The sequence below is a fragment of the Neltuma alba genome, unplaced genomic scaffold (assembly GCF_004799145.2).
Source record: "Neltuma alba isolate B1F8T4 unplaced genomic scaffold, ASM479914v2 tig00010912_pilon, whole genome shotgun sequence".
Lineage (NCBI taxonomy): Eukaryota > Viridiplantae > Streptophyta > Magnoliopsida > Fabales > Fabaceae > Neltuma > Neltuma alba.
In genome coordinates this window covers 268,383-340,471 of record NW_021635690.1, presented here as the reverse complement: position 1 = coordinate 340,471, position 72,089 = coordinate 268,383, and the positions used below count along the sequence as shown (strand labels likewise).

At 32.7% G+C, this 72,089-nt stretch overlaps 4 protein-coding genes and 1 pseudogene across 4 annotated transcripts in view; 1 reads left to right on the top strand and 4 right to left on the bottom strand.

Moving 5' to 3' along the window:
• Positions 1 to 12,080: 12,080 nt before the first annotated feature.
• Positions 12,081 to 12,629, bottom strand: LOC114759879 (glycine-rich protein 5-like). The gene has a single exon (XM_028949107.1). It carries the CDS (start codon positions 12,627 to 12,629, stop codon positions 12,081 to 12,083), a length of 549 nt encoding a protein of 182 aa, XP_028804940.1.
• A 2,808-nt stretch (positions 12,630 to 15,437) lies between these two features.
• LOC114759866 (probable pectinesterase 29) lies at positions 15,438 to 20,101 on the bottom strand. The gene is made up of 5 exons (XM_028949099.1): positions 19,633 to 20,101; positions 19,239 to 19,398; positions 17,646 to 17,852; positions 16,677 to 16,921; positions 15,438 to 15,791 (listed from the first exon to the last, which is right to left on the bottom strand). The coding sequence occupies exons 1-5, from the start codon at positions 20,058 to 20,060 to the stop codon at positions 15,629 to 15,631; spliced, it is 1,203 nt and encodes a 400-aa protein (XP_028804932.1). The 5' UTR covers positions 20,061 to 20,101; the 3' UTR covers positions 15,438 to 15,628.
• A 3,032-nt stretch (positions 20,102 to 23,133) lies between these two features.
• Positions 23,134 to 53,926, bottom strand: LOC114759878 (ABC transporter C family member 3-like; annotated as a pseudogene).
• Positions 53,927 to 57,788: 3,862 nt separating this feature from the next.
• LOC114759877 (uncharacterized) lies at positions 57,789 to 59,490 on the bottom strand. The gene is made up of 3 exons (XM_028949106.1): positions 58,305 to 59,490; positions 57,914 to 58,160; positions 57,789 to 57,846 (listed from the first exon to the last, which is right to left on the bottom strand). Exons 1-3 carry the CDS (start codon positions 59,488 to 59,490, stop codon positions 57,789 to 57,791), a joined length of 1,491 nt encoding a protein of 496 aa, XP_028804939.1.
• A 9,137-nt stretch (positions 59,491 to 68,627) lies between these two features.
• The window catches only part of LOC114759876 (uncharacterized), a 4,695-nt gene continuing 1,233 nt past the window's right edge, over positions 68,628 to 72,089 (top strand). The window contains exons 1-5 of the mRNA XM_028949105.1: positions 68,628 to 68,955; positions 69,995 to 70,057; positions 70,145 to 70,279; positions 70,527 to 70,712; positions 70,867 to 70,912. Of these exons, the coding sequence (XP_028804938.1) occupies positions 68,628 to 68,955; positions 69,995 to 70,057; positions 70,145 to 70,279; positions 70,527 to 70,712; positions 70,867 to 70,912 (758 nt within the window). The remainder of the gene's footprint in view (positions 68,956 to 69,994; positions 70,058 to 70,144; positions 70,280 to 70,526; positions 70,713 to 70,866; positions 70,913 to 72,089) is intronic.

The following is a 72,089-nucleotide window of genomic DNA, read 5'->3' as shown; positions in this document are numbered from 1 at the left end:
TGCATTTTTTTTGTGACTTTACCATATCTCATGAAATCATAACTTCTATGATCGTGCTAGATCTCATAAATTCACACCTTTTGTGATTTCATGACATATGAATCTTTTTAGATTTTTTAATTTCTTAGACCAATTGTCCACCTAATCCCTGACTTTTTAACTATCTTTTTCTAAATAAAATACAAATGTTTTTTTTTCACACCGTAGTAAACAAAAGGAAGGTTCATAACTTTATAAGATGTCTGATGCATTCTAATGGTGGGTAGGTAGAAGATCAAGTAGAACTTCTTAACATGACAAGGTCTCATTTTCAATCAATCTTCATGACCTACCCACATCTCAATAGAGACCTTTGTCCCTGAGATGGATGAGCTAAATCAAAACTATCTCTTCTCACATTTAACACACGAAGAAATCAAAAAGGCTGCCTTTGATCTACCAAAAAATAGCTCTTTTAGACCAAATAGAATCCATGCTTCTATCAAAATAATTGGACTTTGATTGAACACGATGTCTTTGCTTCGATTAGATCTATCTAAGAGTCTAATTTCCTGCTTAAAGAGATTAACGAAACTTTTATTACTCTAATTCCAAAAGGGTCCAACCCTCATTCATTCAAAGATCTCAAGCCCATTAGCCTTTGTAATGTACCAAAAAATTTTTTTTAAAAGTTCTTTGCAATAGGTTGAAGGTCATGCTCCCTAAACTTATTTCTTCTTTCCAAAGTGCATTCCTCAAAGGTAGATTAATTTTTAACAGCACTTTATTGGCAGTCAACCTTGTTTATAAGATTTACACTACCAAAAAAAGGAAGGAAGAAACTTGCTGCACTAAAACGGGACTTTTCAAAGGCTTTTAATAGACTTTCCTGGACTTTTATTAAAACTATTTTCACCAGAATGTGTTTTACCCTAAAATAGATCGAGCTTCTTATGTAATGTGTCTCTATTGGTCAATACAACATCTTGTTCAGTGGAAGGCTTACTTAACCAATTTTTCCTTCTAATGGTATTAGACAAGGAGATCCTTTTTCACCTTTTCTCTTTATTTTAGCAACTAACATTCTTTCTTGTCTAAACCTTCATAGTGAGATCCAAAGTACTCTTCATGGCATTAAAATCTGGAAGGATGCTTTTCCTATTTCCCACCTATTGTATGCCGATAACTCTACCATCTTCTTTGAATGTAATAAATCTAGCATCAACGTGGTGGCCGATATCTTGACTACTTTCTATTGTTGGTCAGGACAAGAAATCAATAGGGAGAAATCTTTTATTCTTATCTCTCCTAATATGCCTAATAAAACAACCTTCCTTAAACCCCCTCTAGTACATGTTTTGAAACATTACGATTCAAGCAATTCGCGAAACAAGGCCGTAGATTGAAAATTTGTATTTAATTACTCGAGTTACTGTTTGCTGGGAAATTTCATATTTTTGATCTAATTTTGAAAAATCATAACTAATTATACAAAAATCGAATTGAGGTAGTTCAAAATTTTATTTGAATCTCTTTCAATCATCTTTAGGGAAAAAATATAAATCTTGATTTAGTCCTTACCAATTCATATAGTTAATTACATGAAATTTATTGTTCATTTGGTCAAAACAGTGTTTTCCAGATTATTTACCCCAAATTTGAACAATCACAACTTTTGAACTCACATCCAATTTATGTGATCTCCCACCGTTTTCAAAGCTTAGGATGTGCTCTAGATGCTCACAAATTTCATGGGTATATTTGTTTATTTGTCTCACTTCCACTCTATCACAAAGTTGTAGCTCATTTAGGGATAATTTATCCCCCTTACTTGCATTAACAATTCATAATTAATCTTTTACGTGCATCTAACCTCTCCAACAATCCATGCATTAGTTTCATACAGAATTATACTCAATCACATGTTCCAATTACACCATTTATCAACACATAATATTTAATGGCATGCTCATATACTCATACATTAACCAAGAGAGGAAATCAATATATTTAAACCATAATCTTTTCCTTTCAAATCTTCTCTTCTTTCTTGATGCCGCTTCTTGTGTTCCTCTTCTTGCACATTTTATCTATTATGGTTGGTTAAAAGAGTGTGACATTTGTGAGAATCTCAGTAGCAAATATTACCATTAATGTATGTAAAATGGATGCAACTGTATGATATGTTTACTTGATCTAGCACATGCTTACTTATAACATGTTCTCATGCTCAATGTTTCACATTAACATGCATGGCCATAAAAAATATAAAAGAAACAAAGAATTATACTTGCATTTGCATCTTATATCATCATCAAATAACATAATGCACATCAATGTATAAGCATGCACATCAAGCACGCAAGAAAAGTAAGTTCACTACCTTGTAGCTTTAAGTTTTCTCTTGTCCTCTTGGCTCCCTTTTGCTACCAACCTTGAACTTACATGTTTAACCTTTGTTATTCCTCTTTCTTGATGTCTCATAGCCCTAAATGTGAAACATCCTTCATTAAACCTCCTTTAGTATGCATTTAGAAGCATTACGGTTCAAACAATTCATGAAACAAGCCTATAGATTGAAGATTAATGTTTGTTTCTCGGGTTACTATTCTCTATTAACTTATAAATTTTTGATCTAATTTTGAAAAATCATAACTAATTGTAGAAAAATTATATTGAGGTGATTCAAAATTCTATTTGAAATTCTTTTGATTCTCTACAAAGGAAAAAATATAAATATGGATTTATCTCCTGCCAATTTCGTATATACTATTATGTGAAGTTTACTATCCATTTGGTAAAAAAATGTACTTTTCATACTCCCTGTCCTAATTTTGAACAATCATAACTCTTGGCACACATATCCTTTTTAAATGATCTACTACTTGTTTTAAAGATTAGAATGTGTATTTTGATAATGCCGAATTTCACAGGCAAATTCAATATTTGCTTTACCTTCATTCCATAATAATTTTATGGCTCACTTAGGGATAATTTATTCCCCTTACTTGCATTAATAAATCATAATTAATTTTTTTTCTTTGTATAATACCATTCCATTCATACACTAACCATTCTCGTCCATCATCATAACCAATTATGTATGCCATCATCATTATTTAACATCACTTACATTAAGAGGCATGTTCATACCATACATTGGCATACAAATTATACAATGTAGTATAATAAACTTCCTCAATTCTTCTCCTCTTTCCTTGCTTCCACTTCATGTATCATTTGCTTGATCATTATCACCTATTAGGGTTGGTTGAGGGAGGGTGGGATTTAGGAGAATCTCGGTAGTAAATATTACCATCAATGCATGCAAGATGAGTGCAAGTGTATGAGATGCTTACTTGATCTAACTCATACTTGCTTATAACATATTCTCATACTCAATGTTTCACATTAACATACATGGCCAAGCAAAACATAAAAGAAACGGAGCATTATGCTTCATTTACATCTCATATCATCATCAAATAACATAATGTACATCAACACATAAGCATACACATTAAACATACAAGAAAGGTAAGTTCACTATCTTTTATTCTTGAGCTTTCTTCTTACTCCTTTTATTTCCCAACCACTAAGATTACTTGAACAATCTTGCCATTCCTCATTCTTTGTGTGTCATGGCCCTAAATTCACAATACACAATAGTAACCAATCCATTAAGACCATAAAAATCCATTAACCATCTTAACTGTTAAACTTATTCCTCTTTAACCTTAAATTTCACTTTGTTTTCCATAACCTTTAAAATCATTCTCTTGGTCATTTCCTACAAAAAATTTTATGAGGAATCCAAATATGAGCTTGGATTTAACAAAATGCAACTCCTTCACTTTGAATTCCATTTGGCCAAATAGTATGGCTTTAGGGTCTAAAATTTTCATTTTCAATTCTAAGACTTTCAAACTTGTTCTTCCTCTTCTTCCTTCTTTCTCTTCTCCATAGCCTTTCCTCCCTCTTTCTCCATGGTTGGCCAAAACTTGGGCAAATAGGAGGGTAAGGGGTATATATAAAAAGCAAGATTAAATCTTGACCCTTTATCTTGTAAATACATGGCTTAATCTCGGCCATCCATTTTGCCTCTTTGTCTTGTAATGACATGTGTCCTCATGACATCATGCTTACATCACTTGTTTACATCATCAAGCCACATTATCCATCTTGATCATGCCACATTGCCCTCTTATTTAATGCTATGTGTCTTTCATCCAACCATACATGTAATACCTTCTCCTCCTATATAACCATACACATAATCCCTTGCATGTCCCTTCATCATTTTAGCATCAACATAGGAAGAAAATTAATAGGAAATTCGTGCAAAATGTAGCCCCAGGATATTCTTCTACCTATCTTGCCATTCTACACTATATCAGATACTTTTTTGGGTTCTGACTTATCCGGCACTATTGGGACATGTTCTGGTACCTTTTTCTCATCTCAAATAAATTAACATATGGTGACATCTTAGAGGAGTATAGAAGAAAATAATTAGCTCTACTAACAGGCTACTTAGCCTCACTGAATCACACAGTAGAGAGTTCACTGTATCAGTTAGACAGAGGACTGTCTAAAACATATTCGTGCTGTATTTTGATTTTTCTACTGTCTATAATCATCTCATGGTGACTCATTAGATGACTCTACGGCATCATAAATGCACCTTGGCGACTCAACATGTTAGCTCAGCACTCTCATGATTACTTTTAGATATTTTCTAAATTTTGTCTCCGATTTAGGAGGACAAAATTTATTTTATATTTTACTAGAGCATTTTATTCAATCTAGAGCTCTAAAAATTTATTTGTCCATACCATAAACTTCTTTTAATTTTGGAGAAAATCTATGAATTTTCTTGGGCCATAACTTGACCCGTAAATATTTATTTTTGAATTTCCCAAATATTGCCCTTTTCAGCATAAAGAATTTAAAGCCATACTGTTGGTCTTCTGGGGATGAAATTAATTTTATAATTTTTTACAGTCCCTTAACACCTAAAACCCCATTTATACTTACTTTTCTGAGGCCTCCTCATGGCTCAAATAATTAAATCTGACTGTATACCTCAAAATGAGCCAAAATCTTTAACATTCATCAATTCAAGGGAATTTTCTTCACATATAGGCCTTAACATGCTATTTCTCATTTTCTGGAATTTTTTGGCATAATTTTTATCTTATCCTTTTGTGGGCCGAAACTTTGTAAAATAACAATTTTGCCTCTGATTCAACTTAACCCTATAATTCACTTCATTTAGGCCTCTAACATAATTTTTTACCTACATTCATTTTTATTCCTCATTCCTAATCCTTGAGACTTTACCAGAGTCTCTAACTTGCTCTTTTCTCAGTCCCAGAAAACTTTCGCTTTGCAATTTGGTCCTTAAGAATTCTTCTATCATTTCCGGGAACTTTTGGGACTCCTGCCACAAGTCTGGTAGCTTAACCATTTTAAGCTAATTTTAGTACTTCTAAGTCTAAAATTCAAGACGTTGTAAAATGCATCAACACATCATTGCTATTTATTCATTAGAGCCAGGTAACAAGTAACATCATTACTTTGTTCTCTTTAAACCATCTTGACTTCTAACTTTTAAGCTTGATTTTCAATCTTTCTAAAATTAATTTCACATGATATCCCATATAATTTTGCATGTAGAATCCATTTCCAAACTCAAATTAAACAAAATCTAACTCCTCCCTACTCAAACTAATATGGTCGAAACACAGGGTCTTAGGGCTCAAAATTTTATTTTCAATTCCAATACTTCCAAATTTGTTTTCTCACCTCTACCCCATACAATTTTTCATTCTAAACACATTAGAAGCATTAAAATCATCAAAATCTAATCCTAGCCCAAAGAACCAGCTCTAGTCGAAATATATCCCTAGGTACACAGCCGTGAAATCTTTCAAAATCATCTCAAAATCACTTAATTCTCATTCCTTTTAAACCTTTAAACATGATTTTAGCAGTAATCAAACTGAAAAGCATCTTAACCTAGGGTTTCAAGCTTCCAAAATTCATTAAAACTATGGCTAAGCTTAATAAAGACAAATAACAAGATAAATTACATCAAAAACCATCAACATACCTTGTCTTGGAACTTGATCTTGTAGTGTTTTCCTTGCTCTTTCTCTTCTTTTTTTTCTCTTCAATTTCATGATGCTCCTCTCCCTTTTAGTTCTAGCCAAAACTCTCATCATATGGGTGGGATGGGTATTTATAAAAATTTGTTTAAATCCTAGCTGTTGATCTTGTGTGTGTGGCTTGATCGTGGCCATTTATTTAATCTCTTTGGATGTGTGTCCCTTACCTTCTTGATTCTTGCCACCTAACTCTCTTAGGTGTCCCCTTCATTCAATGGAAGTTCCACATCATAGGATACATCACATGCCACCTATCACACATGTGAAGAAAGCATGATATTTTATTATTTAATTCCATTCTTCTAAACTTAACCCTTAACAAACTGTATTATTCCATTCATGTCCCCTCATCAAATTTGCTCTAAAATAGGGAGAAATTTGTGCTCCCTTATACCCTTACTATTCTTCCACCGATTTTACGATTTTATATCGTATCGAGTACTTTTTTGAGTCCTAACTTACCTGGTAACCCTGAGACATATTCTAGCACCCTTTTTTAATCACAATTAATCTCACATGGCATTATATAACATGCCTAAAGAGGAAGTGATGCTCTTCCCTTTGTTCTTTCCTTAAAATATTTAATAATTTTTATTTCAAAGTAAACTTGACTGAATTTTCTCTATCAGTCCATAACTCCAAAAATCTATCTCTGGGTACCAATACTATCTTTTCATCATGAGGAATTTCTCTAATTTTTTTTAAGTCAAAAGTCAATCCACAAATGGTTTATTTTGACTTTCCCCAAATAATACATAATTAGGCTTTAAATTCTATTAAAGCCAGCCTCTTTGCTTTGTAGGGACAAAATTATTTTTAAAACCTGTAATAATTCCTCACGTATTATTTTCTATTTTTTTCTAATTATCTTAGGCCTTCTCATATTTTAAATAATTTAATTTAAGCTAATATTCATAATTAGCCAAAACCATGGGAATTCCACAAATTCCTTCCAGGGATATTCTCATCATTTTTAGCCTTTAAGGCCTCTGGACTTCATTCATATTTTTTTAAAATTTTTCTAAAATATTCAGACTCATTTTCATCACTGCTCAATTTCCAACCCATAACTTTTCAAATTTGCGTTTAGATCCTTGCTCAAGTTTAGCCTTAGAAGTCGTCTCACTGAGGTTTCCAACACAACCTTTGGCCCTTAATCATCTCCAATTCTCTCACTTGAATCCTTGAGACTTCATCAGAGTCTTTATCTTTCTCATTGCGTAGTCTCACAAGACCTTCACTTTGCAACTTGGTCCCTGAAAATCTTTCTATCCTTTCAGGGAATTTTCGGGACTCTTGCCACAAGGAGTCTGGTAGCCTGCCCATTTTAAGCTATTTTCTACACCTTTAGACCCAAAATTCAGGACGTTACACATGATGATCTTAAGGATGAATTATGCAGAAAGTTTAGATTCGTTTTTCTTATTGCTTTGGAAAATACCTTGGTACTTGGATTGATTCTGGAAAAGACAAGTCTCTTATCTACAAGCAAGTTCTCGATGCTATAGATAGGAGGACCGCTTCTTGGGAATCAAAACTCCTTTCTCAAGCTTCTAGATTAAATCTCATTAAATATGTGCTTTCAGCTTCTAACATTCATTTGCTCTCATGTATAAAGCTTCCAAAAAGCTTTGTAACATCATTGATTCTAAGTTAGCTAACTATTTCTGGGGTTATGATGACCAAAAGCGCAGAATGCACTTAGTTAAGAAGGACTTAATTTTTACTTCTCTAAAGAATGGTGGTTTAGGCCTTAGATGTACTCACTATATGAATCTAGCTTTATTGGCCAAACAAAAGAATTCTATCAGCTGAACCTTATTCTCTTGCAAATACTATGAGGATCAAATACTTGGATACTTCTATGGGCTGTAAACTAAAAAATCCTTACAATGCCTCCTAGTTTTGGAAAGGGATTTTAGAATCTTCAAGCCTCATTTTTCAACACCTTCACTGGCAGGTAGCCTCTAGAAATTCTATTCCTATAGATCATAATCTCTGGTGGCCTATGAATAATCCGTCTATGGCTGCAAATTTTCATGTTAGAAAGGTTTCAGATCTTTTCTCTAAGGATCCCAACTATTGGCTCTCACCTTGCCTCTAGTTAAAGCAATTTACTTTATAGAGGTAGCTAAATACATTCTTAAAACCCCTATCTCAATTTGTAATGGCCCAAATAAGCTTCATTAGGAAGGTGATATCTCTGGGCAATATAGTGTGAAGCAAAGCTACGCTCTTTTAACTCAAAATGCTACGAATAGACATGTTTCTTTACCTCAACTCTGGGTTTTGTTGGCGGGAATGGTTCTCTGAAGAGTACAAGAAAAGGAAATGAATAAGAAAGTGGTGCATGATGTTTTCAAGGTGTGAGCAGCAGTTTCCTCTAGGCTAAATTTGTCCCTACCTATGCCTGTCTTATAGGGTGCAAGTTGGGATGCCTAGCAAATTTCTTTTAGAATACAATGAAGGCTCTTGAATATGGATTGCACTTCCAAGATTCAAGTGAAGACAACAATGGCTTTTACAAAATAATAATTTGATTCTATCTCTGCGTGTACTCAAAGACAAAGGCAACGAATTTGATCTTAATGTTTGCGTTGTGTTTGTGTTATCCAAATAAAGTGAAGGTGAGGGGTTTATATAGACCATGGAATAATGTCTTAAAGAGATGCCTTTTAAAATAATACTTTATTAAATAAAAAGTCACAACAATGTGAACCAATATAATTTAAATAAATATAATACATTTAATATGTAGGGTCTTTTAGTGTTTTAACTTCCTACATAACCCTTCATATAATTAAATATATTAATTTATATGAGAACATAACCTTCAAATAAATTTATTAATTTATATGAAGACATAACCCCTCACATAAATTTATTAATTTAATAAATTTATATAAGAACATGACTTTTCAAAAATGTATCTCTTCATTTTAAAAATATTCCAACAGGTTTTTCTATGAAAACTTCAATTGCCTCATAAACATCTTTTATTTATCTGGAAACTAATTAACTCTGCTATGTCCGTTGGAAAGATTTTGAGGCATCATCATTTAAATGTCCAGATTAACTGACTTTTCAATTGCCAAGCAAAAGAAACTATTGACCGTCTCTTCTTTGCTTGCCCATATGCAAAGGCTATTTGGTTTGGGGCTCTGTCTCTTCGTTCTTCTACTATTTCTGCCCAAGGTCTTCATACTTGGCTTTCCCATACCTTGCAACAGCTTTTTCTTAATGGGAACCTCACAATGCTAAAAGGTATTATTATTTTAATAAAGGGTCAATGTAATCTTTAGTTCCTCAAGTTCGCCCTCGTTTTGGTTTTGATTTCTCAAAGGTAAAATGGTCAAGATTTTTATTGAATTATAGCAATTAATGTTTTAAATAAAAAGAAACTTAAAGGATAAAAACCTATGATTTAAAATTTAAGAGACCAAAACCAAAATAAAGACAAACTTGAGGGGTCAAAGTCTTGACCCTTCAATAAATCTCATTTTGGAACAAGAGGAATTTGGCCCTTCGTAAAGGTCTCATGAGCATCCCAGAACAGATTATCAGGGATTTTCGGGGTTCTTTTCAATACCTCACTAAAGTTTGCATTTGGGAAAAGTATTTGTGCTATTCTGGTGCCCTAAACTTGGCAACTACTTCTTGTTTAGCCAATTGTGATATCCGGCACCTCATTAGAACTACTCAAGGCTGGACTATTTACATGAAAAAGGTTAAAATTTGCAAGCAACCTTGTTGTATTGCTGCAATTTTTCTTGGACACGATGAAGTTCAGACCTTCAGATTGGTGAAACTGCAGTCCTCTGATCCTTGCCTATTTTGCTTATCCTGCCTAAGATTGATGCTACATTGGGTGATCCAAGTTGCCTCTACTTTCTCTGCTTCATTGTCTCATATCAACATTGTTGCATATAAGAACAATTTTCTCAACGCATTCTTGCTTCACTCAAAATTCAGTGGAACCTTGCACAAGGATTTTCATTCACTGCTCGAAGCCTTTTATAGTCATTCCTTGTTTATTACTAATGTTTTATTGCCTTCCCGCTCCCCGAATTATGAATCAGTGACTTTAGGTGTATAATATTTTCATTTTAATATAATTGATCTTTTTATTAAAAAAAACTGTCTTTTTCCTAAACCAGTTCGATGTACAATCTACAAAGTCACTTTTAACCAGTCTAAAAATTCATTTTTATAGTAGCGAAAAAAAATTTCTATTTAGACCTTTCATACCTATAAAAAAGACTAAATTTGAGTTAGCCAGCGATATCGAAATATCATATAGTTCTCATAAAAATAAAAATATCATATAAATGTAAATGGAAACCATCCTTTTAAATGTGTAATATAATTAAAAATAATGAAAGATAACGTTGCTGAATGATAATGGATGGATATGATTCTTAATAAATATGTATGAGGAACCCCTCGTCTATGGGTTTAGCTGGCGAAGGGGTCGGACTCTCTCACTGAAAGGAGGGGGTTCGATCTTGGAGAGTGCTACTTTGTTGTCGCTCCAGTCGCGGCGTTAGGGGAGGCATCATCACATTATAGTGACGCTGGGAGATTCCTATCTATTGGGGCAAAAAAAAAAAGACTTGTTTGTTATATTCCCGTACTCATAGGGATAGGTCCTAGTGGATCAAGCGTTAAGTGCCCTACCCTTGGATAGTGGGTGAGCCCAACCCTTTTCCTAAAAGTAATTGATAAAAAAAAATGTATGAGGAAGAACTGGCGTGTTGCCTGCAGATAAAAAATGATATAAAATTGTTTGAGATGATTTAAACATGTACAAAGAAAGTATGTAGGCAAGATCAAAGAGAATGCACAACAAAGTTATATTAAAACAAAGAAAATCTCTCAGGTAATAATTTATCAAGATATTCTGGTTCTCGCTGTTATCCGATCCTTATAGTCCACTCTATCTAATGGGAGAATGTTTGCTACTCTTCTAATCCTCAATGTAACATTTAATTAATTTGATTAGATTAAAAAAATTAGATAAGTTACTTAATTATAAGAAATAAACATCCAGTCCTTAATCTATGACCTAATTAACTAATTTGAGTAGATTAAGGATGTTGGTTAAATTAGTTAATATGATTTTTTTTTAAAACACCCTAAGTATCTTCCTTAGTTACCTCTTTCCCTTTTCTATTTGATTATTGTTAGGGGAATATCAATAGGCTTAATTTGAAGAAAAAAATTGATAAACACGCAAAATAGGTCTTACACATAAGACTAACATCAACTCCTCAATTAGTTCTTACATTAAGGACGAATATGACTTTTTTTTTAAAACACCAGAATTATCTTTCTTAATATCCTTCCTCCCTCTCCTATTTGATTATAGTTGAGAGAATATCAATAGAGGTAATTTAAAAAAAATTAGTAAATATGGTAAATATGTCTTACATTTAGGATCAAAATCAACTCAACAATTAGGTTCTACATTAAGAACCAAAGGAGTATTATTTTTTATAAGTTACTACCTCCTGTCCTAAATATAAGATTTATAAATCTTATATTTAGCACAGGACGTATAACTATGAATTTGAGACACACCAGCAATATAATCGCTTCGAGGCATAGATTTTTCTCTTACTACTACGGATTACAACATGCAACAATATCATACCTCCCTACTTGCCCGTTGATTCAACATGTATAGGGGATTTAAAAATAAGTAATTAAATTAATCATGAATAGATCAATATGCATCATTCATGACATATATATCTACTCATGAGTAATTTGTTTAACTAATTCTTAATATCCCATAATACCAAAGCTTGGACTATAATCCTACATAATCTTAAGCCAGACAAACCTAGAACTTCACTAAACTCAGAAAATACTTTACTACTAGCAAAATCAATCAACGGGCAATTAGTAGTAGAACAACATGGGAACAAGCTAAGGATTGAGAGGGCGAACAGAGCCGCCACTTGCACCACCAAGGCCGCCAGCACCACCAACACCACCAATGCTGCCGGCACCAGAACCGCCGCCAGCACCACCACCAAGCCCTCCAATGCCGCCTGCACCAGTGCCACCACCAGCACCACCAAGCCCGCCAATGCCGCCAGTACCGCCAGCACCACCTAGTCCTCCAACATCACCGGCGCCACCTATGCCGCCAAGGCCGCCAACTCCACCAAAGCCACCGACCCTGTGGCCAAGGCCGCCAGCGATGCCTTTAAAGCCACCTATTCCAGCGACACCGCCGATTCCAGCTCCACCGGCCCCAACATAGCCACCCATGCCTGCAAACCCACCAACCCCAACACCATAAACGAAGTTCTTCTCATCCCCAACACCATTAATTCCACTTGTCACAGCTGAAACAGTCTCATGCATTACAGTTTCTTCATCTTCTCCATCATAATCACTAGGCACTTCACGACCACTTGCATGCACCAGAACCAGTACAAACAGGACCATCACAGCAGCAAATTTCGCCATCTCTCTCTCTCAGATATCAACGGAGAAAACTGAGTCGTGTTGTGTTGTGTTGCATGGCAAAGTATTCTCTTATAGAAGAAGGTTCATGCGGTGGACAGTTGAGAGTAATAAAAGCTTGTAGTGAATAATGGCGATGAAGCTGACTAGGTAACTTAACGAGCTGTCTTATAATTCCGAAGACGGGCAGAAGTTGAATGCTTCAAAATTAATTTAGAGATCAGAGGGTTAGGTGGAAAGAAGAGAGAATTTAAGGGAAGCACGAGCCTTGCTGGTTTTGGAATTTGCAAAATTTGTTTCTGCAAATTGCTTATGTGCGTCTCCAGGGTCGACCATCTATCTCAACTGCCCAATTATCTCCCTTTCAGCTCTGCAACTTTTGTAATACAGCTTACATTTAATAGAGCATCCAATTATCTTTTAGAAATATAATATAAGTCACCTGTAGGAAAGAAGTTTTAGTTCTAAAAGTAACTTATTTTCTACTTTTATAGCCTTATTTAATTCTCAGGAGAGAAAAAAGATGAAGATATAAAAATGATTTTTTTAAAAGAAAAGATATAAAAATGATTTGTAAATATGGATAGAGAGAACTATAAGGATTATATTACAAAATCTTTTTAATTTAATACATTTTTTAGTATGTGAGAATCTGTTACAAATGGCTTATATTAAGAACCCAAGTAGTAATTTTTTAGAAGTTCTAGAATACAGCAAAGGTTTGTTTTTTCCCCTCCCTCTAAGTACAGTATCAAGCATTTTGAAGGATGATTCTTCAAAATATTTTTTTCTTTAGATATTCAAGTCTAAGTTATTTGACGATTTTTTTATCTCTGCGTTAAAAGCCCACAAAACTAAATTTCTTAATTGCTTAAGATTATCATTTTGGAGGTTCTTTAGCTATCTGGTTGGGAGCCACACCTCCATGTGCATGGTGGTGAGGATGGGATAAGTTGATTGTGTGTTCTCTTCTTACACGGAGAAAGCCTAAATATTTGGAACCCATTTATATCTCACTAACTAAAATAGAGACATGTCAAATTAAGGTTTGAGACCGAGGTCTTGGTATATTCAAGAGAAACATGTCAAATTAAGGTTTGAGACCGAGGTCTTGGTATATTCAAGAGAAACATGTCAAATTAAGGTTTGAGACCGCGGTCTTAGTATATTCAAGAGAAAAGTGCAACTACTTGGAAGAAAAATGTTCACATGTTCACATGTCACTCTTGCTAAATATTCAGTTTTTGATTCTTTAACCGTTGAATGAAGCTGTGGTTGGATTATCAATACATAACCTAGCGTGTAGAGTCAGAAAAAAAGGCCCAGTCTATTTACGCTTCAAAATTATAAGGGTCGAGTTTGAAATTTTCATCTTTAAATGAAAAAATGGCTTAAAAGGGCAGGATCTGTAAAGCCGAGAGCTTAAACGGGCCAGCCTATCTTGGGCTTTTTATGGTTTTATTTTTTCTTCAAAAATTTTTATATAATGCTAATATTATTAATTTTTTTATGTTGTTAATGATATTTAAAAATTTTAGTTATTATTATCATTTTGAAACTAAATTTCATAAAATGGTTTGATTTATTTGGTTTTTAGACAATAACTTATTCAATTAAATTTTAAAAAAAGGGGTTAATTTGGACTTTAATAATAATTTGATTTATTTTATGTGTTGATAATTTTAAACTATATATTTCATAAGACAGTATTTTTATATTTATATAACTTGTGATTATATAATTTGAATTAAAATTTTATGAGTTTCAACAATAATGCATCCCAAACTAAAGTAAATATTGCAAAATTTAAAAGTGAAATTTTTTATGAAGAAGGAAAACTTGATATTTTTGAAACTAAGAAAGAGCATATTCATGGAGAAGAGCAAATGATGATAGTGGTGATGAAGTTTCAAAAAATTGATGATAGTGCTTGTCTATTTCATATTTGCATTGTTGATGAAACTTTTGGATGTTATTCTTTTGTTGATGAATGTTTTAGATGTTTTAAAATATTAATTAATGTTTATATGGTGATGTTTTGTGTTTGTGACTTAATTTTATTCATATTTATACCGTTTATTAGTAATTTCATTGCTTTATTTTTATTTTTATTTTTTTTATAAAACATGTGGGAAATATAAAAAAATTGTACTTTTTTTTTCTTAAATGAGCCAAAAACCCACCTGCCAGTCTTGAGCCTATCAGCTAAAAGCCGGCCCTAGTAAAATGAGATATTTCTAAAGTTCTGGCCCTACAAGACTAGCTCGCAACTTTGTATGGCCGGCCCGTATTCCCAAGTGTGAGTTATTTAGTTTGGGGTTTTCTTTATCGTGTTCATTCTTTGTTGTAACTTGTAAGCTTGTTATTATGATCGTGTAACCGTTGTTAAACTTTTTTTTTTTTGGGCTCTAGACTTTTTTTTTTGTACTCTCATTTTCTTTTGGCAAAATTTGTACTCTTAGTTTAATTATAATTTTCATTAGCCTGGAGGATTCATTGTTTTTTTTTTTATTTACTTTTGTATGGAGGAATTTTTCACTTTAACAATTTTAGTACCTCTTGTTGTAATCGATTTTACTGATTAGTTTTTGTGATATGTTTTTTTAATTGTTCCTGTAGAATTCTTATAAGTGATAACAATTTTTTTTTTGCTGTGTATAAGTCATATTTATTAGTTAGCACGGGGAAACAAATCAATTTTAATTCATTTTTATGACAATGGTTTTAATTTGACTTTGAAATTTGAAGATCGAATGAAGATGTGGAGATCAATTAAAATTAAAATATAATATAAAATATCTAATAATAAATCATAGTAATTATAAGCTGTAAATAATGCACAGCTTATTTCTCTCAGTTCATCCAATGTACTAAATTCAATCAAGTCTAATTAAAAACAAAAAAAAAATGTACAGGAAGTCATGATAACCAACCAATCTATGAAATGCTACTAGCACATGGAAAAAGTCCTAATTAATTAGTAATTACAAGTGAAATCAAAATTAGAAAAGTTGATTCTGAAGCCATCCTTCAGAATCAATAAAACTCATATTAGCCATTTGATCGACATATAGTGAATCAAGCTTGTTCTTGGACCAGCTCACTCTTTGGGATGTGTTGGACCCAGGCCCAAAGCAATCATACTCTGCAAATGTTACCCGATTCCTGCAAATTTTAATTCAAAATCATCAAAACACCAACTTTTTTATTATGATTTTCATGGCAATACATAAAGCATTACTCCATGAATTTTTTTTTGAAAACTACATAGTTGTCCCTTTCATTTGAATATTAATTAAGAAGAAAAGAGGCAAGTGTATTTTATCCTTTCTTTTAGGAAAATGTATCTGTATAATTTATTAAAGTTTAATAAAATCTTTGATTCCTGAAATTTGATCTTCTTTTAGTTTTAATCTCTAAAATTTGAAATCAATAAAATTTGAATTTATTTTGACCTGTCTAAACATTTTTTGCCCTTGAAACTTATTTCAAGAACCAAAACTAAAATAAAGTTAAATTTCAAGGACTAAAAATAGTATTAACCCATTTCATAAATAAAAATGAAGGTTTGCATAATTGTTAGAAAAAATTAAAGATAAATTTTCATATTAAGGGAGGTAAAATATTGATTTTTTTTTAAATATTTTTCAACAAAATTCAAAAAAATCTCAATAATACACTCTAAACTTCAACGGATAACTCATGCATTTTACCTTTTTTTTTACTTTTTTTTAAAAAACATTTTGTAGATACCTATACTTTTGTATAATTTTCAATTTGGTACATATGCATTTTTATCTCTCGATTAAATCTTCCAATTTAGCTCTACTAGTACAATTAGCTCCTGTATAGGGGCTAATGGTACTAACAAAGCAAAGTTATAAAAGCTAACAATACTAAAAAGCAATGTTAAATGATTTAATGAAAAAAAGAAATAGATACTAAATTAAAAATTGAGTGAAATTAAAATATACGTACCAATAAAATGGTTTTCTCTTTTCTTTCTTTTTTTTGACGAAAAAAACGCATACTGTAAGATTGATAACTTACACATTAGTAGCAAAATTCCACGGCTGCCAACCCTTAGGTTCCACAACTTGAGACATATTGGTTTTGTAGAAGAGGACTCTTGAATAACTTCTCCAAGGCCTTCCCAAATATGTTGTGCCATTCCCAAACACATGACAATGTTTAAACACAAACCCATTTGCATCATTTGGATTTGTTCTTCCTTGCGCTGTTATAAACCCTGGAAGGCCATCTAAGGCTCCAGCTATCACTGATATTGAACATCTCTACACAATATTAAACATTGAAATCAGATCGATTTTATATTTATTTTAAATATATAAAAAAATTTCTGCTAAAATAAATAGGAAAATAATAATCCACGTGTCCTTATAATTTAACATTATTTTGAATCAGGTTTTTATACATTATTTTGTTTGATTTGTTTATTTTAATTTATAGAGTTTATGAAATTTTTTTATTGAAAGGTATCAGTGTTAAAACAATATTAAATATGAAATGATGGGAATTCCATAAAATCCATCAAATTCTATAAATTAAAATTAACAATGTTAAAATGATTTTTGGCTCAAGGATGAATGCCTACAAGTACTGCTAAAGCTATAAGAATTTGATTCAAATAAAATAAATTATAAGAACCCCATTCAGACATATTTATTTTTCTAATTGATTTTTATTTAAATTATAGATTTTTCCCTTTTATTTCAAGATTAATATAAATGTCCTATGATTTTTAATTAAATTACAAAAAACACGTTTATTTCCAAAACTTACACTAAAGTCTATTATAAAAATAAAAAGAGGTTTATATAATTTAACGAATTAACTCAACAAAGGTTCATATGGAAACTTATTATATATTTTTAGCGGAAGTCTCTATAATTTGTTTTTGCTTCCTGTTTACAAAGACAGTATGTTAAACAATTTTTTGAAATTATTTTCTTGAGGGAAAATTATACGGAAGAACAAATTAAAGTGGAAGAAATTTACCTCAAATATAGATTGGCCTGCACCAAAAATAAAATCAACGGCACCTTGAATGGTGCAAAGTTTGTAGTAATGTCGTCCTTGATCATCCCACAATGTGTCTTGTAAACCATAGAAACCTACTCGGAGGAAGAAAGCCTTGTCGCCAGCTACCATTGCCGCCACCGCCGGTTTCCTCGGTTTGCCGTTAATTGGATTATTGTATGAATTCTGTTTCAGCATAAGGAGGAAAAATTTGTCATCAGGATATTATACTTATAAAAGGAAAGTCTACCAAGTAATTTAATTTTAAAATGACTCAACATTTTGATATATTTAAACTAGACAGGTTTTTGTTATGGTGTACAGTGCATCTTCCAATAACTTCTTGTGTATAAATACTTCTTCTAATTTTTATTAGAAGTCATTTCAACACTCTTTTTTGACATCATTTCAATTTCTACTCTTTCGTTATCCTTATTAAATATCAGAATATATTAAAAAAATATTTAATGCTCTTTAAAATCACACATCAAATGTCTTATAAAAATAAAAATGACTAATGATACTTTCAAAAAGATGATTTATTTATCGGATTGAAGGAAGTACGCTTTAAATGTTGGCATTCGGAGAGACAGAGAGGGGTCAAAGGTCAAAGGGAAAGACCCTAAAATGGTGAGATCCCACATGGACCAAATCGGCAAAACGAGTCATTATTATATTTTGATTTCAAACAACTTTTTTGGTTCAAAACAAAATATTTTCTGACAAATTGAGTTGACAGAAAAGCACTGAAGTTAGGCTTGATGAATGAACAGAACTCAAAATTTCAGTCAGAAAGTCACAAATTAACCAAACAAGACCAAACATTTTCTTGAGGGGAGAAAAAAAACAATAGAACCATAATGAACCATATGCTTAAACCTCGGAGAGATTGTCCAAATGATTTTCTTTGGGCTTCTGCCCACTATTAGTTTTAATTGTATATAGATGCCTAACATTTGGAATTAATTATTAGTATCCAATCAGATCTTACGCATTAATTCAAATAGAATTTACCATTTTAATGGCCGTTTAGCGCATTTATATTATTGACTCCCACCAAAATTGACATGGCTGATTACAAAAAGAAATTGAGATGATTTAGAAAAGTTTATATATTTTTTCAATATTTCTTGGCAATTTTATAACAGATAAATTAAAAATTTTTTCCCCTTGGAATTAGTAGCAAAATGAAAATGGGTTACTAATAGTGCAGAGAAGCCTTAAATATTTTTTTTTTCTGCAAAAGAAACAGAGAAAGTGAGAGAAACTTATATTTTTTAATTAAATGGGTTTAATGTGTGTTTAAATTTTATAAAATAAAAAAAATGGGTTATTATTGTTGGACCCATTCCATTGCCTAGCTTAAAATCTTGTTTTTTCTTTTAAAAAAAAAGAAGAAAATAGAAAGGGGGGAAAAAAGAGAAAGAGTGACACATGGATGCTCTAAACTCTAAATATATAAATTTTTTAAACTAAAAAATGATGAAAATTAAAGGATGTGCATATATAAATTAAACAGAAAGAGACTTTGTTTACAAAATAAAAATAAAAAGTTAAAAAAATTGCGCTTACCCGAAAGCTCAAACATTTGACGACAACATTATCAGCCAGCAAGGTGAAGGTAGGACTCTGTGCCACTGTTTCATGATCATCCCAAACAACAATAGTTCTCCTCTTCCCTGCGCCTTTCAATACTATATACGGCTTGTCATCAGGAATCCTCACTTTTTCCCTAACAAACAAACCCCACATTATTCACAAAAATCATATATATATATATTCAGAGAAAGATTTGAGAAGTACATATATATTCAATTTAATTAGTATCAGTCTGAGTTTTTTGTTTGTGGAACAAGAATCTTGCATCTCTAAGAGACAGAAGAATGCAAGTTCAAAACACTAGGTGATCTCATCTGATACATCTACAGAAACTATATAAATATATATATATATATATATATATTACCTATAGATGCCTGCCTTTATATTGATGGAAACCCAGTTGTTGTTGTTGGAAGGGACTGAGTTTATGGCTTCTTGGATGTTGGTGAAGTTGCCGGCACCGGCGGGGTCGACAGTGATCTTCCAGTAAGCGACAAGTTTCCCTCCAATTTTCTGATAATACTGTGCATTTGCTAATTCTGATCCCAATAAGCCCAGACACATCAGAAAGAAGCGTGCAAGAAAGTGATGATGATGATGAGAAAACATCATGACGAATATTTCTCCAATGATTCTCAATTGAAAAAAAAAATGAAATGTTCCAATTCTGTTTGATAATAGCTCGATCGATGATGTTTGTGTGTGTATATATAATTGAAGAGCAAATATTTTCATGGGATCTGGTGGGAAAGTTAGGAAATCAGTCAAAGGTTTGTAAAAGGAAAATATCATTTTTGATTTCTAATATGAATGCTGTAATACGTATATAAGAGAAAGGGGCTTCAATCAAGGGATATTTGATTACATTAATAAATATTTGATTGAAAATTGTGGAATTATAAGTGGAAGATTTTCGCACTGAAGATGGTCGAGAAGGAAGAAATTAAAGAGTTAGAATGAAACACGTTTTAAAATTTGTCTGCTGGATATGTATCTTTGAGGGGATTTAATTATGAAGAAAAATGGAAGAATGTTATGTTGTTTGTTAAGGACGGTAAGAAGGCACTAATTATTATAGGATGGTGACATATTAATTCAAAAAAGTGGAAGAATGATGAAGTGTTAGGTCATAATCATTCATATATTTGACTTTTATTAGTGGGAGAAAAAGCATAATGTCTTTAATTCAGAGCCAAGAATTTAAAACTCATATGTAGATATACTGGTACAGACCTCTTTTGCAGGTTGCAAGTGGCACAAATTTTTTTTTAAAATCTTACATGAATAATATATATCAGAATAAAATACTTTAATCATCCTTCTCCAATGTTTTGTTTTAATTATACAGATCTCTCAATTTTTTTTAGAAAAATAGTCCTAACTATTAATTTAATACTGCAGGTAGATAAAATTGTAAGAATATATTATTTAATTAGTTAAAATTTATATTAGAATAATTTTGGGCCAATCCCACAAAAAGAAAATTGGAATTACTGAATCCCAATTTAGGTTTAGTAAGAACACTTTAATAGGCTTTTAACAACACTAGACTTACAAATAACATATTTTTGTAATAATTTTTTATTTGAGATCTAGTAAGAGTAGTAATTTAATTTTAAAGTTATTTTTTTGTGGGATTCTCATTCTCCCAATAATTTTCTCTGTTAATTTGTCCAACACCATACTAAATTCCTAATTTACGTTGGTGAAAATTTCATAGTAAAAGATGTTATAAAGAAAGACCACAACTGTTTCATTCTACAATCATGATTCATGCATGTAAAATAATATATAACTTAATTAATTCAAGAGATTAATAAATTGATGAGGTTAAAACCTAAAAATAATTGGAGTAATAAAACTTTAGAGTTATAATACTTGGCATTTAAATATAATTAAAATAAATCAATTCAATAATAGCACCAAAAACTTGTAAATATATATTAAAATTATTTTTAGGCAAATGAAGTGTTTAAATAATTCTTAAGTAATAGTAATTTGTTGAGTGGGGCATCTTAGTCAAAATAAAATATCAACTGTATGATTTAACAACTAACTGTAAGAAAGAGGGAGGAAGTCAAATTTTAAAATTAGAGGGGAAGGTTTATAATCCAAATACAAAACCATGGTATTTACAAATGGCATTTCTTAAAGTTATTTCATTCACTCAATTCTCAGTTTAATCTTGGTTCAAAAATAAATATTAAATTCTTTTGTTTACATTTTTCCCCTCTCAATTCTCTTGTTTATCTCTTTAGCTGCATATCTTTTTTATTTTTTTAATTTAAATAATGAGATTAATGTTTTCCAAGCAAAAAAAATATATATAAGGAACAATAAAATTTTGACTTTGCTTCAATAAGTCGATCACTATGTAATTAATATGTTATTGCGTTTTGCCAGAAATCACTCTTTCCTCAAAGAAAAAAGATAGACTTTTCTAGAAGCATCTTTAAGTTTTGAATATATTGAGGAAATGAACCAAACAAATTTGTTTGACCTAAAATTTAATGTCTTATTAGTGCTTGCTTGGAATCATATTAAAATCCCAAAAGTATCTATTCACGCAATTTAAAATAAAATTCTTTTCATGCACATTCTGTAAATCAAGATTAAAGACCTACTTTTGAATAATTGTACCATCATTCCAATCAAACCCTTAATTATGAGATTTTTATTTTGGTTAGTTGATGCTTGAATTGGTCCTAAAGAAATTTTGAAATCTTAATTATGTCGGTAAATAATCTTACCAAGTTAATTAATATGCTCTCTGATTACTCATTTTTAGTGCAAAATTATATTACAAAATGGATTTTACTTTTAGAACAAGAGAAGATGAGTACTAATTTTAATTCTGAATCTTGAAAACGGATTGCAAGAGATTTTTTCCTTCTAAAAAAAGTGGGTTGTTTCGGTTATAAAAAAGAAGTTGATTGTTTAATTGAATTATCTAGACTAATTCACTTTAATTTGAAAGATTTATACGTTGATATTAATTTTTAAGTTTTGATTATTGTTAAATTCCCATCTAAAAAATATTTTATTCATTATTTAATATAGATAGTTAAAATTAAAAAAATAATTAATTTTAAAATTGATCAATTGATTTTTTGGGGATGGCTAAATGTCTAATATATAAAGTCACAATTCCTTTTCTTTCTTACTTTTTCCACACCAAAATTCACAATTCATTAATAACTGCCATCACTAGCATTAATCACTTCCAATGCATTTGAATTTAAGCATACAAGGGATGATAAACAATAGAAATTGTAGTATGATATATAGTTTTGTTTTGCTGTAAAAAATTTTATTATATACCAATCGAAGAAGATGATGAAAATTCTTGTTTTTATTATTTTTTTCTTTTTGCTTTTAAAAGTGATTTTAAAAATGAAAAATTAGATATCAATTATAATTGATACTCCTATGAGTTCTTTTTACAAGAGAATTTGGGAAGGTTCTCTTGATCTTATTCATAAGAAATGACATACTACTTCTGTCCTAATTATAAGACCTCATTTATAGATTACAAATGAGATCTATAAACGAGGTCTTATAATTAGAACCAGAGGTAGTATTATTTATCAAGAACAAGCAACGGCCCGCCACAATAAAGTCCAAACAAATCAACGTGGCATTGATAACTATCCTCCTGTTATGGTTTTACAATGTTGTCTCTTCCATTCACAAGCACAGGTTTCAACTTTCCACACATATATTCTCACATATAAAAACACAACTATCTTCAACTCAAAACAACAAGAGGGATTAACATTATTGGACTTGGTTATCAATTCACTAATGTGATTTTTAATTGATAGATTTCCCCACATTTTGTCATCATTTAGAAACTGTGTTATTTTTATTTCAGTAAGCAAAATTGGTAATGAGTTCCTTTACTGATAGTGGATTTGGATCTCATAACATACTCTACAACAAGCTTAGCAAAAGAAGATGATTTGTCCTCAAGCAATCTTGTTGGAGAGTGAAACTCCTCAATTAGTCCTGCATCAAGATTCATGGGAAATCATATGAAAAAGCAAAATAAAGCATATCAAAGAACAAAAACAAAATATATTCTAAGGAGAATAACAAGCAATAACTAACCTTGATTGAGAAGCAAAACCATATCACTGTCAAAAACAGAAGTTACTCTATGTGCAATGGTGATAACTGTACAGTTAGAGAAGTGTTGCCAAAGAGTTCGCTGGATCAAATTATCGATGGCAGTACCTTACTTCTCTTAAGCAACACTCTACCGAGGCATACTAACTGCCTCTGACCCATGCTCCAGTTCTCAGCATTTTCACTAACTACAACAATTTTCACAATAGCAATCAGTTTCCATTTCTAGGATCAGGAGTAGTGTATACACCAATACATTCAGTCTATTTTATAAGATCCAAATAACCAAGTTGTGTGGTAAGAAATCTGTTAACATTAGTCAAAAAGCAACAAACATATAAAGAATGTACTTTTTTCCCCTCAAAATATGCCCCTATTTATAAGAGGGTAAGTGAGGAAAAAAATACTGGGAAACAATATGAAAGAGAATGTACGAGATGGATCTTATAAAAAGTACTAGAGAGAGTATCACTTTATGTTCAGTAAGGTAGGGAGCAAGGAAGACAAACATATAGAGTCTAGCTTTCCTTCTTTCTTTCGAACTTCGTCTCCAAGTCAGCACTTATCTAGAGCCTAAAAACATGTCAATGAATGAATGTAAAGCCATATCAAGAAAAAGACACAAGTTTAATTTTGGGAAACAACCTAATGTTGAGTATATATGAATGTGCTTATTTGCAACTATAACAAACTTACCCCCCAAATTTTTTTCATCATTGTACTCCTCCAATGGGTCTAAGTTACTTCTCACTGTGCCTTCAAACATGATTGGATCTTGAGGAATATGCTAACTCTAAACCTCAAATCATGAAGTCTAGTGGATGAAATATTGATGCCATCAATCACAATTTGCCCAGCAATTGGCTCAATGATTTGAAAAAGTGTTTGTATGAGAGTTGTTTTGCCACTTCTTGTTCTCCCAACAATGCCAGTTTTTAGCACCCTAGGGAATTTGCATGTTATGCCGCACAACACAAGTGGTAGATGTGGAGCATAACGAACCTTTATCATACACATGAATATTTTTTTTTATAGCAGTACAAACATAATGTTAAATACATAAACCAAAATATAATTTTACTAGCTATAACATTTATTTTCAAAGATAAATTCTAACACTTGATCAAAGACTCGTAGCTTGACAAGTTTTATAAATTAGTTGACTAGAGATTGAGAGAAATTTTAATCTTAACATGCTCCATATGATTGAGACATATATTTGGAGTCAAATTTATAACTAACTCAGAATACATGCAAATCACAAGTGTCAACTTCTCCATGAGATAGCCAAGAAGGATTGGGTCGGTTTTCTTTTATCACAAGAGGAGGCTCACTAGGAATGCTACTATACTGAAGTGTTCTCTCCATTGATATATTGTTGTTTTCCAAGTTGCAAAGGTTCCATATCACCCAGGCTTGCAAACATGTTCATATTAAGTCCATATGTAACAGCCAAACCAGCAATACCTTCTATTCATAAATAAAATAAAAGTAAACAGATAGCCTACATTACCTCCATAAGATAAGCAAAGTAATTGTCAATTGGTTAAGGTGCCAAAAATTTTATTTTATTTTTTCACCAATAGATAACAAAACTAAATCACTTAGCTGGATCCATAACTCCATGCGGCATATGCATCAAGAATGTCAAGGAAAAGACAAATGTAATAGAAGACAACATATCCAAGTGGAAGCAAAGCCATTCCAAAGCAGCAGCAGTGTTAAATTTTGGCTAAGAATACCCATCTATCAGTTTCATGTTTGTTTCCTTAAATCTTGACTCTTGATCAAAGCTCTTGATAGTTGTTGTTCCTAAAAGAGTTTCAGCAAAGTGTTGAATAATAGGAGCATTACATACTCTAACCAACCGCGATAGTTCTCGAGCTGAAGGAAAATAATATTGTTACAGAATAATAAGTTCATAAAATATAAGCTATCAAAATATATAACATGATAAAATACACAGAAGCAATAGAAAATTATAAAAAAAAAGTGCACAATCAACACAAGCATAAACTATAGGACAAGAAGGAGAGAATATACAAGAAATATGTAGAACCTTATATCAAGTAAGATAACATGGTTTAAGCAAAATACCTGACACCACATACTGATTGATATCTTTGGTATAAAGATGATGAAAACCTGCCATGCAGCCTGAGACATTGCTGCTATTATTCCCAAAAGTTGGATCATAGAGAAGACTAATGATGTAATTTGATTGGAAATGGCTATATCCACTAAATTTTGATTTGTAGATGCCTACAAGAAAACAAAGAAAAAGGAAAAAGATTGTCTAGGACTCAATACATCATTCTTGATATGTAGTTATCAAACAAAACCTACAATATGAAGGGGTCATATATTTAAAAAAAATAAAGACATTTAAAATCTAAAAACTAAAATGTTCTATTGGTCATTAGATTAGATAAGCAAAACAATAAAAACAATGGAATATTTCAGCTTCTTATTCTGTTAATAATTCTTCCATTTGGAGTGACATCAAAAAATGACATTGGTGCACGGAAGAGACATGGGTGTATTTTATTGAAAAGTAGAGTTGCAATCTTGTAACCAACTATGGATAGAAAAGCGACTTCGGCAACGATACAAAAAGCACTTCCTATGGCCATAGCAACATAGACAATTATAAGCATAAAGGCTCCCACTGGTTGTTTCACATTTGAAGAGATCAGAGTTGCTTAGGCCATCCAATAGTTACTTCCAATTTAAAGAAGATGATATAGAATTTGAGCCAACAATATAAATGGTGCAAGAGCCTCCTACATATGCTGTTGTAATATATTTCCAATAGATAGAAGGCCCAACTTTACCTTTCTCCCTTTCTTCCTCCTGTATAAGCTGGCCTTTTGTTCCAACTACATTATTTATTTTATCATTTTGCCTATCATTATTTGCCTCTCTTTCCTCTGTAACTTGTACACTAGGGATATTTATCCCTTGATCAACTATACTTAATTTATTAGGCATTCCCCCCCATCTAGTGGACCAAGTGCAAATAATTATGTACCCCAAGAAGCTCCATAAAGTCGGTCTCTAAGTTGAGCAAATCATTATACTTTCCACATTGAGTAATTTTCCCATCTTTCATGACATGATAAAGAAGATATAAATAAAAATATCAGAGGATATTAAACATAGTAGATTGTCTTTCAAATGAAAAGGATTAAATTATAAGATATAACTCACCAAAATAAGGTTTGTAGCAGGTAGGAACTCTACTTGATGAGTGATATAAATAACTATTTTTGAACTCAAAAAACCTAGTAAACAGTCCTGCCATCTACAAAAATAATGAAAGAGAAAATTAACTAAAATGTTTAAAGGAGTATGACACTAGACAAGGATTATGTTTCAAAACGGCATGAAAAGAAATAATTTATAGATATAATATGTAGTATAAAATATCTACAAAGCATTTAAGTTCTATCACCAAATTCATAGCGTAAAACAAATGAAATAACATAACGGGTTACCTTTAAAAGGTGGGATCTTGTATGTGCATCTACAACACTAAAAGGATCATCAAATAGATATATATATATATATATATATATCAACATCTTGGTAAAGAGATCACGCAATCTGAATTCTTTGTTTTTGACTACCACTCAAATTGATTCCCCTTTCTCCAATAATTGTCTGATCACCAAATGGCAGATTCTCTAGGTCCTTCTTCAGGGAACATGCTTCAAGGACCTTCTCATACCTTTCCCCATCCATCTTTTAACCAAATAATGTATTCTCTTCTATCTTGCCATTTTGAATCCATGGAGACTAAGCAACAAAGGCCTTAGTTCCACACACCCTTATAGTTCGTGATATTTTTGGTACTTCTCCCAAAATACATGATAGCAAACTGGACTAACTTGAGCCAACAGTACCACAGACAGCAACCCTCATGCCTCATATGACAATGATATTTATATCTTTCAATGTAGTATTAGAGGAAGATAAATCCCAAATGAAATTACCATTAACTACTTCAATTGCTGTATTAGAATTACCCCTTAGAAGCTCATCTATAACATCAGGCTGTAAGTCATCAAGCTGAAGGAATGATGCAATCCTATCCAGAGATACTTTAGTCTATGCTGTCATTGAAATTGCGTTTGGAAGATTATAAATTGGCTCTTGAAGTATTCTGAATGTTGTAAGTGCAGATAAGATCTTCCCTGATTCGAGTGGGATCTCTATAAGTGCACAGGTAACAAAGTTAGCCACAGAAATAAACGTGGCACACCCCATAACACGAAGGTGGTGATGGCTAATGTGTAAAAGTATTTCCTTAACCAACCCTCTTCTATCTTCCTCAGTTCAATAACCTTGGATAGAAACTTCATTTCCTATCCTCGTAGCTTGAGAATTCTCATATTCCTTAAAATCTCAAATGTGGCCTCCATACGTCTATTTTTTGACTCATTCTCTTGAATTTTTACCCAAAGGGACCATTTGCCAACATTACAATAACAGTAACAACAAATGCAGCAATTGAAGCCATCCCAAGATTTTTATGCAAAATAAACAAAGCCCAATGCTACCTGTAAAAATGCCAACCATAGATTATGAATGTACCAATTGAAATCACCAACTCTTTCAGCATCAGCAGTCATAAAATTGATTATTTCTCCAGTAGTGTGGCTTTGCTTGGCTTGACAGGAAAGGGTTAAGCTTTTATTATAAATCATTGCCACAAGCTATGCTCAGATCCTAATTCCAATTTGATGCATTTTTAAAGAACCAGTGCCTCAGTGACAAGCATTCTGTAAAGTTCGCAACAAAAAATGTAGCCACCAGAATATAAATGTTTGTTTGCCATTGAGGTATTGAACAAAAGTGTTAATGAGATATAGACCAATGTAAGAAGCCAAAGTATTTAAAAGTGCAAAAATGGATGTTGCAAAAGTCTCTTTCCAAGCTGAGAGTATTAATGACTTCAACAACTTAAGTGTGGTCACTTTGCTTATAGTACCATAGTCGGCCTCAAGATTACTTCTAAAAGGTGGAAAAACTCCAGCTACGTTGTCATAGCTAGCTAGTTGTGGGACATCCTCAAGGTCTAAAGTTTTCTGCTTGCCCGCAGCAATCAGAGGACCCACCCAAGAGAACGTAAGCATGCTGAAAAGCCCAGTATTTGAGTAAGGAGTGATAGTTTCCTCCCCTTTGCTCTTATTTGACTCTAATGCATTGCTTACATTATTATTATTATTCAAAAGAAGTTCTCGAATTATGTTATCTTCACTCTCATTTTCCACATAAAACACCATGTAACAAAGGAATATACTCATAAAGGAGGAGACACCATCAGAAATCAAGTATTGAAGTGGTAACAAAATGTATCTAAGATGGAGAATAATGTCCAGTATAAAGCAATAACAAGACACAAGGATATACAAAGTGCACCAAGCTCTGAAGAAGAATGGAAATTTCCTTTCACCTGAATTGAAGAATCCTGAATGCAAATAAGCACAAACAACACCCCAAGCAATTGTTTTAAGCACGAAATCCAAAAAGGTCACGAACTTTTCATCAGACCAACTATTTCTATACCAATAGAAGTAACATAGGAGGCCTATGACAAGATTAAATGCAAAAGCACCCAAAGAACAAAACAAAGTCCTTGGATATAGAGTGCCCCTGAATTTCTCCTCAAAACCATCTCTAGCATCCACAACAATTTTATTCCATACCCATGAAACGAAGAACGCTACTATGAAAACCAAGTGGCAAGTAGCAAACAACAAATGCAAGAAAATTGTTTTAGGAGAAGACTCACGGCAGGGTACATTAACGGGTCGTGTGAGAAAACAAATGACATAATTTTAACTAAGAATGAAAACAAAAGTTAATGTTAAATACAGAAATTCCTGAAATAGGGGTTGCGCTTGAGTGTTTAGGTGAGAGGTTCTAATTCAGATTTAGGCACCTGCAAGATTGAGAATAAATATCTGAAAAAACTGAGTTTAAATGGGAGAGAGCAACTCAGATTGTGAGAGAAAGAGATGGAAAGTCAAAGATTGGATTTCTGGAGGGAAGGTTAACATGGTGCGCAAGGCTTTATGGGCAGAGAATGAGAAAGAACTGAAGAAGACGGGTTTCCACTTTCCAGGAAAGAGGTCAGCTCTTAAGAATAATTTTTAAATCCCATATAAAGCTAAAGACAAGGGAGTTCAAAATAGCATCCGCATCATACTTTTTGTTTCATTACGCCCTCTCTTTTATAAAAAAATTGACTTGTACCAAGTACATTTTCCTTTTTTATTCTGTCCACTTGTTTTTATATTGACTATTGTTATGAATAAAGAAAAAATAGAGAAGAATCATACAGAGGAAGAAAGGATCAATAAGAGAGAGTATTTTTCATTCCATTCAAGAGTTCTCAATACATTATACATGGCCTCTATTTATAGGCACAGCTTTATACCTTTTATAGAATCTACAGACTACATAATAATATGAGATAATTGTTGGATATAGAGATAATGAGAGATTATAGAAGATACAGGGGATAATGAGAGATATATGGACATCCACAAAGATATTATTATATCCATAACGCTCCCCATTGGATGTCCAATATATATGAATGTATCTCATTAAAAAACTTCAACTAGGAAAAACCCTATGAGATGAAATCCTAACAAATAAAAAAAAGTACTTCATTGATACACTATGCAATGCTGCCTCATTAAAACCTTGCTAAGAAAATCCAGTGGGACAAAACCATAGACAAAAGAAAAAAGAGTACAACGTGTATCAACTCCCCCTCTTGGCAACATCAGTTGACATCTTTAAGCCTGGAAAGTCTAATATAACAAACAAGCCTTCCAAATATTGTAGTAAGATAAAAAGTCAAATATGAAATTTATAATCTTCTAAAAATCATGAGACGAATAGTCCTTTGATTTACTCACACGTGGATCATACTTTGATCTCTTGATATGAGGATCAAACAAGAATATTTTATCTATATAGCCATTAAGATTAGTCTCGGGTACCTTCAAATAAAATAATATTACCTCCATGGCACCCTTAAAAGTAACGAAGAATATTTTTAACTTTATTCTAGTATTTTCATGTTGACAAAGAACTATATCATGCTAATCAGCAAATGATATATCAGGTTCTGTATAGCTAGATATATAAATGCTTTAGTGATGCTAAGATATGGTACTTCTAGACCAAGTGTTTATGCATTACCTTTTGGAGGTCTAAATCAATTTTTGATCCATATCTAAGGATTTTACAACTACCTAAACACATAATAGATGTTACTTATCCACATGATGGATGTGACTTATCCATCTGTATTCTTTCCAAAGTTTTTATTTCAAATTTTTCTTTAAGTAATTTACAACTTTTGAAAACTCATCAGGAGTTTTGATGCTATCATCATAAATAGTACTGATAACAAACTAATTTTGGAATCTTTTCACAGATAGACAAGTTGGAATATGTTTACATCATTCCTTCAGTTGATATTAACCACATATATCTCATATAGAGAGATTTAATTGAATAGTGTTCTTGAGAATATAATTGTGTGCTTCTAGAAACTTAAATCCTTCAAGGATTTTCATAAATTATGATCCATATCTATTCATATATTGGATCATTTGAATTTATACAAGGATTTGAATCTTTCTGGGATTCACATAAAATTTCACTATAAAGTGAGTCATACGATATAATTATATATTTCTAAGATGCACATGAAAAAACTTCATTTATTACCAAACTGTTATATTGATAAGACATGTAATTTAATCCACCACAAGACTTTATTTCTCTTTATATTGTACAAATGCCTATTTACTAGCATTACACTTCAAGTACATGGGCTAGGGATACACAAATCCCTGTTACGTTATGTCTTTTCTTTTCTATTGGCCAACTATTTTTTTATCTGTATCTCATGACAGATTTATATATAAGATCCTTATTTGATCATGTGATATCATCAATAAATTAATCGATCCCTTTTTTTTTATGACATAATATATCGAGATCTCTTTACTACTTCCAAACATTTAAACCTCTTTAGGGGGTTAAATAGTTATGTCTTAACCTCTTTTGCAATTCATGCCGCCTTAGTATGATCATCATGATCATTTGCTCCTTTTTTTTTTTCTTTTTGGAACTAATCATACTCTCATGCTTTTACCACGTCTTCAAGAATATGAGCACTTTTAGTTGAAATATTAGAATTAAGAATTCTCATTTGAATCAGTAATTGTATCTGGCAAATATTAATAATATTTTATGAATGTAATACTTTACGAACTTCTAGTTCATGCTACTATATTTGAGAATGTACATTTGATATTAAAAATGCATTCTATATATTTTTTTCCAGCTACATATTTTCTTCCCCTCATATTGGGAACATGTAATAGAGGTCTCCTAACTCCATGAGTCTCCTTTAGAAACATTATTTTATTTCATTTAGAGACAAATAAGAATAAGGAGATTTTCATCTAACAGTGATCCCAACTTACTTTTAATATCCATTTGTGTGCATTATTGCAGTGAAATAATAGATATTACACATTTTAAAATGAAAAATGTCTGGCACCTGATCAAAAACCAATTATAATGGGAGAATTCATAATACATTGTTGGCTTGATGCATTTATGTGCAAAAATATATATAATCAATCATCCCAACACTCAAATGGGAATTTTGTTCTCATAAACTCTGATCTAACTACTTATAGAGGCTTTTACTAAGCATATAATTATCAGCAACGTGAGGAACAATCACTAGCAATCTCAACGAGAATCATATTGATTTCATAATCAAGAACGTATGTACTTAATGTAATTCTTTGAACATATTTGCAAACTTCAGGTTGCAAGTTGATCATAAACACCTGTGACCACTTTATATATGCATCTTTTACTTATAGAGTATTACTTTGGTCCATATGGTGTTTAAATGGGCCCATATAAACTTGATACATTATAAATCTGCACGGATCCAATTTTGAACATAGCTAGTGATGTTCTCTTATTTAGTTCTTTTGAAAACAAACAACACATAAAAATTCTTGAATCATATATCATTTTTAAAGAATCTTCTGGTTCTTTAATAAATGACAATACACATTTTTCATGATATTTTGCATCATTATGATCTGAGATGATCTTACCGGTCATGCCAAATTATAAATACATAAACTTCTAGTTTATTGTAAAATTATTCTCAATTATTGGTAAACTTCTTGTTACCATGTCATATTATTCATTTTTTACTTTAATATTTCACAAGGAATATATTATCAGTTATAGATTTTACCTTCGGGATAATAAATCATGATATAGCTCTTTTATAGCCTTATTTTTCATCTTTTACCTAGTGGTAGAAATTTGTGCACTTATGGAGAGTCGAGCATCACTGACTTTTCTAGAGTCTTTTTCAAAAGGAATTTGTATAAAAAAAATGACATGAATATTAAAGATAACAAATTCTATCCAATATGATTCACACTTATATTTCAACAATCTCCCTCTCAAGTTTGAGTCATACAAATATACTTTTCTTATTTTTGTATTTCAAACAGAGTGAATACTATATAGTAAGCTAATAGTATATCTTTAACTTGAAAATCCAAATACTTCTTGATTCAAATATAATAATGTATTTCAATTCAATTGAGCTATCACCTTAAGATCTTTTGATAAACAAATATTTTAATATATATATATTTGTGGGTCATAATTTTCATTATTAATTCCTTTTCTGCCCACAAAAATAATAGGGAGAACTATATTAGTTATTTAAGAACTATATCGATTTTATTACTAGTTCTTCAAGAACTATATCAACATTTTGTTATTAGTTCTTCTGGAACTATATCAATTTTTTTTTATTATATGTAGTTCTTTAGAAAATGCTATATATAATTCTTCAAGAACTAACATATATTATTATTTCACTATATGATATACTTCACTTCTTGTTATACTTTTTCAAAATATGAAGTATTTTTTTTTTTTCAAAACATATATATTTTCTTGATATTTCCTTATTCAAAAACTTTATTTCTTTATATATATATATATATATTATGCAATGCTTGAAAACTTATTCATAAATTTATAAATTCAACAGAAAAAGATCTATAAGGACTAAAATCAAACTATATAATTACAAAGATTTGAATCATAAGCCTTCAGGGCTATTTATAAGTTATTAATCTTCAAGACTTTGTATAATAAATATTTTTTTTTAAAGATCATTTGTGTCCCTTAATATTTGAACCATAAGCCCTTGGGGCTTTAAAAACATCATAAGTTATTATTTTCATATTATTCAATAACATGATTATAATGACTGTTGGCCATTTAGTAATAAGGAATTATAATATTAATAAATATCAAATTCAATGTCAAGAATATATGAGAATAAGATAAGAATAAAACTTAAATTTTAAATTACTTAAATATAACATGAAATAAGGAGAAAAAGTAAACTCTTTTACCAACATATCCTTCACTATATAGTCATTAGTTTTCTGGGTTACATTATTTATAATTCCAATTGTCATAATTTTTCTTTTATATATAAACAAACCATATAATGATCATTCTTATAATCAAAACTATATGGCTTCAGGCCGTTTAATAAAGAAAATAAAGATACATAGCATCTAGCCATTTAATTTCAAAATAAAAAAAATTAAAGATATATGGTTTTTGACCATAAGATAAAAATTTGATGTGATATGGTTTCTAGCCAATTAATAAAATAACAAAAAAAGTTAAATATTTATGAATTCTAGCCATAAGATAGAAAATTAAAGTTATATGGATGCGAGCAATTTAATAAGATATAAAAAAATTATATATATATGGCTTATGGCCATAAAATAGAAAATTTAACATGATATATATAAATAAAGAAAAATCAAATATATATACATGGCTTTTGGTCATAAAATAAAAAAAAATACAAATTATATGGCGTCTAGCCTTTTAACGAGATAAAAAAAAAATTCAAATATATATGGCTTTTGGGCATAAGATAGAAAATCAAAGTTATATGGAAACTAGCTATTTAATAAGATAAACAAAAATTATATATATATGGCTTCTCGCCATAACACAGAAAATTCAAATTATATTACTTCTAGCCATTTAATAAGATAAAAATAATCAAATATATATAGCTTCTAGCCATAAGATGAAAAAGTTATACCTAAATATTTCTAGTTATTTAATAAGATAAAATATCAAATATATATGGCTTCAAGCCATTTTAAAAAAATAGAGAATTAGCCATACACACACACACACACACACAGCTTCTGGCCATAAGACAAAAAATCAAAGTTGTATAGCTTCTAGTTATAATATAGAAAATCAAAATTATATGGCTTCTAGCCATTTAATTTGAAAAGAATGAAAAATTAGAGTTATATAGCTTCTGGCTATTTAATTACAATGAGATGAAAATTTAGAATTATATGGCTTTTGGCCATTTAACTTTAGATGATAACTCTTTAAGGATACTGCTAGAATTTATTAGAACTTCGGGTTTCATTGAAATAGTAATGTCAAGTCTATAAGAAATAGAGGGGGGAAAAATCCTCTCATTATAATTAATTCAGAAGGTATAATATCTATATCAAAATTAAATTGTCGCACTAAAAAGTAAAGCAAAATCTTCAATCACAGCTATAGAACCTGATGTTTAAAACAACAGTAGATAATCCTTTTAAATCCATGTAACGGCTTAGATTATCCTAGATAAATTGGATAAGAACACGGATACTCTAAAACACCATATACGTGATGCTCGATATACTTTTATTTGAACAGAGCAAAGGATACTCTAGAAAAATAATAGAGATGATGCTCTAAAATTATACTGGGGTAGAAAGGTATATCATACACACCTTGGTTAGAACTTCGTGCTGATAACGTGTTATAAATAAAGAAGAAATATAAAGGAATCATACAGAGGAAGACAAGATTAACAAGAGAGAATATTTTTCATTATATTTAAGAGTACTCAATACATTATACATTGCTTTTATTTTTATTTTTTTGAATGGAAAGGTTTATTTATCTAAACAAATAAGTACAAAATAGGTACAAGACAACAAAAGCAAAGGCTTTAGTCAAGTCTTAAAGTTCTCTGACTAACTAAAGCCCACCTAGTATAAGAACTTGGACATAGAATTTCATTGACTAGACGGTGGCTTTGAACCACTTCATTGCAAAATACACGCCGATTTCTGGCAGACCAAAGTTTCCAGCAGAGAAGGCCAAAAGTGACTCTCCAGTTTGGGTTCCTTTTGTTCATCTTGAGATTATCCTCTATCCATCTGTCATAAGGGAGATGGTGAAAATACTGCCCTGCTCAACTGGAATAATGAGGTCCTAGTAGGAGGTTGCAAACTTGCAATTGCGAAACACGTGGTTCAGGTCTTCCACTTGTCCATTGCATAAATCACAGTGATTGTTTATTGTCATTTTCCTCCGCATTCGTTCCTTGTTGGTGAGTAGCCGGCCATTCAAGACAAGCCAAAGGAAGGTTCTCAACCTTTGTGCACTGGGCCACTTCCAAGCAAGGCCCTAGCAAGAATCCTTGGAGCTCCATTCTGTTTCAGTGATTGTTTGGTAAGCTGAGAAAACCATGAAGCCTTTGGATTGGTCATCTGACCATTTTCTTACTGCCGCAGGGTCAAGGGGGCAGGGGGTTTGACTTTTACTATTTGTCTCAACATATTTATAGGCAGGTGTTATTCAAATTTACTCCATTTCCATTCTCCTCCTTCTGTGACATATTGGTGCACAGTCTTGGGAAGATTTTCTTCACTGATGGGGGCAAAGGCAAGGTTCTTCAAAGGCCCAAGTTCTCCTACCCAATTATCCAACCAAAAAAGCACTTTTTTTCTATCTTCTAAGGGGGTGTTTGGATAAAACCAAATCATGGTTTGGAGAATAGCTTCTAAAGAATAGATTCTTGGGAGAATAAATTTTGTAAAGAATAGATTTTGTGAAAAAGTGATTCTAAGAAGTGAGAGTGTTTGGATAATTATTATCAGAAACACTTTTTATATGTACAAATTACTAAAAAGGGCATAAGTTAATATGATAATTACATAAAAGATAAATTTTATGATATATTTTAATTTGAAGGAATAAAATTATTAATAATACTCCTCCGGTCCTAATTATAAGACCCAATTGACTTATTTGAGGAGATTAAGGAAGTAAGTTAAGTTGGTTATTTATAATAAATAAATGTTGTTATTCTTAAAATATCCTTGCTAATTAAGTATATTGGCTAAAAATATCATTATTAGAAGGATTATCTTGGAAAAAAATGCATAAATATAAGAGAGAAAATGGATTGGGTCTTATAATTAGGACCAAATAAAAAGTCAAATTGGGTCTTATAATAAGGACCGGAGGAGTATTTTTTTACCAACATAATTAATAATATATAAGATATATAATTAATAATTAATTAATATGTGTATATATTTATAAAATATAAGATTAAATATGTTCATAAAAAAATAATTAAGAGGTGTTAAAGTTATATTATCGTTGAGATCTACTCTGACAAGCACAATCATACTCTCTAATTTAAGCCAGAAGCAAAATGGATTCACTTTTCCTGAAACCATGGTTTTGGTCTGAAACCGCGGTTTGTTAATTTTTCTCCCTGTTTGTCAAATTTGAGACCCAAACCATGGTTTGGTCTCAAAACCATGGTTTTATCCTATTGCCAAACACCCCCTAAGTTCCAAGTCATATTTAAGTCCATATTTGTCCAAGACTTCTCCACAAGTACGAAGCATTGCGAGGATTTCCACATGGGAGACTTTTATCTTGCCAGCCATACTTGCCTCTTAATACTCTGACCTAAAATGAGTCCGGTTGTGTGATGATTGAGTACGCTAGCTTCACAAGGAGTGCTGTGTTTTGATTGGTAATGTCTTTGAGCCCATAGCCACCTCTATCCTTCGGCTGGCACGTTTTGTTCCAGTTCAACAAATGGACTTTTTTCGGTGAGTACTGGTAGAGCCCCATATAAAGTTCCGCATTAAACTCTGAATTCCGGCGCAGTTAGATGCAGGAACTCTAGTTGTTTGCATTGCATACAATGGAATGGTTGCCAGCGTCGACTATGTGAGTGTGATTCGGCCCGCCAAGGAAAGTGATTGGGCTTGCCAACCTGCCAGCTTCTTCTGAATTCTTTCTTCAATAAAACGATAAGTCTCCTTTATTACTCTTTGATGCCGTAGTAGCACCCCCAGATATCTACAGATTATATAATAATATGAAATAATTATGGGATATAAAGATAATGGGATATATTAGAGATTATAGGAGATAATGGGAGATATATGAACATCCACAAATATATTATTATATTCATAACAATTATAATATTTTTCTAATTTTTTTTGGTTACCCAAAACATCTTCCCATCTAAATAGTAATAGACTAATCTCTTGGAAGACCGTCAAGTGTCGTAGTAGGGACCCTCCTAACAATTTTTTTCTATACATACCACCTCAAAGATCAAACCCATGACATGATATTTAAGGTGCCTAAGTCCCTTCTATTTGAACCAACACTTGTTGGTTAATATTTTTCTAATTTAAGAGAACCACTTAAGGATAAATAAGGGTGGTCGTTGTTTATGATGGCTTTGGACTTTTGGTACAAATATGAAAGCTATAAGAAACAACCAAGGAACAATAATAACATGGTAACAAGCCAAGAGAAGTCATTTCGTGATATTACCATGTTAGCTTCATATTTTTATTGTTTTCAATCATCTTTAAAACAGAATTATAATTAAAATTTATCCAAAAAAAGAATTATAATTAAAATATTTTCTAGTCCATTTCCCATTTTAACAAAAATATTAAAATTTATGTGTTTATATAAACTTGACTAGCTAGAACTATGGTTTGAACTTCAAATCAAGTTGATTTGATATTGGTTCTATTTCAATAATATTTTTATTTTATAATGATATACTCCCTCTTGTCCTATTATAAAATACAAATAATAGAATCATGTAAATAAATAAAATTGTTACAATTAATTCAAAGCAATAAATGTATATAAATATATTTTTTCCCAAAAATATTACTCTGACTACCCTTCTGTTTTGTTTTAATGACACTGACCTCCCTTCTATTTTGATAATATACATTTTAATCCAAACCATTAAGATCATTAAAGAATATTCTGAAAAGATTCTTTACGCATATTTTTTAATTAAAAAAATATTAGAATAAACCTTGTTTCCTACTTTACCCTCATTATATTAAATCTATAGTTTATCTTTTAATATTAATATTTATTAATAATCTATTTAATATTTTTACTAAATTTAATAAATTAAGACATAACTTTATAGTTTTATTGAAAAAATATATATACAATTACAAAACATTTTTTACTAAGATATATTTAAAAAATTACATCACAAGTAAGTTTAAATAAGTAAACAAGATTTATTGTAAACTAAAAATTTTTATTTATAAAATTTATAATATGGTAATTAATTCAATAGTATACCAAAAACTATTAAAAATATTTTTTAAAATTATTTTTTAAATTTCAAATAAAGATGTATGATATGTCATTAAATGATAATTATTAGTAATATTTGTATTAAGAAGGGGTAATTTGGTCAAAATAATGAGTCAATATTATGATCTAACGGTCAACTAACAGATCGGTGGATAGATGTTGAATCTTAAAACAAGAAAGGAGGTTTGTGCAATATATATTTTGATTTTAAGGAAGGTCCATATAAGTTTCCAAAATAAAAGGAAGGTCTTTGTAATTTAGATTAAATAGAAAAAAGATTGATGTATTTTACTCTTACTTTTTTATAGGAGTCAAATGAAACACGTAAATTATATCTCAACACACAAACACGCCGACATACTCAACACAGGTTTGATCTTGGATCATCCTCCAAAGGGGGGATTGGTGCCACTAGACCCAAGGGTCTTCGTCATTTTTAAAAATATTACCCCTCCACTTCTTTTTGTAGGAGACAATTTTTTTTTTTTGGTGACAAGAGATGTAGGAGATAATTTTTTGTTGACTTGTTCTCGATTTTTAAAATTTGTTTCAAATTTGTTTCATTTATTTCCCTATAGCTTATTTAATCACGCATATCATATATTATCAAGAGCTACTTACTAATTCTAATACATTAAGAAAGTTTGTTAAGTTAATTATTTATAATAATTAGGTACTGTCTTTTCTCAAATACCCTTACTAATCATGTGTATTAGTTATAATTACCATTTAATGGAATCTTTAATATGTGCAGCTACTATAAGAACTATTTTAGAAAAAAAATAAATAAATATGAGATAAGGTAGATTGAAATATTATATTTAGGACTAAATTGAAAGTCAAACTAACTCTTAATTAAGGATCGGAGGTAGTATTTAATTTCTACTCATTTTTTTCACATAAATGAGGGTATTTTTAACAACTTACATTTCATAATCAACATTTCAAACAATGTAATTTGGTTAATTGTTTTTTTTTAAAAAGAAAAACAGAGAGAATAGTATTTATGGAGAGAGTGAGTAAGACTTCCTTTAGTGATGCATAGAGCACGTAACTAATGAAGAGAAAAAAAAAATTGGTTGAAATTTCATACACTCTTTAAATAGATCTTATAGATAGGGTTACAAATTAAAAACTTTATCCTATATAGAGAGATATTAAAAACGAAGAATCACATAAAAAGGAGTTCGAAATTACTAGATTCAAAATAAATTTTTTTTTACAGAAATATATTATTATTTGCGAGTCTAGCATTAAAACCTATTAAAATATTGTTATTAAGTCTAATTTGAAGTTTAGTAATTTGAATTTTTTTTTTTTTGAGATTCTCCTTTTGATAAATGATGGTGGACTTTTTTTTTGGGAACTCTTCTTTATTCAATGAAAACAATATTATTATTAGGGGAAATTAATTTTTGAATTCTTAAAGTTTTTACTCTGTTATAACTTAATCCCTAAAACTTCACTTGATTTAATTCAATTCTTAATTTTAATGTAGTTATAACTCAATTTTTAAACCTTTGACTCGATACAATCCATTCCTTATAATTTTAACTATTGAAAAGCTTAGTCCCTAACTTTCATAAAATATATAATTTTATTTTTTTTAAAATATGGACCAAAGTTTTTAAATGATTAAAACTAAAGTTGTAACTTTCTTTTACTATTTATTTCTGTTCATGTGCTGATTTTCACCTCATTTCACCTACAAGGCATTCCATCGAGAGTACATGGAAAAGGAACTAAATGACCAATATGACCTTATGTGGCTACCATAAAGAGTGCAGAAGCCGTAAGACACTCCAAACAAGAGGAAGTTATACATTGTGAACATAATTACCTTAATCGATCAGCACCTTTTGTTGAAAAATAAGTAGTTTTAAATTTGATAAATGTAAAGAACATATTTAATTGAAATTGTTTAGGATTTTGCAATTATCATTAACTCATTAATTGTTATTTGACCTCTAAAAAATAGAATATACTGGTCTGATTCTCTTGGTAGAAAGCCTAGTAGAGATGTCGAAGAAATCTCCTAAATGTAAGTTAAATTTTATTATTGCATTTGTTTTCAAGTTAATTGCAGCTAGCATATAATAATTTATGATTTCTTTATACGTATGGTGATAGGGCAATTTGAGCATTGTCAGTATTTATTAAGAGTGATGGACAAGACAACAAGCGTAAAATAGGCTAAATTATCGGATAATATAAAATGGGTTCCCCCGAAGGTAAGTTCCTATTAAATATTTTATTATTTACTTATTTTTCAAACACAATTTTTGTTCACATTGATAACTTCAAATTGTTGCTTTGTTTACTATCGTTGCCAACCCAGAAGCAAAAGTGCAGATATCATGGCATACGCTATATGCGACGTATGATTTTATCATTGTTGAAAATTTAAACAGCTAATGATTTGTCTGCTCCTAATTCTTCCGTGTTTGAAAATCATACCCAATATTCAAGTGAAGAATTAATTTCATACGAGATATATCAGCTGGTTTTTAATTAAGCAAAGTAATTAGTGAATTTTAGGTTTTTGAAAGATTTACCGTTAGAAATTTACTTTTTCAGTTTACATTTGAAATTGGATATATATTGTTTGATATGTTTAGTTGCCACTTGTTTATTGAACAAGCTCAGTTCGTTTCGGCTCGAAAATTAGGAGGATCAAATTTAAAAGTCTGCCTTTCAAATTGTAAGCAAGCCTGACATATTGGCCCTAATGGGCCGTAAGGCCAACCCATTTTGGCTTGTCTATTTTTTCAATTTTTTAAAAAATATTTATATGATGTTGATATTATTGAATTTTCTACATTGTTAATGACATTATAAATATTTATTTGTTATTATCTTTTAAAAACTAAATTTCATAAAATGGTTTCATTTATTTAATTTTTTAAAAAAATTTGTTCAATTGAATTACATGGGTTAATTTGGACTTTAGATGATGATAAGATTTATATTAGTGTGTTAATATTTTTAAATTATATACTACCTTCAGTCATTAATATAAAAGTTAGTTAAAAATTCAATTTGGTTCTAAATATAATATGTCAATCCATTTTGTCTCTAACATTTATCTATTTTACTCTCAAGAAATCCCTATAGTGATTACACATGTTAAGGAGTTTTTTTTTTCAAAAGGTAGTTTTATTGCACATATTAATAAGGGTAATTTAGAAAAGATTATATTTATTTATTATAAATAAATAATTTAACTAATTTATTTAATAGATATTTACAAATTAGTTATCTAGCTTTTATATAAAGAATCAAAAGTAGTATATATATTTAATAAGAGAGTATTTTTATACTTATATAACTTGTGATTATATATAATTTGAATTAAAAATTTATGTATTTCGAGTAGGGCTGTGCAAAAACCCAATAGTTTGGTATGATCTAATCCAACCCGAGCAAACTCGTTCCAGTCCGGTGCAAAAAAAATTGGCCCGAAGCAAGACTTTGGGTTGATAGTAAACTTAGCCCATTCTAATCCATACACACCCTTAGTTTCAATAGTAATATACCTCAAATTAAAATAAAATAATAAGTAGGCTGTAAAACTTGAAAGTGATTTTTATTTGAAGAAGAAAAAATGATATTTTTGCCACCAAAGAAGAGCCTACTCGAAGCACAATCAAGCGTTATAATTGATATTGAAGATAATGATGGAAATCATCTTGATAATATTACTGTTGCTTAGTGTTTAGTTTGTGCTTTCTATGATTTATTTAATTATAAACAATAATTTACTAATTCTACGAACATGGCTTGATTGGTTTAGTTTTGAAAAATTGGACAATAGTTAAGCATTTTTTTTCACTAATATTCATGGCCTGAAGTTTGAATTTTAAGAGGCTTATTGTTTTACTTTTCTGCATATAAAAATACATAAAATCAAATAAAATTTTGTAAATAGGCCTAAAAACTCATGGGTTAGCTCAAGTCCCACCTATACAAGGAATAGGTCTTGTAAAATGGCTCCATTTTTAAAGTTGGGTCTAAACACGCCAACCCATTTAGGTTTGTGGCTTGTGAAAGACTAACCCTGAAGGGCCAAACTGACTCGTTTTTTCAGCACTAGTTCTAACTAGTTTGTATTATTGTTTCATATATCTTGAGAATAATTGGAATCGTAAAATTTCTACACGGTAGTAGTTCTAGGTAACTACTGGCTTTGGATGCATTGTTTCATTGCTGGACATTTGCAATTGCTGGGAGGTTTAATTCATAAAAAATAATATATTAAAAAAAATTAAAATTTCAATGTTGGTTTTAAAAGAAACCTGAAAAGGCAACGTAGAACACTAGCTTTCTACAATGGTTGTTTTTATTAATCGACATAGAAAGTCATTAACTACGTCATTTGTTAGTAAAAATTACGCCACTCAAATGCACATCCCTCATATAACCATATCCTCTTTAACCAACATTAATTACATTCTCTGCAATAGTGCACCCAATTTATAAAGTATAATTTAGGTCACTTGTTTGCGGAATTGATCTAAGAATATACCAGTATTTAGAAAAATGCCGGAGGTTAGATTTTTTAAACTGTCTCAGCAATGATTGGCTTAGAAAGGGGGGTTTAAAAATCCTTTTTTTTTAAGTAGTGTTATAATCTACAAAAGTTTATAAATAATATTATATAAGCCACCAACAAGTGATATGCATATATTCAATGGTTAAAAGAAACCTTTTGGCAATGATTAGTCATGTTCCATTATAAACTATACTTGATAACTTTCTAATAATGGATGATTTGCCTAATTTATATTTAAATTGAGAAAACGTATGTTTATTGAAAATCGACTTTTAAATTGATTTTCTTTGTGCCCATTTGGGTTTTGTAAATTACTGGATCATACTTTATTTTGGCTTGTAGATGTGTTTTCATTTTATGTTTTTATTGTCAGAATAAAAGGAGAATTTGATAAGGAAACGTACCGGGTTGGATCTCGGGTTGGGTCGGTCGGATCTTCTGGACTCATGCTATAAGCTAGACTATAAAAGTCTAAGCTTTGAGTGCACAGTAGAGCACCTCTTTGCAAGAAAGAATAAGGGGGAGAGAGAGAGAGAGATAGTAAGAAAGCTCAACTATTGGAGTGAGTTGGACTGATGGATGGAAGCCTCTATTTATAGCTTTTGTCAGGAGTATTTTGGGAAGCCAAAATATTCACTGAGCCCATTAGGTTAAATCTGAGTTAGGATATATAAATATATCTTTATCTTATAATATCATGATATTTCTAGAATTAATCTCAATTAATTCTAAATATATATATACTCAACATATATTTAATCTATACAATATAAATTAATTAATTTATATCGTAACCGATTGGATTTGATTTAGGATGTTTGATTGAGTCAAACAAATCATAATATCACTTGGATATTTGATCGGTATATTCTTTTAATATCTAGTCAAATAGTTCGGCCCATCAAGGGCGGATCCAAGCTTAAAATCTAACATCTTCCACTCGCATTTGATGGGTTGTCTATCGTGCGATAGCTAAATCTTTCATTGCTTTATACTAGGTGTCTGTCGTGACCGCGTGGGCATGACGTCATCGATTCGGGTGCTTGTGTACTAGGAGTCCTTTATACAAGACTAGCACACAAGAACACCCTTGGTGTACCTGCAAATTGTATGCTTGTTGCCACGAATGCCCTAGTTTTATCCATACACTTTACTTATGGCATATCTAATCCCTCTCAAGTTATTTTGTTTACTCAGATTGCCTTTCTATACGTATGGTATCTGCACTTGCTTAGTTCTTCTGTTCAACCTACAAGGGACATGTCACAGACACCAACGTAGATGTGTACTTCAGGATAAATCTTCCTTCTGACTATTCATCATTTCGATTTGGCATAGTCGTTTTCCCAGTCTTGACCCGTTAGATCGTATCACTCTTGACCTTGGGGTTTAGACTAGAGTAGCCGTCACTAAACCAAACCCTTGTGATGCTGTCTAAGTCTTGAGGGCATTATGAAAGGTTTATTTCCTTTCTAGGACTCACATTATAATGGATTAGGGATCTTTCATCTACATCCCATGTTGCGATTTGAGTGAGCTCATGCAGTATGAATTGCATGCTACGGTGCTCGATCCACTAAGTGGAGTATGTCGCTTTTGGTTTTAGTAGCACCGTATAGACTTAAGTTCCAAATGCATTTCAGCATTTGAACCAGGATCTCTTCGATCACAACTATATATGATGTCTTATAAGTGAAAAGTTCCTTATCTGGCTATAGGTCTCATAGATTACACATTATCCATGATTCGGCCCAAACTTTTATGGGTCTCATCTCAATCTAGCTGAGGCGACATTTATGCGGTGATTCTTCTCTACCATCTCATGGTTATCATCTGCTATTAAACCTTCTACATCCCATGAGAACATAGCGAGGTGGTTGCCAATATGAGTGAGCCAACCTTGTAACTTGTACGACATATTGGTGTTGTATACCTCGTGCCTATGCATGTATAAATACACAAATGTATATACAAGAAAATTTCTTTTGAACTGGATAAAATTCATTTAATTACTAAGTAAGAGGAAAAAGAAAGTTCAATACAACATGCCTAGTGCTTGCACATTTGAACAAGAAAAGGATCAAAAAGAAAAAGGAATTCAATACATCATGCTTTCCACATGCCCAAAGCCTTTACATGCTTGACAAAAGGATCTTTAACTATAGGTTTGGTTAGGGGATCTGTCAACATCTTATGAGTAGACAAGTATTGAACTGTCACTTGTTTCTTAGCGATCATATCCCTTACAAAGTAATATTTTATGTTTATATGCTTAGTACGATTGTGGTATGTAGGGTCCTTTACATAGGTTATTGCTGCTTGACTATCATAGTGAATTAGAGTTGGTCCTTCACTAGCACTATAGATTCTCAATCATGCTAAGAATCTTTTGAGCCATACAGCTTCTTGGACTGCTGCAGAACATGCTACGTATTTTGCTTCCATGGATGAAAGAGACACACATTTGTTTCTTGCTGCTCCAAGAGATTGCTCTATTGTTCAACAAGAAAGCATAGCCTGACATCGAGTGTCGCTCGTCCAAGTCTCCTGCCTAATTAGCATCAGAGCAACCCTCTGCACGAAGGCCGTTTCTTTGATAGCATAACTCATAGTCCATAGTTCCCTTTAGATAACTCATTATCCTCTTTACGGTTTCCTAGTGTTTTACTCCTAGATTGGATTGGAATCTACTCACAAGTCCAACTACGAAGCATATGTCCGACCTGGTACACAACATAGTGTACATTAGGCTACCAACAGCACTCGAGTATAGGACTCTCTTCATACATTCTATATCACATTGTTTTATAGGGCGTATTTCCTCGCTTATGTTATGTCCCTTAACCATAGGGATATCCATAGACTTACAGTCTCTCATATTGAAACGCTTAAGAATCTTTGTTATGTATGCCTTTTGTGACAATGACAGCAATTTTCTAGAACGATCTCTTCTTATTTTAACGCCTAAAATATATTTTGCTTTACCCATGTCTTTTATCTTGAAATTCAAGGATAACCACTCTTTGATCATCTTTATTAGTTTAAGATTGGTACCAGCTAGGAGTATGTCATCGACATAGAGGGATAGAATGACAAAGTTGTCTCCAAACCGCTTAATATAAACACAGTTATCTTCTTTGATCATTTCAAAGTCATAGGAGCTTATAGCTTTGTGGAACCTTAAGTACAATTGTCTAGATAATTGCTTGAGTCCATAAATGGATCTCAAGGGTTTACAAACCTTTTGTTCGTTACCTTTCTGTATAAAGCCCTCAACCTGTTCCATATAGATTTCTTCATCTAGTTCTCCATTCAGGAAGGCGGTTTTTACATCCATCTAATGTAACTCTAAGTCTAAACTTGCTACTAGAGCTAGTATTAATCTTACCAAGTTGAAACGTACAACAAGTGAGAAAGTGTCTCTATAGTCCACTCCTTCTCGTTGTGTATACCTTTTGGCAACTAACCTTGCTTTGGGTTTATCAATTGATCTATCAGCCTTACGTTTGTACTTGAAAACCCACTTGCTCCCAATCGCCTTTCGGCCAGGTGGTAGATCAACTAATTCCCATACTTGGTTGGACTCCATGGAATCCATTTCCTCTTGTAAAGCCTTTTGCCATCGTAGTCCACTCCTTCTTGTTGTATATACCCTTTGGCAACTAACCTTGCTTTGGGTTTATCAATTAATCCATCAGCCTTATGTTTGTGAACCTCCTTGCTCCTAATCGCCTTTTGACCAGGTGGTAGTTCAACTAATTCTCATACTTGGTTAGACTCCATGAGATCCATTTCCTCTTGTAAGACCTTTTGCCATTTTTCCTTAGCAAGCCCTGTTAGTGCTTCTTTAACACTTACAGGGTCTTTTTCACCATTTTCTGGATTAACGATGAAAGTTGCTCCTTTAATTGAGAAACGTCTCCTAGGAGTTTTGTCTCTGTTACTTCTTTTAAGTGGGGTTGTTGCAGGACTTTCTTCCTATGGCTGAGTCAGACCTTGCTATGAAAATGGTTCAACCCTCCCACTCAGATCAGTAGGCTGAAAAACACTTTGTTGTACCTCATTGCTATCATTTTCATAAAGACAGCTGCTTTGATCAATACTCCCTCTGCTAGGAAATTCAGTTTCTATGAATATTGTGTCCCTTGACTCTATCTTAGTCACTGAGCCATCATCATTTTCACCAATGAAGACATATCCCTTAGAGTTCTCAGAGTATCTTATGAAGATACACTTTTTGTCCCTCAGTTCTAGCTTGTCATACTTATGGGAAGAATCACGAATATAGGCTGCTGACCCCTATGGCCTTAGGATGCTTAGATCTAGTTTACGGTTTATCTATGATTCGTAAAGGGTCATGGTGACTGATTTAAAAGGCACTCGGTTAAGTATGAATGTGGCAGTTAAAAGAGCATCTCCCCAATAGGAGGTTGGAAGCTCAACTTATGCCATCATTGATCTAACCATGTTGGGGAGAGTTTTGTTTCTCCTTTCAGCAACTCCGTTTTGTTGAGGAGTGCTGGAGATTGTTAGTTGCATAACAATACCCCTTTCTTCACAAAGCTCCTTGAATTGATCAGAGAGGTATTCTCGACCTTGGTTAGTTCTTAAGGCTTTGATTCTTGAAACTAGCTGATTTTTCACTAGATTGAGATATTTTCTAAAGCACACTCTAATGCCTCAGATTTGTGGGAAATCAAGTAAGTATAGCCATATCGAGAAGAATCATTGATGAAGGTAATAAAATACCATGCTCCGTGACGTGCCCTTACACTCATTGGTCCGCAAATATCAGAGTGCACTAGTTTAAGAGGGTGGTTAGGCCTGGTTGCCTTTCTGAAAGGTTTTCTTATACTTTAGACAGCCAAGCAATGTTCAGATAGAGACATTTCTTTTCTAGACACGTTTCCTAGCAAACCCTTTTTTGCCAGTTTGGTCATGCGTTCCTGACCAATATGTCCTAATCTAGCGTGCCATATATTGTAATTGACATCGGAAGAAAGTACATAGCAACAACTAGAATTAAAATTGTCATTGAAATTCTCCAAAACAAAGAAACCATTTGAAACATAACCAGAAACTGAAAAATTGGTCCCATATGAAATGTCTACTATGAAATCATAGAAAAAAACATTGAAATGAAATTTAACTAAGGAAATAACAGACACAAGATTTTGTCAGATTTCCAGAGTGTAGAGGATATTTCGTAGGACTAGGGTTTTTCCTCCACGCAGGGTCAACTCGCAAGTACCGATCCCTTTGACTTCTACTCTCGTGTTGCTCCTAACATAAAGCCATCTTCTTCTTACTGGTAACTGACGAAATTTTGTGAAGTTGCCATGATCCTTGCGCACATGGTCTATGGCCCCTGAGTGTATAACCCAAACAGGATTAGTTTTAGCAATAAACGCAGTGTTAGAAACATAAGACAAATGTATCGAATCTAAATCCAATACTTTTTTCTGCTCAAGGTAATCCTTGGCGTAATGCCCCTTCTGTTGGCAAGCATAGTATTTGATGGTTGCTATGTTCTACTTCTTTGGAGATTTCTTGCCTTTCTTGAAGGAATTCTTTCCCTTCTTCACTTTAGAGCTGCCTTTCTTATTTTGATAGCCTTTGCTTCTCTTAGACTGGTTCTGGGAGGTTGACCCTCCCTTTCCTTCAGTTAAATATGCCTTACTGATAGGTTGCATAGTTTCTATTCGGTCATCCTCCAGTTGGAGGTGGTGAGCTACATCAACAAAGGTTTTTATACTCTCGTTATGAGTAATAGTATGCTTCATGGTGTCCCAGCTGGCTGGGAGAGATCTCATGACAGCTTGAATTTGTTGCGTATCAAATAAGGTGCCTCCAGCTTCCTTAAGCTCCTTGATTAAGTTCTGCATTACCCTTAGGTGATGCCTTATGGGAGTGTTAGGACCCAGCTTGAAATTGTCAAGTTTGACGGTGAGTCTCCTAAGCCTTATAGTAGAGGTACCGTCAAATTTAGATTTCAGTGCCACCCACATGGCAGAGGCAGAAGGGTGTGTTTCAAATTGCACCAACACATCGTCAGTCATGGCACTTAGCATAGTAATTTTGGCGATGGTGTCCCTTCTTTTCTAGGCCGCATAGCCGTCCTAGTCCCTTCGTGATGCATTCGCCTCAGGCTCTGGAAGAAAAGTTGTCAAGACATTAGCGACTTCTTGTTCTTTGAGGACATATGATATCTTATGACGCCATATGCTGTAATTGTCTCCGTTTAGCTTGTCACCTCTTACGAGGTCAGCTATGATAGACTTGATTCCTCTTTGAGACATCGTGCTATCGTATAGACAACAATGCATTTTAGTATGGTATGCAACATACATGTTATTCAAGTAGGTCATAGATCGTTCGAGTGAGAGTCTTGCCATTTTCATGATCAGGAGACAACTAGGTTGGCTCCCATCCCATTACTCCTAGTTAGCCTCTCACCTTTCTTATCTCTGACTTTCCTTGAATATATCCCCAATTTGAGTTTTCCTCATGAAACTCCCACTCAAATAAAGAATTTATAATAATAAAATTTTTTATTAACGAAGCATATATGTTGACAAAAATTTGGATAACCTAATAAATTAAAATCTCAAAGAGTAAACATGAAATGAAAGAAAATAAACACGAATAAAAACTCATTCGTTCATGATGTATTTTATCATTGGTTTTCTCAAACTCTCTTCAATGTCTTTTCAGTATCTACAAAGACTTTGTTTGAAAAATCCTTCGTTAAATATGTGTCCTCTCCTTGCCAGTTCCTCTCTATATTGAATTATGATGTTTGCAAAAGAGTGCATCTTGCTCATTGGTAATTTATTTAGCATAATAGCTCAATTTTGAAAATAGACATTTTTTATGCTTGTATTCATCAGCATGCTTTTCTGCTATTTGTTCAATTAAATTTATGTCCTTAGGTCTGCAAACTTCTTCCTCTTGTTGGTCAGGAACACATTTCTTTTTACCATTGCTCTCCTCAGGCACATTAGAGCTCACTCGTGATTGAAGTGTTTTTCTTTTATTAGTACTTTCTTCAGCATAATTATTTGAAAACTTTGGAGCATTAGAAAGAGGAGAATAACTTGAATATATTTCAAAAGAGTGGTTAGAATTTGAGATTGCCATTTCCTAAACCCAAAGAAAAATAAAGTTTAAGTTAATAGGGGAAAAGTAAAAATAAACAATTATTTACTATTTTTCATACCCAAAAACTCATCTAAAATAAGTACATAATATATTGATACAAGCTCATGATTTTAGGAATATTTTAGGCCAGACAAGGTCCAAAAATAAGTCTCCACGCACCCTCACGTACCACAAAAAGCCTTCTCAAAAAAATTTAAAAAAATTTTAAAGGAGGAGAGGGTTGCCCACTCTCGGGCTCAGCGCTTGTCATCCACGCACCACCTTGCCGGCGTTCTTCCATCACTGGACTGACTCTATTTAATTCCTCATATTTTAAGGAGTCTAAATATGTGGTTGTTGTGACCCAAGGGGTCCTAGGTGGACCTGTGGGCGCGTCTTCGAAAATTTTTTTTTAAAAAAATATTTTTTTTTGAAAACCCTTTTTTTTAAGTCAGGTCGGTGGACTCTATGGAGGTTCTGAGTCAAACAGACCTGAAACAAGTGAAACACTGCGTCTTGGCTAGCCTAAAACGACACCATTTTGGGCTGGTCAGGTTGTCCCTAACCTCCAGCCAAGTCAACCCAGACCCCGCTAGAGCTCCGGCAGGTCTGTTATGACCTGCTAACTTCGAACCCCCATATCTTCCACCTCCGAGCTCTGTTTTATGCGTTTTAGGTGTCTATGAAATCATCTTTTCGAGTTCTACAATCCTATGGGTTCATTTTCTTTAAAAAAACCTTGTTTTTAAAGACCCAAAATCTGGTTATACATGGCCAACAACAGAGCTTATGTAAACATGGATTTTGATCACGTTTTTGAAGCTTACAGTATTATAGATAATATTTTAGTGCTTTAGTTATATAATTTGAGTGCATTTTCAAACTCAATACTCAAGCACATCAAATTTCGAAAAAAAATGACTTACGAGTATACTAACAGCGTAGCGGAAAAATTCGAACAAAAAGAAACACAAAGCCCAAGCAATATATGCACACACATATATTCATAAAGCTTCAAGATCAGGAGGGCTCTAATGCCAATGTCAAAATAAAAGGAAAATTTGACAAGGAAACGTACCGAGTCGGATCTCGGGTCGGGTCGGTCGGATCTTCTGGGCTCACGCTATAAACTAGACTATAAAAGTCTAAGCTTTGAGTGCACAGTAGAGCACCTCTTTGCAAGAAAGAATAAGAGAGAGAGAGAGAGAGATAGTAGGAAAGTTTAGCTACTGGAGTGAGTTGGACTGATAGGTGGGAGTCTTTGTTTATAGCTTTTGTCAGGGGTATTTTAGGAAGCCAAAATATCTAATGAGCCCATCAGGTTAAATCTGAGTTAGGATATATAAATATATCTTTATCTCATAATATCATGATATTTGAATTTAAATCCAGAATCAATCTCAATTAATTCTAAATATATATACTCAATGTACATTTAATCTATACAATATAAATTAATTAATTTATATTGTAATCGATTGGATTTGATTCAAGATGTTTGACTGAGTCAAACAAATCATAATATCGCTTGTATATTTGATCGGTATATTCTCTTAATATCCAATCAAATATTCAAGCCCATCAAGGGCATATAGCCCAAAATCCAACAGTTATACTACCTCTGATCCTTCATATGCTAGTTGGGGATCGGATTTAGTTAAAAATATAAGATCTTAATTGATTTTATTTTTATAAAATTATAATTCATTTTTCAAAATATCTCTACTAATTATACATATTAAGAAGTTTCCATCCAAGGGTAATCATGACTACAAAGGATATTTTAGAAACATCAAGTCATATTTAGTATAAATAATTAATTTAACTAATTTCTTGAATCTATCTTGATTAGTTAAATAACTCTTATATTTATTAGCTAAAATACACAAAACTAGCATGTTAGCTTCCTAAACTTTAAAAGTTTGAATTAAGAGCTATGTTGTTTTATATTTTGACTATCAATTTTCATGCCATTAAAATTGGCATTAAAGTTAACGGTTTTTTTTATTTAAAAAGTTAATATTTAGCATTTGATATGTATTTATATATTTTTTTATAATTAAAATAAAATATTAAAAATATGAAATATTTAAAAAACACTTCACATAATTACTTGACCATGTCTTTTTAAATAAAAAATAGAAAATGCTTAAAATTACGTGTAATTCACCAAATAATACTTTAAATGACATGATATATAATAGCAAAATATGAAAAATGACATTATCAAAACTGTTAACTTTCACGACAATTTTAAAGGCAAGAGAGTTGATATTTAAAACAATCCTTAATTTACACTTTTAAATGTTAGGAATGTAATGTGCAACTCACTTAAAATTGAGTGGAATTTTGTATATTTTAGTCTCTTCTTGTGAATGTATTTTAGCCTTCTCTTATTATTATTGTTGTTGTTGTTTAGGGTTTCTCTTATTTCAATGTTAATGTGATCTTCAACTCAAAAAAAAAAAAATTGTTAATGTGATCTTAAGTGCCAAAATTTTTTTTCTTTATTATTAATATACTACCTCCCCTGTTTAGTACAAAAACTAATTGGGAATTTGATTTGGTACTAAATATAAGATCTGAATTTATTTTGTTCCTCAAATTTATAATTTACTTTCTAAATTAATACATGTCAAATGGTTTCAATGCAAAAGTAATCATAATTAAAAATGATACTTTAAGAAAATCAATTTATATTTAGAAAAAATAACTGATTTAACTATTTTTTTAATTACTTAAATTAGTTTTTATTTCAAGTACTAGAGGTAGTATTGTTATTTTGTGGTGTTTGGGAGGAAAAAACACATCAGCCATGTCAAATTTTTTCCTCCCCTTCCCCTTTTTTCTATCACAACTATTTGTTCCCACCAAACGGTAATAGCACTACAAAAAATTCGACTTTCAGCGGCGACATTTGTCGCCGCTGAAAGTCCAAAAGTCGCCGCTGAAAAGCTTCAGCGGCGACATTTTGTCGCCACCAAGTCGTTGCCGTAGCGACCGTGGCTGAAACTTATCAGCGGCGACAAAAAAAGTCGCCGCTGAAACTCCTTTCAGCGGCGACATTCTGTCGCCGCTGAAAGCTGATGAGTTTGCCGCTCAGAACTGTCGCCACTGAAACATGAGAATCGGCGGCGACTAATGTCGCCGCGGAAGCTTGCTTCGGCGGCGACATTGTTGTCGCCGCGGAAGCTTGCTTCGGCGGCGACATTGTTGTCGCCGCGGAAGCTTGATTCGGCGGCGACATTTTGGTCGCCGCCGAAGCTTGATTCGGCGGCGACAAATGTCGCCGCTGATTGTGATTTTAATTATTTTTATAATATATTAATTATGCAAAAAACTTTTATTTATATTGCTGATAAATATTATTAAAAGGTTTAATAAAAATAAAGTAATTAACACACAAATATGGTATATTAAATAATAAGATTTATAACCATGAAAGTGTTCTTTATGTCTCTAACTGAAAAAAAAAATTGTTCAATTAAAAGATACATTACATAATACAAAGAAAAATTACGTAGAGGGATCAATATTAGGGACGCTAGAAGTAGGGGTATCTGCAGGAGCATTTAACTGCATCTTTTGCATGAAAGCAGTGAACTGAGCTTGTATTCTCTGTTCCATCAACTGCTCCATCCTTTGTTCAAGTTGCGTACGCTCTGCTTCCATCTTTGCTCGCTCTGCAGCACGTTCTGCTTCCTATCTTTTCTCGCTCTGCTGCACGTTCTGCTTCCATCCTCTCTCGCTCTGCAGCAAGATTTGCTTCCATCTTTTCTCGCTCCTCTTGAAATCTTCTTTCAAACTCTTCATACAATTGGGTGCGTACATTCTCAAGTGAATCACTAGATTGAGTGTGAAGTCTCTTCCTCCGAGGCTCTGCTCCATAACCTTTTCCTCTAACATATCCTGACCTCTCACCAAGAACAGCTGTCAATATCTCATCAGAGGTCATTCGAGCATCACTCTCTAAGGATTGCTGCTGAACGAGCTCATGCATGCGATCCTATAGTTACAAATTACAAATTACATTAATGAAAAAAATATAATTATTTAATTAAATATAAAGGACAAATATTTATACATACATGAATCTCTTCAGATCGCGAATCCACCCACTGTAACTGGCCATCTGCAGTCTTCCTAGTATGTGTTATCTCCCAAACCTGATCTGGGGGGGCAGGCTGTCCAGTGGTGGGGTCTCTCTATAAAGCATAATATACAAAAATAACAAATCTTGAAAAATAAAAAAATGGATAAAAAAATAAAGTGTAGTGAAGAGGCAACTTACTACAGAGAACTCAACCTCCGCAAATGATCGGGGACCACATGTATGCTTTGTTACTTGTTTTGCTCGGTTTTGTGTGTTTCTAGCACTTTTGTTCTACATCAAATTTGAGTAACTACTAAGTATGTTGAATGATATAATTATATTATTCATTTAAATAGTTAGTATTTAGTAAGATACCTTAAATGGATCTGACTGAAAATATGTCAATAACCACTCCCAATCTTCAAAACTTACAGTTTGAGGTGGATTTGCCAACCTTTCTTCATCAGTGTCAAATTTCTTATAGTGGGTATGCAAGTTGGTCTTCCAATTTCTGAAAGCATTTTGCAATGTGGTCACTATCATTTTTTGAACTTCTCTTCATCTGTTGCAACAGCAGGTTGAAATTTTTCCTAAAATAAAAATCAATATCAGCATAAGTACTTGTTTTGAAAGCATAAATAAAGTAGGATATACATTTACTAAACATAAATTGTACCTTCACTTTTAAAATCATAACATCAATATAATTTGTGTAAACATTCCTCCATTCAGCACAATCCTTCAAAGATATTGTGGTTCTAATAACATAACCACAATAATTAGCTAGCTCTCTTGCTCCTTGCCCTACTGCTCTTGTCATGTCATCTGTGAAAGTAAGCTGAATCTTTCCTCCAAATTTAGTCATTAAGTCCACATTGAGCGACTTATAAACTCCTCTACCTTTCTTAATTATATTAGAAGAGCCTATCATTCAAGTGAACAAATAATATAGTCAAAAGTATGTGATGCTAATTAGTTACTTGTATTATATAAAAGTAAAGAAAATTTACCTGCACTACTGTTTTGAGTAGGGGGAGAGTCGGCAGGCAATTCCTCAAATTGTACTTGGAGTGGTCGAGGTGAAATGGTATGTCAATTGCAGGGGTAGAGCTAATACCTCCACTACTTGTGCTGCCATGTCGTGTGAAGGAAGAGCTTCTCCCACCCCGTCCTCTCTTTAGCCCTGACATATCCTGCAATAATGTACAAAATTTAGATTGTTTTTTATGTTAATAAAACTACTCTTTATGAAGATAGTATATATTAAAAAAATTACAAAATCTAACTTGTTAAGAATATATTAATAAAAACTACCATTTATGAGGATTGTAGTTTCATTCTGTTGAGTCCTCTGTGGTACTATCACTTGTATCATCATCTTCTATTTCACCTTCAATGTCACTTTCTTCTTCAGTATCACTATCATTACCATCAAGCACATCTTCTTCATCACTATCGTCATGAACTAGTGAATTAGATTCACTATCATCAATAAATCCAATCTCCATATTACTTCTTTGTGATGGTTCTCCTACTTGAATGAAAGTTTGGGGTTGTACATCATCTCCACACAAGTCAATAAAGATATCATGCTGTATAAGACTTGCATTTAAATCAACCACCAATTGTTGATAAGGCTCTTCATCAACCATTGCAATATTAACATCACTACCAACATTAACATTCTCAATCGGCATATTGAACAAGTCACGTGGATTCGTTTTGACAACAACAATCCAACCCGGGTCAACAATATCATCCACATAAAAAACTTGCTCTGCTTGAGATGCTAAAATAAATGGTTCATTAGTTTGTAATGAACATTGAGTGTTGATACTTGTGAACCCATACTTATCCACCTTATATCCTTCGCCATAGTTAGCGACATCCCACCAGTGACACTTAAACAAGTATAATTTTTTATTCTCTATGTAAGATAACTCATAAATATGCTCTAACACACCATAATATTCTTTATTAGCATCAGTGTCATCACCCTTGGCCATGACTCCATCATTTTGAGTTCTTTTTCCTATTGCCCGATCTTTTGCATGAAAACGAAATCCATTGCCTATAAACATAGAGTAACGATTGACCACTCTCGATGGACCAATTGATAAACTTTTGAGTTCAGGACTTACAAAGCCTTGTGTGGACAATGCTATCACCTATTAAAGAAGAACCATTCCTTCAATATGCATTAATATTATTAATATAAACTTCAAAGCTCAAAGTCTAGAACTTACTCGTGAACGGAACCAATCAGGAAACTCTTTATATTGCTTTTGCTCACTCATTAATCCCCGAGCTTCAAGTTCTCTCCTGTGTTCCCTACATGTTTTTACACAAGTGAGAAAAATATAAATTATAACAAATTCATTCTGTTAAATTAAGTTGACGTACTCTATGAATGGCCAAGTTTCTTCACAATTTTGGAGCACATACATTCTTGCCTGACAATACTCTTCATAAGAAAGAGAGACTGACTCAAAATGTCCTCTAGCTTCACCACTTTTCTTGAACACCGAAAGCTCATTACTGATATTATTATCACTGATGTCATCATTCCGATGCTGCACATTAAATTTAGTGGGAATGTCTTTCAAGTATCGTGAACAAAAAGTTAGACTTTCATCTGCCAAATATCCTTCTGCAATTGATCCTTCAGGTTGGGCCTTATTGCCAACATATGACTTTATAGTTCGCAAATACCTACAACAAAAAGTCAAGCCTTATTGAATGGTTTTAAATGATAGATTATAAATATAATTGTAAAGTAACCTTGTTAAAGCGAATTACCTTTCTATGGGGTACATCCAACGATACTGAACTGGCCCACCAACTTTTGCCTCTCCCGCCAAGTGTATAGGCAAGTGAACCATTACGTCAAAAAAGGCAGGTGGGAATATGGTCTCTAACTTGCACAGAGTTATTTCTATTTGACTTTGAAGTTTGTCAAGTTCTTCACATGTTAAACACTTTGAACAAAGATTTTTAAAAAATCTTCCCAATTGTATTATTGGTTCACATACTTGGGGAGGCAGTAACCCACGTATTGCAATTGGAAATATTTCCTGCAATAGCACATGGTGATCATGACACTTCAAACCAAATATTTTTCGCTCGTGAATATTGACACACCTTGAGATATTAGATGCAAAAGCATCAGGTACTTTTAAGTTAGCCAAGAATTTGCAAAGGGATTGCTTCTTTTCAGAAGATAATGTGTAAGGAGCAGGAGGCTTATAAACATCATTACCATTCTTAATCGGGTGCAAATTACTCCTAATGCCCAAATCCACCAAATCATACCTACTTTTTAATGTGTCCTTTGTCTTTCCAAGTAAATCCATCACTGTCGATACAATATTATCAGAAACATTTCTTTCTATATGCATCACATCAAGATTATGTCGTATCAACAAATTTTTCCAATAAGGCAATTGGAAAAAAATGCTTCTTTTCCTCCAATTATAAGCCTTACTATTTGTAGGGCGTTTTCGTTTTTGGCCTTTTCCAAATGATATATTACCCAATTGTTCTAATTGCATAAGTGCATCATCTCCAGTTAATGGAATTGGTGGAGCTCTGAGTTCTTCTTTTCCATCAAATGATTTTGCATCTTTGCGCCATGGGTGATTTTGTGGAAGAAAACGCCTATGACCCATATAAGATAACTTACTCCTTAATGAAATGCAATGTGTGTCTTTGTGACAACAAGGGCATGCAAACTTGCCTTTAGTTGACCATCCTGAAAGATTTCCATATGTGGGGAAATCATTTATCGTCCACAACACTGCTGCATACATCATAAAATTTGATTGAGAAAATGCATCATATGTTTGCACCCCTACTTCCCACAATTGTTTCAGCTCCTCAATCATTGGTTGTAAGTAAACATCTATTTCATTACCTGGACACTTTGGACCAGGAATAAGAAGTGTCATCATAAAATATGGGCTTTTCATGCAAAGCCATGGTGGCAAATTATATGGTACCAAAACTACAGGCCAAATGCTATGATTGGCACTCATATTCCCAAAAGGTTGAAATCCATCACTTGCCAAACCTAATCTAACACTTCTTGGATCAGTAGAAAAACTAGGATATTGTTGGTCAAAGTGTTGCCAAGCAAGAGAGTCAGCTGGATGTCTCAATACACCATCATTTGTGTGCTTCTCCTTATGCCACCTCATTTCTTTAGCAGTGTCTCTTGCCATATAAAGCCTTTGTAACCTAGGTATTATCGGAAAATGCCTTAAGACTTTCTGGGCAATTTTTTTTCCTCTTTGCCTGTTCAACTTCCATCTAGACATCTTGCACTTAGGACATGATTCTTCTTTTGCATGTTCCCCCCAGTATAATATGCAATCATTTCCACAAGCATCAATTTTATTGTAATCTAAACCCAAATCACGAATTATCTTCTTAGCTTCATAAAATGAATTTGGCACTAAAGCCCCTTCTGGAAGAACATCTTTCAATAAGGCCAACAATGCATCCATAGATTTATTGCTCCAATGGTTAAGACACTTTAATTGAAGCAATTTTACAATAAAAGACAATTTTGACATCTTCTCACAACCTGGATAAAGTTCTGTCTCTGCATCCTTTAATAAGTCGTAGAACCTTTTGGCATGCACATTAGGCTCTTCATTCTCATTTAATTCATTGTTCATATCATTCATAGAAGGAACATTATATGCATCACATACCATCCTTGTAAGGTTCTCCCCATAAGTATCATGTTCTGCTGCTGTACTTGAAGTCTCACAATCACTTTGACATCTAATAATTTCCCCATGCAAGTCCCACACCTTATAACTATCCCAAAAACCCTTACTCAATAAGTCAACCCTGACATCTCTTCTTGCTTTGAATATGACATTCATACATTTTTTACAAGGACATCGTATTTTGCTTGTCACTCCATTCTGAGTAAAAGCCCATTCGAGAAAACCATCTACTCCTTTAATATATCTTAGGTTGCCTCTGTCTTTAATATCTAACCAACTTTTATCCATTTCTATTTCACAAAAGTTGAAGATTAATGTAAGAAAAGGAAAAACAATAAATATTAAAGTGCAAGAAATAAATAGAAATGAATAAGGTTGAGTTGACCAAGAAAAGAAAATTATATATGATATATATATGTATCTTACTTCTAAAAAGCTGATTCATTTCAACGCAGTATATAAGCCAAACTAACAAAGCATCACAGAGTCAACGCAAACGCAAGGTGAAGATGATAAACTGTTAACTTACAAGTGACAAGAGCTTTACTACTCGCCCTAGCTAGTAATCCTTTTTGCTTGCACTACCGTATATGCCTACAATAATAAGGACCAGACATTATAATGGGAAGGAAACCAAAGGTCCCAAGAAACCATTTCAAGAAAGCAATTACAATAATTAAACCAACATTATAAATTCAAGTATATATTTTTATTTGATCTAATGAGTGACTTGGTAGACATGGCAACTTTAGAGCACGATCTCAGAAAAGCTAGTCAGAAAATATGGGGGGAACAGGGGATGATAAGACGGATGCATCATACGAGGAAGAAGATGTGGGGGGATAAAAGCTGAACATCATTATTAGAACTGAGATCTAAAGCCCTTGTAATTATGGTTCCCCTGTTTTCACTTTACTTTTCCAAAAGATAATGCGTGTCATTGCCACTTACCAGCACCAGAATCTTGCACCATCATATGTTGTTGATCAAAACAGAGATTATCCACTCATTGTCGTCCTGACTCTCTCCTAAGGCATCTTCAAGTTTCAGCTTTATGTATTTCAGGACTTCGATGATATATTTAACATTCCCATAGTTTTGCGGGGTACGTCAGGTATTTAATTACAGCTTGTTGCTCAATGTATTTTGATATTTAATTTCTTGTTGTGTTGTTGGCGGGTAGGGCCTTGTCACGTCTCAATATCAAATCATTTTGTAAAATGTTTAATCAGGGCACATGCAGTGCATGTAAAAAACCTGGTCCACACAAATAAACGTTGACCAACCTGAACTGACAGTATGGAATAGCAAAATGATAGGTGTCATGAACATTAATTTTTAGAGTGTTCGGAATCACAGCTTATTACGTCGAAAATCATGACATGTTGTAACCTTTTTCTCTTGTTAAACGATGTGTGTGTGTGTGTGTGTGTGTGTGTGTGTGTGTGTGATATTAGCATATTACACAAGTGCTATGTGCCCCTGTATTGATTTCAATCATCAACTGAGCATTATAACACAATGATTGCGTTACAGATATATAGCTAACGGAAAGGGTTCATAATTCATACTATGATTTATAATATCACATATGAATTTTGATTATGGCCACAGGGAACAGCTGTCAGACTTCGTTTCCATACCATAGAACCTAGTAATTTTAAGCTGATGTGTGCCGTTTTAGCGTGGAATTATATGATGCTAATTTTCAAGTGAATAAACAATCATAAAAAAATAACCGGAGAGTTTCACGAAACGTGTTGGGTGTTTGATGTTTGAGACCAATCCAATTTGCCATAACTCCGGTTTAGCATTAAAGTTGAGAGTGAATTTATTATTTTTCTATCTGAAAAGTAAAATTTTCATTTAAGTTCAGACTATGAAGAAAGCTAACGAGACCAAACAAAACCAGGCGAGACGGGCTTATACGAATCGTTCATTGACAACAAACACAACCATAAACTTATACCAAACAAGATAATAAACACGAACTGGGTTGTACTAATCGGTGAGAGGCTCGACCTTACCTGGATCTGTACTAACGGTGACGAAGCTGGAGAGTAGCGGCGATCCGGCAACTGGCGAGCAAATAGTGAGCTGCGGCAGCAAGCACAAATTGAAGGACTAGGAGGCAAGCTTGGTTGCAACTGCTACGGAATGGGGTCGCCGGCGCTGCGCAAATCACGAAAGGGGATGGGGTAGAAGCAGGTCTGAGGTCCTTCTTCGCCGTCTTCGCTAATCGGTGAGAAATGAGAATGTGAGATGCTGCCGCTAGCGCTAGGTTTGGAGGGAGAGGGGATTTGGGGATGAACTCGTGCGCGGCGCTGGTCTGATCTGGTGAGAGCGAGGGAAAAGTAAACTTTCAGAAGATTAGAATTGTTTTGGGTTTCAAAATAAGAAACTTTACATACAAAAACAATGCGCCAGCCTTGCCAATAACACACGTGGGTTCAGTGGCAGGGGAGTGTTAACTATTATAATTATCAGATCCCCTGTTCGAACCAGCCAGGTAACATTAAATGTTTTTTTTAACCTTTTTGAGCCAAAATTAATGTGTAAAAATTGGACATTTTCCAGATTCGAACGCAGGACCTCTACACTAAAATGAACAAGCGTGGCCAGCCAGGCTAATGAATTTAATTGAAACCATTGAGCAATAGAAAATATATATAATATGAAACTCTATATGTTTTACAAAATTTAATTAATCACATTTTAAATTAAAAAATATAAATAGTAATAATATTTAATTAACTATATACATGATTTTATTATCTATATCTCTCACACATTTTTAATTAATTATATTATCTCCTTTAATGATTTTATTTCTCAATCCTCTCATACATATGTTCATCATCAAATATTATTATGTCAATTAAGTATACTCACACTAATTTAATTATAATAATCTCTCACATATGTTTAATTATGTTATCTCTTTCAATTATAATATCCTTCTCTCTCTCACACATACAGACTATCTCTCTTCCAATAATACTTACATCTACCTCTCACCTCTCACCCTCTCACTCTATATTTCATTACTTATCCCATCAAACTTGCATACTTTTTCACGCATGCCTCGATCTCATTTCTCTCCCATGCATAATGTTTTTCTATTCCATCTCTCAAACATTTGGATATGGGATATGTGTGTTAAACACACACTCCAAACTTTCTTCCTCTTCCTTTCTCTCTCAAACACCATATTATCTTTCTTTTAGTCTCTCTCTAACACAAAAATACATAAAAAAACATTAATTATCAAAGTTACTTAATTACGCAAATAAAAGATTATAATATAAAATTTTTACAAAAAAAAAAGATTAAAAAAATGTGAAAAAACTTTCAGCGGCGACATTTGTTGCCGCTGAAAGTAAGCTTCAGCGGCAACACCAAGAGTCGCCGCTGAAATAAGATTCAGCGGCGACAAAAGGTCGCCGCTGAAAGATATATTCAGCAGCGACAGGAAGCGTCGCCGCTGAAACAGGATTCAGCGGCGGCATAAGGTCGCCGCTGAAAGAGACATTCAGCGGCGACAATTTAAGTCGCCGCTGAAAGAGGATTCAGCGGCGACAGTTAGTCGCCGCTGAATCCTCTTTCAGCGGCGACTTGAATTGTCGCCGCCGTAGTGCACACTTTCGGCGGCGACAAATTTTGTCGCCGCTGAAAGTTGAAGTTACAGCGGCGACAATAATATGTCGCCGCCATAACTCATACTTTTGGCGGCGACATACTTGTCGCCGCAGAAAGGCCGACTTTCAGCGGCAACAATAATTGTCGCCGCTGAAAGTCATATTTTCAGCGGCGACTCCCTTTGTCGCCGCTGAAAGTGGTCGCTGAAAGTCCAGATTTTTGTAGTGTAGATACTTCTTTTAGGTAATTTAAGCAAAATAAAACCATGTAGTTTACTTAATATTGCCTCTGGTTTTTAATATAGAAGCTAATTTACATTTAATTTGCTCATAAATATAAAATTTCAATCTATTTTTTTTCAATCCATTTATTTATTTATTTATTAAGATAGTCCTTATAGTAATTATATATCTTAAAAAGTTTGATAAAATAGTAATTTTAGCCAATACGTATGATTAACAAGGATATTTGAAGAAAGATAATATATATTTATTATAAATAATTAATTTAACTTTCAAATTAATCAAATTAACTCTTATACTACCTCTGATCTTTAATATAAGACCTAATTAAATAATTTGAGGGGGATTAAGGAAATTAGTTAACTTAGTTATTTGTTATAAATATATGTTGTCTTTTTTAGAATTTTCTTACTAATCATGTATATTAACTAGAATTATCATTTAATGAAATCTTTAATATGTGCAACTACTATAATGACTACTGTAGAAAAGATAAATAAATATGAAAGATAAAATAAATTAAAGTCTTATATTTAGAATTAAATTAAAACTCAAATGAGTTCTTATAATAAAAAATGAGCTAGTATTAAATATGTAAAATATATTTCTTTTTTTGAAAATTACACACAGGTCCTACAGAAGACAATTTATTCAAAAAAAAGTCCCTTGAAATCTTGAAATCTTTCCTAAGTCCCCAAGGACCTGTGTGTAATAAATTGCAATTGTAAAAAGTCTGTTATGCCCTCATTGATAGAAAAAGAAAAAAAAGGGGGGAATGCCTTCTCCTGGTGTGTTGGGTGCTCTGCATGCATGAGAAGGAGAATCTTCAAAAAGAAGAAACAAAGGCCTACAACAATTGCCATTGTGTTTATTATTCCAGGCAAGCTATGTTTTTTTTTTTTCATCTTCTTTGTAGTCATCATCATTAAGGACATTGTCTTCTTCGTCCACAACCATTGAAAGTGTAATGTTGGTTTGAAAAGTTGATTTGCTGTGGGTGTATGGGTATTAAGGATGTGATTGAACTCACTTGAACTATCAAGGGAGGCTCATTTTAATCATATATGGTCTTAATCATCTTAGGTGTGGTTTTGTTATGTGTGGTTAGGGTTATAAGGTGATGCTCTGTTTTTCGGTGATTGATGCTCTATTTTTTCAATAATTAATGCTGTGTTGCAGATGAAAATGAAGAAAAATGAGAGGTTTTTATTGTTATAAGTCTTGTGATGTGATTGTTAAATGTCTTGTTAATGGGTATATCAAAGGTTGTTAATATAACTGTATGACTTGTTATTAACAAGTGATTATGACAGGTTGATATGAAAGATGACAACTTCAAGTGGGAGGCATTTGTTCTGTTACCTCTATATAGGGGGACAATTTATTAATAGTGTAGAAGGTAAAATGCAATATGTTGGAAGTTGTGTGAGAACAAGAATGATAAAGGAAGGCACACCAATCACTAAAAGACCCTCAGGGAGGCCAAAGAAAAGAAGGATTAAATCTCAATTTCAAAACAAAAAACTTTACCACTGTGGAAAATGCCATAAGCTAGGCTCCACTGTGAAGACTTGCCAGAACCCCAATCTAAGTTGAGCTTTGTTAGTGGCTTGTTTATATTTCTTTTTGTGAATGCTTCTGACAGAATTGTTTTGTAAATTTCATAACCCACACCTCAAGTTATCCGTCATTATCCACACATGCAACCCATATGCTTTTTTGAATGGGTTGTAAATTTGGTGTGGTTACATTGTACATATATATCAAGTGGTAAATGACATCTAGTTGTAATTTGATATAATATCATATCTGTATTTTGATGTACTTGTCAATAGGCTGTAATAGACTTGTTATCAGACATCGTAGGGGTTGTCATTGGCAGTTTGAATTATGTTACTGATATAAAGTGATAATTTCTCCTACTTGCAGTGTTCAATGATTTCTTAACATATGATTGTTGTGTCAAAGTTGTAACATAATATGATTTGGTTATAATTTGATGTTATGAAGAGGCTATGATATCTCACAGTGTGAGTTGTTAGAGCCACTGCCAAGGTTGTTAACCACTTCTCCTCGAGTTGTCAACAGTCATTGTTGAGGTTGTAAATGAATCTCTATAATAAAAATCTGTTGTAATCCTATTGGGTTCAGTTACAGTTGTTAATGACTTCAAAATGTCTCACATTATATTATTAAGGTTGTTATATGTGCTGATAATACAATTTTTTTAAAAGCTATAGTATCCGACAGAGTGAGCTGTTAAGGGCACTGCCGAGGTTGGTAACCACTTCTCCTTTGGTAGTCAACAGACGCTGTTGAGGTTGTAAATGAATATCTGCAATAAAAATGTGTTGTAATCCTGCTAGGTTTACTTAAAGCTGTTAATGACTTCAAAATGCCTCCCATTATATTGTTAAGGTCATTATATGTGCTGATAATATAATTTTTTAAGAAGCGATGGTATCCCATATAATGAGTTGTCAGGGGCATTGCCAAGATTGTTAAACACTTCTCCTCAGGTTGTCAATAGATGCTGTTGAGGTTGTAAATGGATCTAGCGGAGAGGACTGTGATATATACCTATCATGTCATCATGGTTAGCATTTGTTTATCCAGTTTTATTAAGTCTTCATTTTTGGACATGATTTAGGTTTGAAATAAGGAATTTTATGGTTATCATAACACATGAATGCCATTACAACAACTTCATAACCAGTAAACGATGCCAATCATATTAACATAACTTAACATTCAGCTGTCATTTTATAGTCAAATAAAAAAAAAAATCTAAACTTTACTTTTTGCTGTCATTATGCTGTCAAATGAAAAACAAAATGTGAACTTTATATTCAGCTGTCATTATGCTGTCAAATGAAAAAACTAAATATAATATGTACTGGTTGTTTATTTCTTCCTCTTGCTTTGGGGGTTTCCTCATAGCAAAGACAGCACTGATCACCACGCAGGTTGTTCCTATAAGTTACAAGCCACCACAAGCATCCAACCTTCAAGTCATGTGACTTCCTTATCAATTTTGTCCTTTTTGTCAAATGGTGTTGGCTTCATTCTATGAAGAACTTGGTAGAAACAATCTCTCTGCAAAAAAGAAACCAAAAAAAGGAACAACTTTGATAGTAGTGAATGACAAGTAATCAGTAGGCATTAACAACCTTAAGAGTAGTGAATGACAAGTAATCAGCAAGTATTAACAGCCTTAACAGTAGTGAATGACAAGTAATCAGCAGGCATTAACAGTCTTGACAGTAGTGAATGATAAGTAATCAGCAGGCATTAATTGACAATTTATCAAAACCAATTCTTTTTAGCCTTTCCATCATATTATGAGTTAAGAAATCATTGAACAGTATAAGTAGGAGAAATTGTCACTCTATATCAGTAACTTCATTCAGACTGCCAATGACAACCTCCACAGCATCTGATAACAAGTCCATAACAACCTATTGACAAGTACAGCAAAATACAGATATGATATTATATCATATTACAACCAGATGTCATTTACCATTTTATATATATATGTACAATGTAACTACACTAAATTTACATTTTATCTACAAGGTCCACAAATGTATACTCATCAAAGGTTACTGTGAATTTCATAACCATTTTATTACTTTCTTTTTTCATAATTGATGCTACCATTGTTCTAAATTCTTCATATGATGTGCCTTCCTTTATCATTCATGTTCACACACCACCTCCAACATATTACATTTTACCTTCTACACTATTAATAAATTATCCCCCTATATGGAGGTAACAAAACAAATGCTTCCCACTTAAAGTTGACATCCTTCATATCAAGCTGTTACAATCACTTGTTAATAACAAGTCATACAATTACATTAACAACCTGTGATGCACCCATTAACAAGACATTTAACATCGCATTACAGGAGTTATAACAATAAAAACCTGTCATTTTCATTCATTTTTATCAGAAACACAACATCAATCATTGAAAAACAAAGTATCATTCACTGAAAAATAGAGCATCACTTTATAACCCTAACCACACATAACAAGACCACACCTAAGATGATTAAAACCATATATGATTAAAATGAGTCTCCCTTGATAGTTCAAGTGAGTTGAATCACATCCTTAATACCCACACACCCACAACCAATCAACTTTTGAAACAATATTAAACTTTCAACGGTTGTGTACAAAAGAAGAGAAATATTGTTAATGATGAGACCTACAAAGAAGATGAAGAAAAAACTAGCTTGCCTGGAATAATGGAGCATTAGCACAGACCTCTGTTCCTTCTTTCAGGAGCTTCTCTTTCTTATTCATACAGCACCAGTGCACCAAATGAAGGCTTTCCTTTTGTTTTTTTTTCTTTTTCAATCAATGAGGGCAAAATAGACTTTCACAATTGCAATATTTTGCTTTGAGGTCCCTGGGACTTAGGAAGTATTTTAGGATTTCAAGGGACTTTTTCTGAATAAATTGTCTTTTGTGGGATCTGTGTGTAATTTTTCCTTCTTTTTTTGTTTTTTGCGTGAAAGCGGGATTCCATATGCAAATGAAGAATGAAGAAGCAGATGAGAAAGGCCCCTTAGTCCTTAGAAACCCACGCGATTTCACCACTTTTCTTATTCTACTTTTCCTCCACTTACCACCACCATTATGGGGGTATTTGGTTAAGAACAAAACCATGGTTTTCAGAAGTGTTTTTATGGTATACGAAGTAAATATGTGAAGAAGTTTGTTTCAACTTGTAAAAAAATGCTTCTGAAAAGTGCTTCTAGATTTTCCCAAACACCCCTTATATCAACTTTAAACAATTGAGATTAGGAGTCGTCGACTGGGAAGTTTCATTGCGGGCGACCCATGGTTCTCTTTGCGGTTGGAAGCAACTAATGAAGCTACCTATTCCTTTTCTTCCAAATTTGAGAAATGAGTTATATTTTCTTTTATTATGAGTTACATTCATGAACTGTGTGAATACTGCGAATGGATATATTGACGTGATCTTCTATAATGCTCATCTTCCCTGCAAGTCGCAGAAACTTTTTACTCTTTCATTAGCTCTTAACCTCCTAGCAAATGGGTCACGGTGAAGAATATTTGTCTGACTAAGAGCTCTCTTTATTTGTCTGGTTTGGATATGCGTATGACGTCTTCCTAAGTTTTAGAGGGGAAGATTGCTGGTATGGTTTCGCTGGGAATCTCTGCAATGCTTTGTAGCAGAGGGGAATTAATACGTTCATGGACAATAAGGAACTTCAGAGAGGGCATGAAATTTCACCTACTCTTGTCAAAGCGATTGAGAATTCTAGGATTGCTATCATCGTGTTCTCCAAAAATTACACTTCCTCTACGTGGTACTTAGAAGAACTTGTGAAAATTCTTTCTTGGGCAAAATCCAAGGATCGTTTGGTGTACCCAGTCTTTTACAACGTGGATCTGCTAGAAGTTCAACATCAAAGAGGGCATTATGGAGCAGAATTGGCTAAGCATGAAGAGAAATTGAAGGGTGATAATGTCAAAGTACAACAATGGAAGTCTGCTCTATATGAAGCATCTAATTTAGTCGGTTGGCATTAGGGTGATGGGTACGCCCTGTGCCTCTTTTCTTTGCCCTGTTATTATTTTTTTTTTTTCATGTGACATTCTACTTGATTGTTTCCATTACTGGTAAGTGTCAGGTTCTAAGAATATGGATTCTAAAGTTTTTGTGATTGTAAATTCTAATGAAGTTGAAAAGAGAAAAAAAAGATTGAGTTGATTGAAAAGAAAAGATATAAATTCTATGTAATGTTTACATAACTCGTTGATAAGTTTATGAATACTCGATCCTTACACATATTCTATAATTAAAAGATAGTTGTTGTCTAGTAAGTCCAAAACATTTGAAGACTATGTCAATTCTCTTCTACCATGAATTATGAGTTGTGTTAACTCTGAGTTGTCCACACCAAGTAGCTTTCTCCAATGTTAGGTGAGTGAAAGAACTAAACCCAAAATATCCCTTATTTTGGGTAATTGGTGGGCATTCTGATGCATATTAACCACTCACATCAATTGATAATATTTCACATGCTTTGAAGTTGGTTCTTCTGACTCTCTTTTAACAATAGGTCAACATAACTTATGGCTAACCACATTAATTTATGTTTTAATAGATTCAGATAGATTTGCTGATTTTGAGAAGTCAGCTGAGTGCACAGATAATTTTTAGGGATCAAAATGATAATTTCAATTTTTCACTTCAATTATTAAATGGAGATTTCGAAATAGCATCAATGGTGATTAGATGTTAAACTATGGATTTGACTCTGAATAATAGTTGACCCACAATAGATTTTATTTTATGTTATTTTATTTCTGATGAACTAATATGGTGATGACCAGATTAGTTTGCATTATATGCAATGTTGTAACTTGATTTTGTAGGTATAGTTATGAATATCAGTATGTTGAAGAAATAATTGCCATGGTAACCAGGAACTTAGCTCCTAAGCATTTACATGTTGTTGATTAGCTAGTGGGTCTAAAGTCTTGTGTTTCACAAGTAATTTCATTTTTTAATTTTAATGGTGGTTGTGTCAACATGATTGGAATTTGTGGAATAGGTGGAATTGGTCAAGCAACTTTAGCTCGTGCTGTGTATAATTTTATTGTTGACCGATTTGAAGGTTCACGTTTTCCTGCTGACGTTAGAGAAAATTCAATCAAACATGGATTAGAACATCTGTAGGAGTCAATTCTTTTCAATATACTAGGCGAGAAGAATACCAAGCTTGGTGATTCCCACAAGGGAATTCCAATCCTTATAAAGAAGTTGTATTGCAAGAAGGTTCTTTTGATACTTGATGATGTGGACAAATTAGAACAATTGAAGAAATTAGCAGGAGACTGTGATTGGTTTATTTCAGGAAGTGCAATTATCATAACTACTGGGGACAGACATATTTTGACTGCTAATGGAGTTGAAAAAATATGAGGTGCCAAAATTTAGTCATAATGAAGCTCTTGAACTCTTACAAGAGCATGCATCTAAAAAAGGGAAAACATGTCAATGTTATGTGGAAGCCTGGAAACGTGCAACTCTTTATGCTGATGACCTTCCATTGGCTTTGAATGTTATTGGTTCTTATTTATTAGGTAAGTCAGCTGCTGAATGGGAGGTTGCATTGGATAGATATGAAAAGGTTCCTAATGAAGAAATCATGAATACCCTTAGAGTGAGCTTTGATAGTCTAAAACCAAGTAAGAAGCAAGTTTTCCTTGACATTTCATGTATCTTTGTTGGAGAGGAGTTGGCATATGTAGAAGTTCTATATGCTTGCGGTTTCTTTCCAAAATATAGCATTGGAGTTCTTATCGATAAATCTCTTGTTTCTATTAGTGTGAATAAAAGGGTAATGATGCATGATCTTATTAAATGCATGGGCAGAAAGATAGTACGATAGGAATCACCATTTTATCTTGGCAAATGAAGCAGGCTATGGTTACATGAGGATGTTCTTGAAGTTCTCTAACAAAATATGGTGAGTTGTGAATGACTTTTCTCTCTTTTTATTTTCTTTATCTCTTGCCTCATTTGAGTAGACCCCATGCCAATGCATGCGGCCCCATATGAACTGCACTTGTGAATAGTGAAGCTCACTTTATTGCATACATTCATATATATATATATATATATATATATATATACACTCTCGAATAGAATATGTCAGAGCTTGTTTGCTTAGCAACATAGAACATGATTTATTCTTCATCCTCTCTAGGTCGTACCTGTTCTATCTTTTGTATTCATTACTTGATGACATTTATTTTATATAAATACACACACACACACACACACACTTTTTTAAACTAAGATCATAATGGTCACTTTTCATTCTAAAGTTAGTTTTTCCTTCCCATTCCTTTCCATTTTCCATATCAAACTAGTGAATGCGGTTGCCAGCATTTGGAGTTGAAAAATTATATAATTTTATTTTATTAGCATAGTTGGTAAGAAATTTGCTCCATGGTTTATAGTGTGTTGAGTTTTTTCTCAGATTCTGAATCTAACATTGTAGTTCGTATATTTTTTTTCCCCCTTAAATTCTTTCTTGGAAGGGAATTGATAAAATTGAAGTCATAATGTTGGACTACATAGCCCAAGGAAAGGAATTGCATTGGAGTAGAAAGGCCTTCAAGAAGATGAAGAGCTTGAGAATGCTTATTATTAGAAATGCCTGTTTCTCTAGAGGACCCAGTTTTCTCCCAAATAGCTTGAGAATTATTGAGTGGGTAGGATATCCTTCAGGGTCTTTTCCCTCTACTTTGCATACAACAAATCTTGCCATCCTGAAGTTACTTGGCAATTGCCTCATTTTGGACAAGTCATTTGAGGTATGTTCAATTGCTATGTCTACGTGTTTCTTTGGCTTAAATATAAATTGCACATAGGTTTCCCAAGACTAATTTCTAATGTTTTCTTTTTTTTTCCCCCCTTTCTTTCCAGAATTTGAAGTGTTTGACCAGTATGGATTTCACTGATTCTAAAGTCTTAGCAGAATTACATGATGTGTCTGGACTTCAAAATTTAAGGACATTATATCTTGATAATTGCACTAATCTAATTAAACTTCATGAATCTATTGGATTTCTCAGTCATCTTGAAGAGTTGAGTGTTGTAGGATGCACACAAATCTAAAATCAATTCCAGCTGGTTTC

What these genes read in the sequence shown, in the direction of transcription:
- LOC114759879 (XM_028949107.1), bottom strand. Translation starts at nt 12,629, where the DNA reads ATGGCGAAATTTGCTGCTGTGATGGTCCTGTTTGTACTGGTTCTGGTG.
- LOC114759866 (XM_028949099.1), bottom strand. Translation starts at nt 20,060, where the DNA reads ATGATATTTTCCTTTTACAAACCTTTGACTGATTTCCTAACTTTCCCA. An exon ending in TCAAATGTTTGAGCTTTCGG is followed by an intron (nt 17,853 to 19,238) that starts GTAAGCGCAATT and finishes ATGCTGAAACAG; the next exon opens with AATTCATACAATAATCCAAT. An exon ending in CAGGCCAATCTATATTTGAG is followed by an intron (nt 16,922 to 17,645) that starts GTAAATTTCTTC and finishes AATATTGTGTAG; the next exon opens with AGATGTTCAATATCAGTGAT.
- LOC114759877 (XM_028949106.1), bottom strand. Translation starts at nt 59,490, where the DNA reads ATGGTATGTGATGCATATAATGTTCCTTCTATGAATGATATGAACAAT. An exon ending in TATGCAATTAGAACAATTGG is followed by an intron (nt 58,161 to 58,304) that starts GTAATATATCAT and finishes TGATGCATATAG; the next exon opens with AAAGAAATGTTTCTGATAAT. An exon ending in TTTGCATCTAATATCTCAAG is followed by an intron (nt 57,847 to 57,913) that starts GTGTGTCAATAT and finishes GTGCTATTGCAG; the next exon opens with GAAATATTTCCAATTGCAAT.